The 72,089-nt window shown below is 46.1% G+C and overlaps 1 protein-coding gene across 2 annotated transcripts; it reads right to left on the reverse strand.

The window, feature by feature from the left end:
- Window positions 1-10,535: 10,535 nt before the first annotated feature.
- On the reverse strand, window positions 10,536-58,956 carry LOC120916492 (E3 SUMO-protein ligase ZBED1-like). 2 transcript variants are annotated; one of them, XM_040327482.1, is made up of 6 exons: window positions 58,665-58,956; window positions 42,760-42,830; window positions 35,042-35,304; window positions 26,931-26,995; window positions 20,077-20,234; window positions 10,536-13,226 (listed from the first exon to the last, which is right to left on the reverse strand). In XM_040327482.1, exons 2-6 carry the CDS (start codon window positions 42,806-42,808, stop codon window positions 11,191-11,193), a joined length of 2,571 nt encoding a protein of 856 aa, XP_040183416.1. In that variant the 5' UTR covers window positions 42,809-42,830; window positions 58,665-58,956; the 3' UTR covers window positions 10,536-11,190. The 2 variants fall into 2 exon arrangements, with proteins under 2 accessions (XP_040183416.1, XP_040183415.1); XM_040327481.1 differs by having other exon boundaries at window positions 58,629-58,956.
- Window positions 58,957-72,089: the final 13,133 nt, after the last annotated feature.

Genomic DNA, 72,089 nt, shown 5'->3' on the forward strand with positions numbered 1-72,089 from the left:
AGTTTGTTATTAGGTGGCCTTGAAATGTGTCAAGACCAGGACATGTTAGGGGACAGGGTCTACACCCAGAAGTCCTACTTTAGTTTTTCCTTCACAAGTAGCCATTACAATCTTTTTTTACAAAATCATGTTCCGTAACTGCATTATAGTTAGCCAATTTAGATGCAAATAGTGCTAAATAGCAATCATTTTAACTTTATCACTTTACTGGGCTACAATTACAAAAAAATTCAGCTTGCATCAGCTGTCAAATTGTTCTTCAGGCAAAGTGCTAAAAATAAAACGATACTACCGATCCAAGCCTAGATGAGAAAGAAAGAGGTCAAAAGAATGTGTTGATTTTGCTGGCTGCTACTTTCTCTTTGGGCAGAGTACTCAGAACAGAAGACAAGAGGTTGATAAGGGCGATTTGAGATGGCCATACACCAGTAAAATTTGGTTCAAACATTCATATGGAAATTTGGAAAAATTCTAACTCCGAGCATTTGTTCTTGCCATTATTGAACAACCTATTTTGTTCGAAAGCCCTTCAAACTTTGTCCAATGAAATTCTACTGGTGAATGACCATCTTGCATGACTAATGCATGAAGTTGGCCAAAAGTCAAAGGGCCGCTGCATCTGCCAAGTACTGCATATGTAGTATTTTCAATGGTTCCCAGGGCACAGTGTCAGGTAAAACACACACTATCCCGTCACACCCTGCATGCTCTTTTTCAGCCAGTAAGCAAATTGCTGCCCATGGCTTCCCATAGGATGCTATATCACACTTATGATAGAGTCTTGTATGATAAAAACAGCTTCCTCTACTACAAAAAAAATCATAGATTTAAAAAAATACCAATGATGGTGTCAGACAATAATAAAAGGATGAGTCTACCCTTTAGGACAGGGTTCTCAACCTTTTGAAGAGCAAGGGCCACTTAAGCAACTTGGTAACCAGTCGCGGGCCCTCCTATCAGCCCAGAGGGAAGGGGACAAATGTTTTTTCGGGTTGGAGGTAGGTGGGCGTAAATAGACATCTGTTGCGCTGTAGAGGTGATTTGAGGGTCCCATTTGGTCAGGGCTGATCGTGTGAAAAGGGCCTAAGACTGCATTCACACGGATGTGTTGCGGTTTACCCATACCGCGAGTGCAGCTGTATCCTGCGGGATAGCTGAATTTTGCCATAGACTCCGCCTGTGGCAAAAGCCGGCGCTGTAGAGGAAGCATCGGCTTATGAGGCTTTCTTCTTCTACCACCAGCTTCCTATCACAACACTGATGCTGTGGTATGGCAGGTCGGCAACCTGCGATCTTTGCTTGCCATTTCAGAGCAGGAGGTCGCGGGCCACATCAGAGGGCTCAGCGGGCCACATGTGGCCCCCAGGCCACTGGTTGGCCACACCTGCTTTAGGAGGTCCATTCATACCTACACGTTCTTGTGTAATAAACACATTAAATTCCTTATTACACAAAAATAGACAAGAAAAAAGCCCCTTATGCCTAGGAGTAGCCTTACTGATTTTGCTGGTAGAAAAAAAAAAAACTCAGTGTGCTTTTCACAATCCCTCACATAATATACATATATTTGGCGTGTTGACGTCATTGTGTTTTTCTGTCTGAGCGGACGGGCGTTCGCCAGCCGGCCGGCTAATTGTTGCCATTACCCACCTTACTGCTGTAAGTGTTTTTACCATAATAAATACCTTTTTTATATTGATTTAGGGTATGGTGAGCTCTTTTTTTTGTAACATCCGATCACCTCGTATGAAACCTGAACAATCGAGATTTTCCAGCCACCTGTTGTATTTGACCATCTGAAGCTGCCGCCCAAGAGACCTCCTGGATAAAGGCGCTGCCTGGGGTTTTCAGCTGCAAGCTTAAAATTGCTTGCCTTGTGGCAAGCCCGCATTCTATGTGGTGCTGGCACATTATATTCGGTGGTGGAACATGTTATTGATACCGTTTCACTTATGCACATTATTTGTTTATGGACATATACTCATTATTGGACATTTATACTTGCACTATAATTGGGGATTTTGGTATTATTACCTTTAATATGGTGAAATCATACACTTTTTGCACTGTTGATTGTGTTGATTTATAACTCAATATTGTTGGTATTGGCATATGTTCTTCAATTTGTTATATAGGTTGGGCTAGCGCGGCTACATCTCTTTCATTTATAATTAGTATGCATCTCACTTCTAGCTGCTGCTTATTTTAGTTTATGTTTAAGAATGGTTTATGTTAGCACAGTATTTTCGTCTACCATAATATACATATAGTCTTCTATATCTAAATTTTTTATTTGAAAATAAAAATAGAATTGAAAACACCACAGCATCAAAATTGTCCTACCAAAAAAAACAAAAAAACACTTGTGTTTTATAATTCATGATGTTTTGGTTGACTTCAGTATTCGTGCTAAACTAACCAAGAAAAAAAACCTTTCAAGTACGCAAGTGGGTCATCGGGAGCTACAATCTTTAAAGTATGAATACTGATATCCCAGCAGGTAAAATATTTATGTCACTTACTTTAAACACTATCAGCTCAATACAGATCAACCAGATGACAGCAGACAGTCAAGAACAATCATGTAGCCTGAGGTCATGAAAGACGGAAACAACTAAAAACAATTAGCTATATCCTGGTCGTCACAACATCTAAATCTCAATTTTATGCTGCTAGCTTTCTAAAGCTGGCCATACAAAAATTCTCATCAGTATATGCGAGGACTTGTTGAAACATCGCTGGAAAAACGCTTGCTTTCAACATTTGATTTTAGAGTGTATGGACTTTCTGGAACGAAAACCACATTCATTGTTAGAAATTCGTTTGAGACAAAAAAAAACCAGCTCCTTTTAATTTTGTTGTCACTGCAGTCAAAAACCAAACACTGATTTGACCCCACTAATGATTTGAAAAATCGAAAAACTAATGTTCTTAAAATTTAAAAATTTACAAACAAAATTCTACTAGTGTATGGCCAGATTATTCCCAGGCATTTTATGTCCTCTTGCCTTGGTTACCTTTATCAGGCTCATTTCACTGAAGATGCCTACAAACACCCATTTATGCATTACCCAGCCATAACCTAATGGAAAATCGTTCTACAAATTTGTAAGTTTGTTTTGAAAGCAATAGTGATCAACCAGATAGATCCATACTGACCTATTAATTATTCCGCAAACAAATTCAAAGCTGGCCATAGATTGCTTACATTTTGCCCAGTTCTTGATGAACCGGCTTAGTAATTGGCCCAGTCAAGCCCCTCTGCCAGACATCCTTAATTTAAAAAAAATTTAAGGAGCGGTGTGAAAAATTGTCTGACGAACAGTAGCTGCATCTGATCACATGGGTATTCTATATATAGTCATTGGTGCCATCTGTCAGAATACGAGGTGTGACAATTAAATTCCCAGAATGGACTGTAAAAAAAATGTTTGTATAGAAGCATTGGAGAGTTGTGGTGGAGAATACACTTGTCGGGACAGAGTTCTGGTCTTTTCCTCCAGATTCCCATAACCTTTTCAGAATTGCCAAGTAACAATGTTGGTTGACCGTTGTACCATGTTCTATGAACCCGTAGTTAACTATCCCCTTATGGTAAGAAAAAAAATACACCAGCATGAGGGGGGGAGGGTTCACACTCTGTCCACATTTGCATTCGTACGTTGTGTTTTTGGCTGCCCACTTCTTGAGTCATCATGAACATTCTCCCCCCACCCCCCCCCCCTTCTTAAACCGCCTATACCATTGATAAACACTTGATTTCTCCATGGAATGGTTACCATAAGCCTGTTGTAACAGAGCTAACGTTTTGCCAATTTTCACCCAAAATTTGATGTCAATGCGCTGCTCCAGATTCCTGTCAATCATTTTCCTCCAACAGCACACAAGTGTTATTTCTTCTACTAGTCCGTTAAGACTAATGCTGGCCATACACTCTACGAAAAATCGTCCGAACGAACTTTCGAAAAACAAACGTTTGGCCGTGAGCGCAAGCGATATTGCCATTATGTAATGACTGATAAATCGTTCAGTGGACATAAATAAAAAGTGAAGAAAGTTTGCACGGGAAACACATTAACCTTTCCGATTTATCGTTCTTTCTGCAGAAAATTTCCAAACTTGCCCTCCGTTTTCGGCTCAAAAACATCCCAACGATTATCGATTTTGTGCACATTAACTGTTCGAAAAACGAACAAACTGTCTGAATGACCGAATTTCGGCCAATTTTTCGTATAGTGTATGACCAGCATAAGTCAACTGGTCTGGGACCCAGGCGAGTGCAAGTTAAAACAGATCAGAACACGCTTGAGTGTGAATGGCTGTGTGACCATTCACTTCAAAATCGAATTTAATTAGCAGGCTAGATGAAAATATATAAAATAAATTGAATAGTTTAGCCAGGATGTTGGTGGACATTCTCTAATGATTATAAACACTTTTCAATAGTTGCGTTATTTGAACTAAGAAATGGTGTCCAATTATTGGTGTTATTGGGAAGAATAGTGCTCCTGTGTTTGTGTCAGTAGGAAGAATAGTCCCCTATCAATGGTGTCAGTGGGAGGAATAGGTCCCCTATCGATGGTGTCAGTGGGAGGAATAGGTCCCCTATCGATGGTGTCAGTGGGAGGAATAGGTCCCCTATCGATGGTGTCAGTGGGAGGAATAGGTCCCCTATCGATGGTGTCAGTGGGAGGAATAGGTCCCCTATCGATGGTGTCAGTGGGAGGAATAGGTCCCCTATCGATGGTGTCAGTGGGAGGAAGAGGTCCCCTATCGATGGTGTCAGTAGGAGGAATAGTGTCTAGTATCAGTGGGAGGAACGGTGCCCCAAGAGCCAGATAAAGGCAAGCGAAAGGCCGCATCGAGCCCCTGGGCGATAGTTTGGAGACTACTGCTCTAGAGATTGATATGAACTATTCTACAGGAATACATGTGACTGTCCAGAGGTTCTGACACATATTGTTTAGTCAAAAGACACAAACTCTAGCAAGTTAAAGGGCATTAAGAAGTCATGGCAGCATTTTGTATTCTGTAGAGCCCAGAACCTTTATCTTTTAATTATCAAGAAGTCCATGAAGGACATAGAAAAATATACAGCTAAACGGCAAATCCTCTTTAAAACCTTTACGAGAGCAGGGGCACTGTGATAAGAGTCATTCCTGCAGGAGCCATTCCCCCCCTCCCTCAAAGAGCCACAAGCACTTTTACAAATCAACTCAACTATTTGTAAGCCAATTTAAACATACAAGTGCAAAATTAGTAATATTAATCCTTATGACTGGTAGTGTTTTAGTTTTTGAAAATTGGCTTTATCTTTTTAGTTTCAAAGTAATGATGGGAGAAATTTCAACAAGTTTTCATGTGCATGTAATAAATAAAATAACAGTTAGATAAGGCCTATTCTGATGTATGCGTTGTGACATTCAGTAACAGACGCTACACTGCATGTTACCACAACGATCCTGCTCTGCAGTGAACCACAACCTACAGTAAAAAATTATCATACATTACCCTCATAAAAATTGTGAATGATTGATATTTGCTGTGTTGAAGTGCGCTGGAAGCCTTTTCAAATAAATGGTTGCCTTAACGCATCCCAATACTGCTTGGGTTCTTAGTTGGAATCCATAAAGAACTTTTGGCCCCTTACCTTTTTAGTTGGTGTTATGCACAATTGACATACTCACCAGCCAGGGAATCCAGCCATTCTACATGTTGTCCCCGTCTGCCTTTTCCTGGTTCAGGCAGCCCAGCCCCTTGATAACACACCATTGAGACCACCTCCCTATAGCTCCTGTATGGAAACTGAAGTATCCTGATGTGCATGTCCCAGGTGGCTTCAGAGCAGTGTGACATAATTCTCACATAAATGAATGGTGGCCAAGAGGCAGGGTTGACTAAAAAAAAAAAAAAGAAGAAAAAAAGAAGAGCAAATGGAAACTGTATCACAGTTTTGGGCTCGTCTAATAAATGGTACAAGGAGTTAAGTGTATAGTGTAGTAATCCAGAACAGCCAGTCAGGACCTTCTTTGCTTGAATAACTCTCATGAGCATTCAAAACTTAAATACTGCTACAAACAATGGGCCAGATTCAGGTACCGCTGTGCACTTCTTACGGAGGCGCAGCGTCCCGTTTTTGCCCTGCGCCCCCGCAAATTATCTGCGCTACGATTCATTCACGAAGCAGTAGCCACGTAATTTGCGTAGGCGAAACTCAAAAATGCCCGGCGTAAGGGCGTGTAATTTAAATGATCCCGTAGGGGGCATGGATCGTTTAAATTAGGCACGTTCCCGCGCCGAACGTAGTGCGCATGCTCCGTCGGGAAACTTTCCCGACGTGCATTGCGGCAAATGACGTCGCAAGGACGTCATTTGCTTCAAAGTGAACGCAAATGGCGTCCAGCGCCATTCACGATTCACTTACACAAACAACGTAAAATTTAAACTTCGCGACAGGTATATGTAGTATTGGCTGCCCCTGCTAATAGCAGGAGCAGCCTTACGCGAAACCCGACGAACAGAAACGACGTAAACTGCGTACGCAGGGCTCGCGTAGGGTAGTGAATCGGCGTTAGTATGCAATTTGCATACTATACGCTGACCACTACGGGAACGCCCCCTAGCGGCCATCGTAAGAATGCAGCCTACAATATGACTGGCATAAGAGCCTTATGCTAGTCATATCTTAGGCTGCAGTCGGCGTAACGAGGTTCCTGAATCAGGAGCATTCGAAACGCTGGCGCAAGTAAGCAATTGCGCTGTGTAACTATGGTTACGCAGACGCAATTGCTAGCTGAATCTACCCCAATGATGTATAAATTAGTTTCCTTGCCAATTAAGTGAACTTCTACTGGATTGTGAAGATGCCTTTTTAAATACCTGGCCGTCAGCTCCCCACCTGGCAGAAGTCCAATTTGTGGGCAGTACTACTGTTAGGCTCAGTTACCACCACCCACCATTCCGCGAGTGTCCCTTTTTTGCGATTGCTGACATCATTCACAGATATACCAAGCTCACACCCAGATTTACCCTTGTTTTGTCAGTGAAAGGCTCGGCTGGATCTGCCACCTGGTGGTTGGTTGCGTGGATGCAGGCAGTTGACAGAAGTCATCCGTTACCATGACAGTGGAAGGAGAATTGTCAAGTGGGGTCACTGGCAGTAGTGTGTTTAGGTTTTGTGCTGCCCTAGGCCTGACTAAACTCGTGCACCCCCCAATTTAAATATGACCCACCCCTTCCTGTCAAGGCCACACCCCTTGCTGTTTAAGACCTGCCCTGTAATAGATTGCCTCTCACTTCCGGTTTGGCTACGGGGCAGGAAGTGGAGGGAAATCTCTGCAATGGGACAAGGATGGTAAAAAATAAACTGACCGGGGCTAAAACCTTTCCTTACTCTATCCAAAATGAAAATTAAAAAGTGTTGCCTATAGTTCTACTTTAAGCACAAATTTCTGATAATTTTATGGAGAGGACTAAGAAGCTATAACCATGCCAATGGTGCAGCAGAAAACATAAAACATATAGCACATGTGACAGGAAGTCAGGTAAATCTGTGGGTGTTGTCACAGACGGAACATACATTTCTGCCTTGTTTAGACGATATACAGATGGTTATCGGGCGTCGGCTACAAATGTGGCCAGGAAGGCTAAGGGCCGTTGGAAGACTCCAGCTGTTCAGAGTGAGGCAATTAAAGGCCTCTATAAAGTAGCCCCGAGGATTACCACCAATTGGCTGCGTCACTCCTAAGGCTGTGTGAACAGGAGAGCAGTGCCAGAGAGTCTCCTGATGAGGTGAGGAGACCATTGACTTTTCTGTGTGATAAAAAGTCCAAAGACTATTGTGTTGTGCTGTATGACCAGCACCGTCTACTCAGCAGTAGGCTGTTAGACTTCATAGATAGGTTCCTGTGTGGAAGGTAGACGCCCAGAGTGGCCAGGATTTGCTTTATGTTTGATTTTGTTTATGCCGTTTGGATGCTTGCAATTGTTTTCCAGCAAGATGGAAAAATAAACCAGAAACGTTGTTTTCAACCGTCTTTGACTGCCAGTCTGTATAAACTCAGTATGTGGTGAACCCATCCAAGGGGTCACACACCCCGCTACCGAGCGAACCCCTCACACACACAGTAAAAAAGGTTTGTGGTCCAGGATGATAGGACAGTCAAAATTAGAAGCACCGCCCCTCCCCCGGTTGTGGAATTCCGGCTGCCCGCATACCGGAAGCAGTGCGGCCACTTTATGGGGTTCGCTTAACTAATTTGCCTCTCTGCCCAGTCCGCCCCATAAGACTGGTGCTACACTAACAGTGTAGCGCAAGCCGGCGGGGACTCTTTCTGTGTTGCCCCCCGGCAGAGTGCTACACTAGGCATGGGCCTTGTTGGCCTAGGTGAGGATACAGCATTGGTCACTGGTATGGTACTGAGAAGACCACGACACTGTGGAATTGCATGATGCTATGCAGCTGGGCTGCCTGCATCCAGGCAAACAATGAAGCTGATATTTTCCCCCCTGGTATACCTTGTCTCTAGAAAAGCCCCAAGTGCAGAGAAATGCGATTTCAAAAATCCTTAAAGTGCAAGTTCACCTTACACTTTAAAACATGAAAATGTGAACTGACACTGTGCAATGTGATTTCAGCCATACAGATAGTATGGCTGAATTTGCATCACATTTGGACCAAACTCGCACAGGACTCTTTTTTTTGGTCCGTAGCAGAATTGGATCGCATGGGTGTTCACACCCATGCGATCCAATTCCTGTCCAAGTTTGTAGATCGCACTGCGGTATGCGAACAGGCAGTAACACTGTTCTACATATGTATGTGTTTTTACAAACTTTTAAAGTTATTCAAAAGGTCCTCTTTAAAGGTGGGTCTAAACTCTCTCAATCAACATAAACTAGGTTTATCCTTTTGCTGCTAGCATTAGTAATTAGGCATGTATATTATAATTTTTCTTGTTTTACATTTCTTCAGTTATGTCATACATAGAGCATTTTTTTCTTTTTTTTTCATCTGGAGGAGGGGCTTTCTGAGCTATGCACACCCCCTCTCCTGCCTGCATGCCTGATCTAAGGGCAGATGGATTCCAAAAAGTAAATACTGCATATATCATCTGCCCTTACTCAAAATGGGCACGATTACAAATGCTAGGGGTAGGTGGTTTTCAATGTGATTTCTCAACAAAAAAAAAAAAGCATGGCGAGATGGATGGATGAGTTTGCTTTGAATGTTAAAAATGAATAAAATAGCATTTTCACTTTGTGATGCACAGGTACAGTTCAGTTCTGCTTTAAGAATAATTCATATTGCTAGTTTTATTTGGATAAGGTTACTTGGAATATGTTTGCTGCTGGACAATTGAGATTAGAACACGATGTATGTGAATGCTGGAGGTTATTATTCTGAGAAACTTGCTTTTTGAATTTTAGCTTGTGCAATGATAACGATCAACAAACCTAGCAGCTTGTCGTGTACGTGTGCGCTGTCTTTCTAATCTGAACAGTATTTGGCATTGCAACAGTAATAGCAGGCGAATGGGACAGGGCATCTGGTGTCAATTAAACCAATTAAATCCACCAGCAATTTAAACATTATGGCCCGGATTCAGAAAGCACTCACGCCGACGTATCTTTATATATGCCGCGTAAGTGCACAGATGCGTCCGTCTTATCTATGCGTCTGATTCTTAAAGATACGCCTGAATTGTGGCTTCATCCGACCGACGTAAGTTTCCTATGCCGTCGGAGCCTGGGCGCATATTTACGCAGGCCACAAGGGGCGCTTCCATTGATTTACGCATCGAATATGCAAATGACCGAGATACGCCGATTCACGAACGTACTTGCGCCTGTCGCTGTAATCTACGCCGTTTACGTACGGCGTACGTCCGGCGTAAAGTTAAGCCTCATAAAGCAGGTGTAAGTCATGTTAGGGCATGGACCAGGGAACAGCCGTTGTATTTTACGTTGTTTACTTAAGTCGTACGTGAATGGGGCTGGGCGTAGGTTACGTTCACGTCGTAGGCATTGAGCCGTCGTATCTTGGGGGGTATATGCAACGTGATTCTGAGCATGCGCCGTTCGTTCGGCCCTTCATTTGCATGGGGTCACGCTTCATTTTAATAGATCACGCCCACTTCCTTCCTACTTTGAATTAGGGGGGCTTACGCTGGCCAATTTATGTTACGCCGGCGCAACAAAGGGAGCAAGTGCTTTGTGAATACTGTTCTTGCCTTTCTATGTTACGTCGGTGTAGCGCATATGAGATGCGCTACGCCGCTCTAAAGATGCGCCGCTCTACGTGAATCAGGCCTATATATCATGTAATTCAGCTTGCCAGATATTATTCAAATTGACAGTATCTGCCTTGAGTGGAAAGGACCTTTAAGATATTTTTATAACTGGTAACACTGTTTTATGATCAGTCGCTTTGGTATAATTGGGGGGATTAGAGGATATCCCTGTAAAAAGTATGGCGCGGTTGGCACTAAATTGATCATTATTGCATATACACATATGCTCAAAAAATAATTGTGAACGGGACAAAAAGTAAGACATTTTTCAGAAGATGACATTTTACAAAAAAGAAAACTTTCCACGCAAGCATAACTTAAAATACTGTAAGGTATGCAAATTCATACAAATAAGAGTAAAAATGATAATAGCCAATTATGTTCCTTCCAAATTCTCCATCAAACTTCAATTAGGAAGAGAGTTGGACCTTAAATAAGGTTTATAAAGAGTTGGGCAGCATTATTTTGGGGCATTTATGCATTCTTTTCTTGTTTTCTTGCAATTTCGTTTTGCTTATGCACATACCTTTTGTAATTGTGTGTGTGTTTTTTTTTGTTTTTACCATTTCCCTACACAATTGCTGCTATATAGACTATTAACCTCAAATACATTACTATAGCAACTCTTGAAGTATGCATAGAAATATGCATAATTTGCAAGAAAGTTTTCTGCACCACTCTTTACAAATCTCTCCGTATGTATTTTTGAGTATCAAGGAAGCAATTGTTATTTTAAATCTATATACTGGTTTAGACCAAAAACAAATAGCTTGTTCTTATTAGGTAAAGCACTGGAAGCACTAGATCAGACCTGTAGGAAACACAGTGTGCCACTTGCAAATGGTGGCCAAGATGGGGAGAGGAGAGGCACAGATGTGAAAGACCAACCAGTACCAGTTTAGAGAATTGATCTATTACCATTTAAAAAGACAAGCATATCTACATGCTCCGCTGTCAAAGCTGACCGCTTCCTGTAAACTGTCAAGCCAGCATCTGTAAACAGCCAGCTTGTGGGTACAGAAGTAGCAGGGATGGCCAAGAGTTTACGTGCTGCCCGGGCCAAAAGTGGGTACTGGGTATAATGCATTTTCCACCACTGCAACGGGTCCTGGCATAAGGAGGAAGCTTCACTAGTTTGGAAGCTACTAATTTCTTGTTCCGCCTGCTGGTTAACTGTGCTACCTGAAGCATTTCTTACACTACACAAGTCTCCAAGGAGGAACTCGATGCCAGAATCTTGCTTGGGTTTTTTCGCTGCTGGCCTTGTGTTTTGAGGATCAGGTGTAACACAAGCAGTTTCAGTTGGCTGTGTCTTTGCCAGACTTGACGCCTCGAGCTTCAGCAAATGAAGGGTCTCCACACGGTCTGGTTGGCTGAGGAAGTCAAGGCCACGAAAACGAGGGTCCAAGGCACATGCCAAATTGAGAACCTGATTGACCTCGCTGTCGGAATACTTAAAACTCAATTCTTCGTGTATGGCCTTTTTAATGTTCTTGCAAAAGTCTGAATCCCACTCATTAGATGCCAAGTGTTTATACAATAAGCTGGTTATCACGGGTTTCACCAGGGATAACCCAGCAAACTGATCTTTGGTAAAAGTTGAGGTAGCAATAGCTAAAGGTTTAAGGATGTCTACGACATCTTGGAGAATTGACCAGTCCCCTGACTCCAAAGCTATGCCGTCTTCATTCAGTGTTTCAATGAGACCTTTAAAAAACTTGGAATGGTCAACAATGCTCTGCAATAAAGTGTAAATGCTGTACCATTTAGTTCCATCACGAAGGAACATTTTCAAGTGCACCTTTAATACGGGACCATGGGTGGTCAACTCTTCATTCTGAGTAGTTGATGAGAAAACAGTGGCTATGAGTCTTCTGAATCTATCCAGTGTTGTCTGTATTGTGTGGTGTTGAAGAATTGCTTCAATGCAGCCTCGAAGAACCTGCCCTACGCATGGCAGAGACTTCCAACCCACTTTTGAGGCTGCCGATTTTACAGAGGGACTGCTAAGCCCGACTGCATAGGATGTGTTCTCCCGTATTCCCCATTCTTCTGCTACATCAAGAAGGACTGACTTCAGGCTATCTTCAGAAAGGTCTTCTGAGACAACCCTACTGGATAGCACCATGTTCTTAGATTCAAATCCTTCATCAACGTAATGGATAATGAGAGTGAGGTAGGACAAAGAACCACTGTGCTTCCATAAGTCCAGGCTTACTGAACAATCCTGTAGATTCTTCACTACCTCTCCCACTTTTATTTTCGCTTGGACATACATCTCATGTAAAATGGTATGGGCCAGAAAAGAAGCTGCTGGTAGTTTGTAATTCGGGTCCAATACTGACAGCAAATGAGTAAAACCTTCCCCTTCAATTATTTCAACAGGCATCAGGTCCCGGACAATAAAATCTGCCACAGCTTTGGTTGTTCTTCCCACTGTAGGAGCCACCACAGCCCTAGAAGCCACTTCACGAGGTGGAACAACTTCTACACTTTTTTGAGGGTCAACTACTGCCCCCTGGGTTCCCACCAGTTCATTGTACTCTCGTCTATGTTTATAAATAAGATGCTGTCTCAAGTTAGTTGTATTGCCGCTGTAGGAAAGTCTAACACCACAGATTTTGCAAATTATTTTAGTTTTATCAATTATCCGACCATAGGCATCGCCTTGGAAGCCAAAAAAAGTCCAGTACCGGCTCTGAGCGCGGCCAAGGCTAACAAGGTTCTGAGATCCTTCAAGCAGCTGAAATCCAGAGGAGTGACCGATGTTGTTTACTGGATAGCTTGGTTTATGGGACTGCATTATAGGGCTGACCATATCACTGGAGAGGTATTGGTTTTGACTTGATATGTGATCCAATGGTTTAATCTGTAAATCTTGGAATAACTTCATCAGCAGTTCCTTTTCACCAAATTCATATTTAAAATGCTCACCTAGAAAACACAATAAAAGTACAGTCAACCAAAGCCATATAGCGATCTAACTATTAATGTTACCAAGTCACTTTGATTACTAGTGATTGGCTGCAGCTAAAATCACATGGCACAGGGTGGTGCGATCAGCCCAGGTACCATGTGATAGCGGTGGACCAATCACATCATTACTTTATAGGAAACAGAGTTGTTATGAATGAAATTAAATCATAAGGCCCCCGTACACACGACCGGATCTGTCCGTTGGGATTTATCCGCGGATCAGTTCCAGCAGACAAATTCGGTCGTGTGTACGGCCTAGCGGACATTTTTCGGCGGACATTTGTCCAGCCGACCGTTTTTCAAGCGGATAAAAATTTCTTAGCATGCTAAGAAATCTATCCGCTGGAAACCTGTCCGTCGGACTTATCAGGTCGTCTGTACAGACTCACCAGAAAAGTCCAAGGGATCCATATCCCTCGCATGCGTCAAAGTGATTCGACGCATGCGTGGAAGTATTTACCTTCCAGGGTCGCGCACGTCGCCGCGACGGCGCAGCCACGTCACCGCGTATGTTTTCCGCGGGGATTTTGATCTGATGGTGTGTACAGCCCATCAGATCAAAATCCGGAGCAGAAATGTCCGCTGGAAACGGTCCGGCGGACCGTTTTCATCGGATATCCGCTCGTGTGTACAGGGCCTAACAGTATTTTGGACTTTGTGATCATGAGACCGCATAGCAATAACATGATCCTTTGGCCACTGAAAGTGTCTGGGCACCGAGATCTGGTGGACACAGCAGTCGCGGAGGTGGCGTGCTGCATGCCCCCAACCCAAGACAGGCTAGATCACATACGTGTATGTCATCCAGCCTGCCTGTGCCACCTGCCCGCAGTAAATGTACTGTGGGTGGGCGGCAAGTAGTTAAAGAAAAAAAAAAAATGCAAAAAAACGTATCCTGAGCTCGGCTCCACAAGGCTAGGCTAGACTATAATACTGTCTTTACGTCTTACCTCTTGCCGATTTTCTGCTCAGTATCCAAGAGCTGAATTGTAGAGACTGATGCCATGCCCCGTGCACCTAAAATTACTGTAATTTTTCCTAGGGCAGGGACAGACGGTGAAGGTAAGCACTGGCACCGGGGGAGTAGATTTGTGAATTTAGTCCCAGTTTTGGACAGTATTCATTTACAAATCCTATATTGTGTCATGCATTCTAAGCTATCCATCTACTCAGACATTTTCTCTCACGCATTAATACTGTGATGTTTGCTAACAAAAAATAAATAAAAAAAAAAAAAAACAATCCCCACTGCCAACTCCCACAATAATCATTTAAAATGAAACAAAAAAATATTTATTAAGTGATAATAAAGCTGCTGACTACATGTATGTATTTATTGTGCCTCCAGGCCTTGTATAAGCTTTCCCCCATTTCACCTTGGTTGACTTGCCTAAAGCATTTGATCACACCTACTTTAAAGCCGATCTACACTCTCTTAATCAACAATAAATATTTGTAATCCTTATGCTGCTAGAATTAGTAAATAGATAGTAAGGCATAATAAATGTATTGGTTTTAAGCTTTTTTTTTTACATTTTAGTAGCTGCCCGATTTCTGGTCTAGGCCAAAATGATGTCATACATCCAAGGAGTCTTCGGGAAAAAAAATGTTTTTATCTGGAGGAAGGGAGGAGTGGGTTTCTCAGCTAAGCACACCCTCCTGCCTGAGCCAAGGGCAGATGGACTGCAGAAAGTAAATGCTGCATGAATCATCTGCCCTTACTCAAGTTGGCCGCAGTTAGAAATGCTTGATGATGTTTTTCAGAACCATTAAACAAAATAAAGCATGGAGACATGGGTGGATGGGGAAGTTTGCTGTGAATTTAAAAATGAATTAAATAGCATTTTCAGTTTGTGGTGCTCAGATACAGTTTAGTTCTGCTATGAACTGCCCAGTCTCCCAATATGTGTTTAAAAATGATCATCCCATGTTTATGAGCAATTTAAAAAACTCCTACACTGAGTGGTGCCCAATAACCTTCTCCTCACTCCTCTAGTCTCTGAAACATAGGACTGTCAAGAATTCCCTTAAAAGCACTTAAAGTGGAACTTTACCCATAACAACTTGATACAAATAATGTTCTTTAGCAAGGGACATACAGTGGGGAAAATTATTATTTGAAGCTCTACAGATTTTGCCTACTTCCAAAAAATGAAGGGCTAGATTCAGGTAGGGGCGCGCATTGTTACGGGTGTGCAGCGTATCGTATCTACGCAATGCCGCCATAAGTTAGAGAGGCAAGTGCTGTATTCACAAAGCACTTGCCTTCTAAGTTACGGCGGCGTAGCGTAAATGGGGCCGGCGTAAGCGCGCGTAATTCAAATGTGGATGAGGGGGCGTGTTTTATGTTAATTCTTGGTGACCCGACGTGATTGACGTTTTTCCCGAATGGCGCATGCGCTGGCGTAATTCATTGCTGAATCTAGCCCATTGGGTCTATAATTGTCATCACAAGTGTAAATGATAGAGACAAAATATCAACCAAAAATTCTGAAAAAAAAAAAATGATACAAATGTTATAAATTGAGTTGCAGTCCAGTGAGTAAAATAAGTATTTGATCCCCAATCAAAACATGACAGTACTTGGTGGAGAAACCAAAGCACAGAGGTAAGATGTTTCTTGTAGTTTTCGACCAGGATTGTAAACATCTCAAGAGGGATTTTCGACCAATCTTTACAGTTCTTTTCTAAATCCTTAAGGTTTCTTGGCTGTCGCCTTGGTAAATCGAAGTTTCAACTCCCTCAATGTATTTTCTATAGGATTACGGTCTGGAGACTGGCTAGGCCACTCCATGACCTTAATGTGCTTCTTCTTGAGTCACTCCTTTGTTGCCTTTGTGATGTGTTTTGAATTATTGTCATGCTGGAAGACCTATCCACAACCTACGTTCAGTGTTCTGGCTGAGGGAAGATGGTTATCATCCAAGATTTTACATTACATGGCCCTGGAATGGGGCAAAGCCTTGCATGACCCTATGATGCAAAATCTTGCATGAAGATCCAGACCGAGTGCAACTGATGGTTATTTAGTATTTTTCCAAATGCGAATAATCACTGCAACAGTTGTATCCTTCTCACCAAGATTCTTGCTGATGGTCTTGTAGCCCATTCCAGCCTTGTGCAGGACAACAATCATTTCCCTGATGTTCTTTGACAGATCTTTGGTCTTGCCCATGATGGTGAGGTTTAAATGGAAGAAAGATTCTATGGACAGGTGTCTTTTATACACATAACGAGGTGTCGTTAGAAGCACCTACTTTAACCACTTAAGACCTGGACCAAAATGCAGCTAAAGGACCTTGCCCCTTTTTGCGATTCAGCACTGCGTCGCTTTAACTGACAATTGTGCGGTCGTGCAACGTGGCTCCCAAACAAAATTGGCGTCCTTTTTTTGCCACAAATAGAGCTTTCTTTTGGTGGTATTTGATCACCTCTGCGGTTTTTATTTTTTGCGCTATAAACAAAAATAGAGTGACAATTTGGAAAAAAAATGCAATATTTTTTACTATAATAAATATCCCCCAAAAATATATAAAAAAATGTTTTTCCTCAGTTTAGGCCGATACGTATTCTTCTACTCATTTTTGGTAAAAAAAAAAAATCGTAATAAACGTTTATCGGTTGGATTGCGCAAAATTTATAGCGTTTATAAAATAGGTGATAGTTTTATTGCATTTTTATAATTTTTTTTTTTTTTTAACTACTAATGGCGATGATCAGTGATTTTTTTCGTGACTGCGACATTATGGCGACACTTCAGACCATTTTGACAAATTTTTGGGACCATTGTCATTTTCACAGCAAAAAATGCATTTAAAATGCATTGTTTATTGTGAAAATGACAATTGCAGTTTGGGAGTTAACCACAAGAGGGCGCTGATGGGGTTATGTGTGACCTGAAGTGTGTTTACAACTGTAGGGGGGTGTGGCTGTAGGTGTGACGTCATCGATTGTGTCCCCCTATAAAAGGGATCACTCGATCGATGCAGCCGCCACAGTGAAGAACGGGGAAGCCGTGTTTACACACAGCTCTCCCCGTTCTTCAGCTCTGGGGACCGATCGGGTCTGTGGGTCCCGGAGCCCACGACTGGGTACTAGTACAGGACGTACATGTGCCCAGCCGTGCCATTCTGCCGACGTATATGTGCAGGAGGCGGTCCTTAAGTGGTTAATTGACAGCACTAATCTGTGTACCACATGCGCTTATAGCCAGTCTGTGGGAGCCAGAAGTATTGTTGGTTGGTAGGGGGATCAAATACTTATTTTACTCACTGAACGGCAACTCAATTTATAACATATGTATTATGTGATTTTTCTGGATTTTTGGTTGATATTCTGTCTCTATCATTTAAAATACACCTATGACAAGAATTATAGACCCTTAAATTCTTTGTAAGTGGGCTGTTATAGAGTATATGATCAACTGCAACTCCATTTTGTAATTTCCCTTCCATTTCATAGTTCTTATTTTTAAAGAATGTACGTGCCTTATCTTACACTTCATTCTCGTTTTATAATTATTGCTTGAGCCAAAGTTTTAAATAGAAAACCCTCACTGTATAACCCATTGTGTTTAGGCAAACTATGTCCTTGTAGATAAAGTTATCTCTTCTAAGTTCTAAGGGCCAGATTCAGGTACATTTACGCTGCTCCGCGGCGGCGTAACGTATCTGATTTACGTTACACCGCCGCAAGTTTTCAGTGTAAGTGCCTGATTCACAAAGCTCTTACCTGAAAACTTGCGGCGGTGTAACGTAAATGCGCTCGGCGCAAGCCCGCCTAATTCAAATGAGGCGGGCACCATTTAAATTAGGGGCGTTCCCGCACCGAGCGTACTGCGCATGCTCCGTCGGGTAAATTACCCGACGTGCAATGCGCTAAATGACGTCGCAAGGACGTCATTGGTTTTGGCGTTAACGTAAATGGCATCCAGCGCCATTCAAGGACGACTTACGCAAACGACGTGATATTTTAAATTTCGACGCGGGAACGACAGCCATACTTAACATTGCTTAGAACACCTAGGGCTCAGACCTAATTTTACGACGCGTATCTCGACGGAAACAACGTAAAAATAGAGCGACGGGTAACGCGGATTTTCGTGGATCGCCGTAAGTAGTCATTTGCATATTCTACGCCGACCGCAATGGCCTCGCCACCTAGCGGCCGGCCTAGAATTGCATCCTAAGATCCGAAGGTGTAATTCAATTACACCTGTCAGATCTTAGGGCTATCTATGAGGAACTGATTCTATGAATCAGCCGCATAGTTAGGACGGGCGGATCACAGAGATACGACGGCGTATCAGGAGATACGCCGTCGTATCTCTTTGTGAATCTGGCCCTAAGTTCCTTGCAGCTGCCCAAACTAATGATGAAAAAAATCTCTGTAGACACCTGCTTAACCCTTAGAAACTTAGGAGCAAGTCTACCCGTCCCCTCTCGTTTTTACTCATATAAACTGTAACCCTTAATAAAGATTTCAGACTTGCTTTGTACACTGCCTGCTGTGTGTGTGTGTCATTGGGGTCTCCAGAATTCTGATAGGTTGCTGTTGATCACCAAGATATATAGGGTGGTGGGCTGTCCAGTAATCAATCCTTTCATGGGCAAACTTACAAAATCTGCAGGGGATCAAATAATTATTTTCCCCCCACTGTACATTCCACATTAATAATTATGCTACCAAAAATAGTGTGTGCTGTAAAGCCTGCGATTTTGCTGAAGCCCAGAGCCCCTGTACAGTAGAAAATGTTTAGGCTGTCAGCAGACTGGCCTTTACAAATTCGGCACAGTGCCAAATAATAGAGAGCAACTGAGCATGTGCAGAGCAGGGTGAGACAGTATTACTGGATTTTAAACAGCATAGACACTTATTGTTAATGTTTTGCTTATTTTTCCATCATAAGTTGTCCTCAGTCTTCCAAGACTATGGACATCCTGTGAGTGTAAGGTGTCATGGATCCACCGTCTGAGGTGTCACTATGGTTCTCTGCATTCAGCGTGATGATGCAGAGAGCCCACTGACATCATATCAGCATCAGTCTTGGTCAGTACTGTGGACCGCCTACTGCTAGAAGAAGATCTGAAGAGGAAGAAGACTCCTATTTGGATACGTATCTCCACGTATCCAAACAACCATTAGATTTATAAAATTCTACGTGGTATCCAAGGTGATATGAGAGTCCTTGAGGTCACTCAACTTTATGGTTTTTAATGTGTTTGTATACAATGGTTTTAACTTTATCCAATTTAAAAACTTCTAATTTCTTCTATATATTACTAATGTGTCATTGCACTTATAAATGAGTGTATACATTTGCAACATCCTGCTGGTGACGTCCTATCGTTTTACTGGATTTAACACAAGACTGCACAAAATTTTCCACTGCAGTTTAAAAGAGAAGTATAGCCAAAGCTATTTTGGCTATACTTCTCTTCATTTTTAGCCGACAGTGAGCCAAAGCCTGCTGTTAGCTGATGTAACTCAGCCAGTTCAGGCTCAGGAAAGATCTCGACCATATGATCGGGATCCACCCAGATGTCTGGTCCGGCTTAGCCTTTCAGTGCTCACTGAGAGCCTGAGCCAACCGCTCCCTCCCCTTCCACAGCACAGAGTTCCAGTGAGCGCTGGAGGGGCAGAGCCAGAAACTGTCACGAGGAGGAGAACTAAGTGATCAGCAGGGTTTGATCGCTCTGTTCTCACTGCAGAGCCAAGTATAATTTTTTTTTTTTTAAACTCCATACTTCTCTTTTAAACATAAGTGTAACAAACAATATTTCAATACATTTATATTAGTTTTATTTACCTAGTTTGAGGCCCAGGGTTCTGGCATACTCCTCACCAATCCATACCATAAGTTCTGCTCCTGATGGAATAGTCTGACAAGAACGATAGTATATTTTCCCCCGATACTGGAAGACCGTCAGATTGTGTTCCTCCTCTGTTGATGCACAAGCCACATACCTAATAAAATAAACCGAACAGATTACCTTACAAGAGACTGTGTCCAAGGGAACACAATGCCAGCCCCAATGTAATGTATTGGTTGAAACAGACTTATAGGAAACAATCGTTTTTCATTTGCATGGATTTTGCCTATGTTGAAAAATTCATGACAACATATGGAGGTAGACACAAGCTTTGAGGTCCCTTTCACACTACCGCCATTTCGCCGCGATTTCAGGGAATGCCTGTGTAACTCGCATCAAAGTAATACAGCGACTACTTTAAAGTCGCACAGATATGAATGTTACTCATTGCAAATCATGGGGGTACGACTTGTCATGCGACTTTGCAGTCCCAAGGCGGACAAGTGTGAAAGGGGCCTTAACCTCCCTGGCGGTATGATTCTGTCTGGAATTACGTACCAAAAGCGGTACAATTTGATTTGCATGGAAATTCTGCGTTTTAAACTGTAGGCCTGCAATTCTTAGGAATAACTCACTTAAAGCGGGAGTTCACCCATTTTAAAAAAAAAAAAAAAAATCTCCCCTTAGCTTCCTGCTCGTTCGGTCTAGGGCAGTGATGGCGAACCTTTTTGAGCCCGAGTGCCCAAACCGCGACACAAGAGCAATTTATTTTGTGCAAAGTGCCAACACAGAATTAAACCTGCCAGCGTCTCTGTACAGAGGATGGGACTGATCTAAATGAGCCCTAAGGGACTAGAAATGTACGATTCTGCCAGATTCGCTCAGACTGCAGGGATCAGGAATGCATTGTGCTCAGAATGCATTGTGCAACATACACTGACCATTACACTCACTTACCTGACCATTACACTCACTTACCTGACCATTACACTCACCTACCTGACCATTACACTCACCTACCTGACCATTACACTCACCTACCTGACCATTACACTCACTTACCTGACCATTACACTCACCTACCTGACCATTACACTCACCTACCTGACCATTACACTCACCTACCTGACCATTACACTCACCTACCTGACCATTACACTCACCTACCTGACCATTACACTCACCTACCTGACCATTACACTCACCTACCTGACCATTACACTCACCTACCTGACCATTACACTCACCTACCTGACCATTACACTCACCTACTTGACACATGCAATGACACCAATAATGAGGCACAATGACACCAATAATGAGGCACAATGTTACCTAAGGACACCAATAATGAGGCACAATGACACCAATGATGACAACAATGATGGGGCACAAGGTTTCCTAATGAAACCAATAATGAGGCACAATGACACCAATGATGACAAAAAATGGGGCACAATGTTTCCCAATGACACCAATAATGAGGCACAATGTTCCCTAAGGACACCAATAATGAGGCACAATGACACCAATGATGACAACAATGATGGGGCACAAGGTTTCCTAATGAAACCAATAATGAGGCACAATGACACCAATGATGACAAAAAATGGGGCACAATGTTTCCCAATGACACCAATAATGAGGCACAATGTTCCCTAAGGACACCAATAATGAGGCACAATGACACCAATGATGACAACAATGATGGGGCACAAGGTTTCCTAATGAAACCAATAATGAGGCACAATGACACCAATGATGACAAAAAATGGGGCACAATGTTTCCCAATGACACCAATAATGAGGCACAATGTTCCCTAAGGACACCAATAATGAGGCACAATGATGACAACAATGATGGGGCACAAGGTTTCCTAATGAAACCAATAATGAGGCTGCATAACACCAATGATGGGGCACAATATTTCCCAATGACACCAATGAGGCTGTTCTTTTTGCACAATTGATTGTTTGAGCTAGCACCTGATATCTGAGAGTGGGGCAGGCTTAGGACTAACAAGATAACCACATTAACTCCTGTCTCCCAGTGTCTGACCTTGCTCCAGCAGCTCATTCCCGCCGAAAGGCTCCTCTGATTCCAGCCGCGTGTGCTCCCAGTCACATCACCGCTGATTTGTTTGATGGTGGATGCGGTGTGGATGAGACAGCTTCTTTGATTGGATCAGCGTGCGTGCACACGCACGCACGAACGTCACCCAGGGAGTTTCTTCTTTGTCACTCCCACACGGACATGTCATCAATAGCAGTAGAGAACTGTGGGAGTTGTAGTTTGCGGTGCGGTGGGGACGAATTGATTTTAGTGTGTGTTTATCAATTTTTCATGGCGTGTGGCGTGCCCACCGAAACGGCTTGCCGTGCCGGGAGCGGCACGCGTGCCACGCGTTCGCCATCACTGGTCTAGGGGAATCGGCTATTTATATTAAAATATGTGCAGTACTTACCCGTTTTCGAGCTGCATCTTCTTCCGTCGCTTCCGGGTATGGGTCTTCGGGAGCGGGCGTTCCTTCTTGATTGACATTCTTCCGAGAGGCTTCCGACGGTCGCATCCATCGCGTCACTCGTAGCCGAAAGTCGGTGCGGCTCTATACTGCGCCTGCGCACCGACGTTCGGCTTCTTTCGGAAAATCGTGACGCGATGGATGCGACCGTCGGAAGCCTCTCGGAAGCCTGTCAATCAAGAAGGAACGCCCATTCCCGAAGCCCATACCCGGAAGCGACGGAGAGGATGCGTCTCGTAAACGGGTAAGTACTGCACATATTTTAAAATAAATAGCCGATTCCCCTAGTAATAACGAGCAGGAATCTAAGGGGGAAAAGTGCCCTCTAAGGGTGAACCCCCGCTTTAAATCTGTCCAAACAAGAGTCTAATAGGCATCCTGGGTATGATAAAGTTTGAAACACAAAATCATAAAATTATAATATAATAAATAACTATAAATAATTATAATAAATGATAATGTAATTATAATAAAAATTATTCAATAATGTAATCAAATCAAAATCACTGAAATTTGCTCAGTTGCAGAATTGTCGCTGTCATTACTTTTATTTTTTTATGACGGATTTAACCACAAATCGCTATCGCACAATTCTGCAAGTGATTATAATTTATTATCGCTGTTTTCTAGCTGCTCTAAAATCACTTTTGACATAAAGGGACACTTTTGGTTGCTATGGACAATATACAGTTTGCAGGCAGAAAGAACCGTTTTTATTATATAAAAGTACATGCAGGACACTGGACAGACCACTAGGGACAAGGGGGGGGGTGTATTTTTTACATACAGTACTGTAATCTATAAGATTACAGTATACTGTATGTAATGTGTTAGTTTACTTTTTTGAATTTGCCGCCGGTCTCCGCCCCCGTACGTCGTAACGTCGCAGGGAACGGAGATCGGCGGCACGCGGGCACTGTGTGAATCGAATGGAGGACGCCGCTCGCTCACACAGCGGGGATGCATCGCAGGATCCAGGGACAAGGTAAGTACAGTAACCCTGCCTGGAAAAGGTAAGGCTGCGCGCGCTGCAGGCTCTGCACATCTACCCCCAGCGTGACTCGGGGTTACCGATAATTGCATTGAAAAACAACCCCGAGTCACGCTCGGGAATACCGCTAAGGGGGTTAATGGTTAGAGTAAGATTTGCTACATTATAGGGAACATCTAGAAATGTTAATTGCTGAAAAATTTACATTTGTCTTGAATTGATAAACTGCAGTATGCTTCCTGGTATGTGAGAGTGTGCCTAGGCACGTCTGTGCTGACAGCCCCTTTGGCTGTATACAGTTGTGTTCAAAATTATTCAACCCCCCAATGCTGTAAAGGGTTTTAGGGAATTTAGTGTACATTTGTAATTGTATTCAGAATGAAATCCTACAAGGACTTCTTAAAGAAGCATATGCAACTAAAATGACATCAATTGGTTTTGTAATACAGTAGTAAATATTTATTTTGTGAATTCTTCATTTACACAATTATTCAACCCCTTAAAGACTACCACTCTGAGGAACAGAGGTTCATTGAAGTTCAATTTCAATCAGGTATTGAAAACACCTGTGGATGTCAGGGAGCAGCAATAAAGCCTAATAAGCATTAATTAGGCAGCTTTAAAATGACTGTGATACTCAGCTCCTTCTAGACATTTACTGGTGTGGTTACAAACATGGTGAGGTCAAGGGAATGGTCCAGGAAGACAAGAGAAGAGGTGATTACTCTTCACAGGAAGGGCAATGGCTATAAGAAGATTGCAAAGATGTTAAAAATACCAAAAGACACCATAGGAAGCATCATTCACAAATTCAAGGCAAAGGGCACTGTTGAAACGCTACCTGGTCGTGGCAGAAAGAAGATGCTGACTTCGACTGCTGTGCGCTACCTGAAGCGTAGAGTGGAGAAAAGTCCCCGTGTGACTGCTGAGGAACTGAGAAAATATTTGTCAGATGTGGGTACTGAAGTTTCTGCTCAGACAATACGGCGCACACTGCGTAATGAAGGCCTCCATGCCAGAACTCCCAGGCGCACCCCCTTGCTGTCTCTAAAGAATAAGAAGAGTCGACTGCAGTATGCCAAAAGTCATGTGGACAAACCACAGAAGTTTTGGGATTGTGTTCTGTGGACTGATGAAACTGTTTGGGCCCATGGATCAACGCTATGTTTGGAGGAGGAAGAACAAGGCCTATGATGAAAAGAACACCTTGCCTACTGTGAAGCATGGCGGGGGTTCAATCATGCTTTGTGGCTGTTTTGCTTCTGCAGGTACAGGGAAGCTTCAGCGTGTGCAAGGTACCATGAATTCTCTTCAGTACCAGGAGATAGTGGATAACAATGTGATGCAGTCCGTCACAAACCTGAGGCTTGGGAGACGTTGGACCTTTCAACAGGACAATGATCCCAAGCATACCTCCAAGTCCACTAGAGCATGGTTGCAGATTAAAGGCTGGAACATTTTGGAGTGGCCATCGCAGTCACCAGACTTAAATCCGATTGAGAACCTCTGGTGGGACTTAAAGAAAGCAGTTGCAGTGCGCAAGCCTAAGAATGTGACTGAACTGGAGGCTTTTGCCCATGACGAACGGGCGAAGATACCCGTAGATCGCTGCAAGACACTTGTCTCAAGCTATGCTTCAAGTTTAAAAGCTGTTCTAACTGTAAAAGGATGTTGTACTAAGTACTAAGATTGAATGTCACTTGGGGGTTGAATAAAACGGATAATGATGTGAGCACAGAAAAGACATTTGTGGTTATTTTATTATAAATGTTATGTTATATTTATCTGACCTACACGTGCCTCTTTGATTTAATTGTAAGCAGGATGACTGAATGATCAAAATCAATGTCAAACTTGGCAAAACAATCAATTTCAGTGGGGGGTTGAATAATTTTGAACACAACTGTATCTGTAGTGTGAGATCTAAGGCACTGCTGCCTCTGACTGCTAGTCTCATCAAAATATTTCATGATATTTCCTCCATGACATGCCTCTTCCCCTGGCTTCTCTGTCAAGATCAATGGCACAACTATCAGTCCATCACCCCATTCCAGGGTGCTAGGTGTTGTTATCCTTGACTCAGAACTCTACTTTCGGCCCCACACCCAATCACTTTCCAAAGCTTTCCACCTCAACATCTCCAAAATATGCCCCTTCCTAACCAATGAAACTACAGAGCTCCCAATAAACTCCCTGGTTATCTCTCGCCTCGACACTGCAACCCCCCGCTTTGACTTAACTTTAACTAGGTTCTCCCCCCTTCAGTCCATCATGAATGCTGCTGCCAGACTCATCCACCTTACAAACCGCTGTGTCCGCTACCTCTCTGCCAATCCCCCCCCCCCCCAAATTATATTCAAAATACTAACAACTTACAAAGCCATCCACAACCCAGCCCCCAGCTACATCCCTAACTTAGTCTCAAAATACCAACCAAATCGTTCTCTCTAGTTCCTATGTCACCTCCTCACATACTCGCCTCCAGGACTTCGCCTCAGCCTCTCCCATCCTTTGGAATTTCCTTCCCCAATCTTTTCATCTCCAACTCTATCCACTTATAGGTGATCCCTGAAAAACTTGTCTCTTCAGAGAAGCCTATCCTGCCTCCACCCAACAACTGCACTTTCATTTTCTTGATCAGCTCATCAACGTAGAGCTGGGCGATTTTGGCCCAAAAAAATCCGATAAAAAAACAAAACAAAAAAACAAAAAAAACTTGGATTCACGGTTCGAATCAAGTTTTTTTTCTGATGGACACCGCGCCGGTCCTAAGGAGCTGCGGGCAGGAGTTTTTAGGCGAGGCCTCGGCTTTGGCCTAGTCCGCCGCGATCCTGGGAAAAGCCCACGGACTAGGCCGTAGCCTCACCTAAAAAATCCTGCCCGCAACTCGCCGCGATCCTGGAAAAAAAAAGGCCACGGACTCGGCCGAAGCCTTGCCTAAAAAAATCCTGCCCGCAGCTCGCCGTGATCCTGGGAAAAGGCCACGGACTAGGCCGAAGCCGCGGCCTTGCCTAAAAAAATCCTGCCCGCAGCTCACCGCGTTTTTCTGGGAAAAGGACGCGGCTTTGGCCTGGTCCATGGCGTCTGGCCTCGCGGCCTTTTCCCAGGATCGCGGCAAGCCACGGCCACGGCTTTGGCCTAGCCCGTGGAGCACCAGTCCTATGGAAAAGAAAACAACGATTTGATCAAAATCTGAATCGATTTGACCTCCCAACTCGATTCAAGATTCAAATCAATTTTTTCTCCAGCCCTTCATCAAAGCGCGGACCTTTTGTTCGTTTTCAGAGATAATCGTTATTTATGCATTATAATCTCACAGCATTAACATAACTTTACCTCATCCAGCTGCTTTTGGAATCGTCACTAGCGTCTATATAAAAATATGACCCGTTGTCCCGTACCTGAGTAATAAGAAAAAAACATGTTGGGTATTTAGATTGCAGAACCGTTGATAGACAATATCCATTTAAGATAAACCACCAAGAGTTCTAAGGATTTTTTATATATATATATATATATATATATATATATAAATATAATAATAATAATAATAAGTCTGCTACACAAGCCAATTTGTAATTTAATATTCCTGAAATTTATGTTTCCGTTTTATTATGCTACTTGCTGTGAATTTCTAAGGTCTTGATTATATAGTTGACATTTTCCAGAAACTCCTACTTTTATGTTAACCAGCTCACAGTCTCTGCAAGAAGGCTTCACATGGCTCATATTATTGGCACCCCCCCCAGCCATTTCCTTAACCACTTGACCACTGGGCACTTAAACCCACTTAATAACCAGACCAATTTTCAGCTTTCGGTGCTCTCACATTTTGAACGACAATTACTCAGTCATACAACACTGTACCCAAATGACATTTTTGTCCTTCCCCCCACAAACAGAGCTTTCTTTTGGTGGTATTTAATCACTGTTGGGTTTTTAATTTTTTGCGCTATAAAAAAAAAAGACTGAAAATTCAGTAAAAAAAAAGAATTTTTCTTTGTTTCGGTTATAAAATTTTGCAAATTAGTAATTTTTCCTTCATAAATTTTGGCCAAAATCTATACTGCTACATATCTTTGGTAAAAAATAAGTACAAATTGGTGTATATTATTTGGTATTTGTGAAAGTTATTGAGTCCACAAGCTATGGTGCCAATATCTGAAAATTGATCACACCTGAAGTACTGACGGCCTATCTCATTTCTTGAGACCCCAACATGCCAGAAAAGTACAATTACCCCCCCAAATGACCCCTTTTGGAAAGAAGACATTCCAAGGTATTTAGAAAGAGGCATGGTGAGTTTTTTGAAGTTATCTTTTCCCACATTTCTTTGCAAAATCAAGATTTTTTATTTTTTTTCCACAAAATTGTCAAATTAGCAGGTTATTTCTCAAACACAGCATATGCATACCACAAATTACACCCCAAAACACATTCTGCTATTACTCCAGAGTATGGCGTTACCACATGTGTGAGACTTTTACACAGCGTGGCCACATACAGAGGCCCAACATGTGGGGAGCACCTTTAGGGGTTCTGGAGCACCCAGACCAATTCTGACATTTCTCTCCTACATGTAAAAATCATCATTTATTTGCTAGAAAATTACATAGAACCCCAAAACATAATATATATTTTTTTAGCAAAGACCCTAGAGAATACAATGGCGGTCGTTGCAACTTTTTATCGCGCACGGTATTTGCACAGCAATTTTTCGAATGCGTTTTTTTTTTAAATAAACAGTTTTGTGCTTTTAAAAAAACATTAAAGTTAGCCCAATGTTATTGCATAATGTGAAAGATGAACTTATGCCGAGTCAATAGATACTCAACATGTCACCCTTCAAAATTGCACATGCTCGTGGAATGGCGCCAAACTTTGCTACTTAAAAAAATTCCCATAGGCGACGCTTTATTTTTATTGGTTACATATTTTTAGTTGGAGAGGAGGTCAAGGGCCAAAATTATTGCTCTCGCTCTAATGTTCGCAGCGATACCTCACATGTGTGGGCGGGACTTACATGTGCGTTTGCTTCTGTATACGAGCACACGGGAACAGGGGCGCATTATAAAAAAAAAAAAAAAAAAAAAAAGTTATTGTTCATTTTACTTTATTTTAGTTTGACATGTTCTCCCCCCAAAAATAAATGTTTTGATCACTTTTATTCCTATTACAAGGAATGTAAACATGCCTTGTAATAGGAATATAGCATGACAGGTCCTCTTTACAGTGAGATATGGGGTCAATAAGACCCCACATCTCACCTCTAGGCTGGGAAGCCTGAAATAAAAAAAAAATAAAAAAAAAAAACGATCCTGGCTTAGATCGTAGCGGTGAGTCGGAAGAAGCACCGGAGGGCGACGGGTGGGGGGGCGTCCCCTTTCACCTCCCGTAAGAATGATCAAGAGGTGGAACAGCCGCCATGATCATTCTTATGGTGTAGAGAATCGCCGACTGAAAAAGATGATATCTGAATGATGCCTGTAGCTGCAGGCATCATTCAGATATCCCTGCACAAAGTCAAGGACGTCATATGACGGCCGGCGGGGGGGAAGTAAGTGGTTAAACGCATTTTTTTCCCAAAGTATTTTCCAGGTATTGCAGAGTACTGGCAGGGGTATTGCAGAGTATCGGCCGGGGTATTGCAGAGTACTGGCAGGGGTATTGCAGAGTATCGGCCGGGGTATTGCAGAGTACTGGCAGGGGTATTGCAGAGTACTGGCAGGGGTATTGCAGAGTACTGGCAGGGGTATTGCAGAGTACTGGCAGGGGTATTGCAGAGTATCGGCCGGGGTATTGCAGAGTACTGGCAGGGGTATTGCAGAGTATCGGCCGGGGTATTGCAGAGTACTGGCAGGGGTATTGCAGAGTACTGGCAGGGGTATTGCAGAGTACTGGCAGGGGTATTGCAGAGTACTGGCAGGGGTATTGCAGAGTACTGGCAGGGGTATTGCAGAGTACTGGCAGGGGTATTGCAGAGTATCGGCCGGGGTATTGCAGAGTACTGGCAGGGGTATTGCAGAGTATCGGCCGGGGTATTGCAGAGTACTGGCAGGGGGTATTGTACAGTATTGCAGGGGTATTGTAGGGATGGCTGAGCAGGGATGGATGGATCTGTGACTGCAATTGTCACAGATCCAGCCACAGCGCTGCTGACACCCGCTCTCCCCCTCTCACACTGTACCAATCGGTACAGAGAGGGGAGGGAGGAACCGGCGTCATCAAATGACGCCGGTTTGTTTACAAGTGATCGCTCCATCATTGGACGGAGCGTTCACGTGGTAAACGGCCGATATCAGCGGCAATTTACCACGATGAGTGATGCGCCGGGGGCGCGATTCTGGGAGGACGTCCATAGAATCCATGCAAGCCTATGGAGCGTCGGATGTCATGTCCGCTGACATCCGACCCGATCCGATAAAATCAGACTTATGGAGATACGTCGCCATCTGTCCATGGCGGGTCGGATCGGGTGAGATCTGATGAAAACAGATATGCTGTCCATTTTCATCAGATCTCTCCATAGGAGACATCGGCGCTCAACAAGCCCCTCCCCGCTCAGTGAGCAGAGGGACCCGTCATCCGCCAGCTCAGCGTCTGAATGAGGCCTTAAGAAGTCCAAGGCCCGCTGAGGAAACTGGTCAGAGAGGCTACCAAAAGGCCTAAAGCAACTCTGAGTGCATTGTGTGCATTGTTTCAACAATATCACAAATTCTCCACAAATGTGGTTTGCTTGGGAGGGTTGTAAGAAAAGAAAAAGCCACTCCTCAAGAAAGGCCACATGCAGTGTGTCACGGAGCTGAATTGCATGGGCCGCAGTAACAATTTCCCGTCTCCTGTGACAGACGACACACTGATCCAATGGTGGGACATTAGCTGCATGATGGGCACAGGCAGGCTGCATACGATGGGTACTTGGAGGCTGCATACAATGGGCACTGGGAGGCTGCATACAATGGGCACTGGGAGGCTGCATACAATGGGCACTGGGAGGCTGCATACAATGGGTACAGGGAGGCTGCATACGATGGGTACAGGGAGGCTGCATACGATGGGTACAGGGAGGCTGCATACGATGGGTACTGGGAGGCTGCATCTGACAGGCACTGGTGAGGCTGCATTGATCTCTTGTATCTTGTCCTCAGTCTCTGACCATCTCCTGTACTATGTCTGCAGCCTCTGACTGTCTCCTGTAATATATCTGCAATCTCTGACCATCTCCATTATTATGTCTGCAGTCTGACCATCTCCTATAGCATGTCTGCAGTCTCTGACCATCTCCTTTATTATGTCTGCAGTCTCTGACCATCTCCTATAGCATGTCTGCAGTCTCTGACCATCTCCTATAGCATGTCTGCAGTCTCTGACCATCTCCTATAGCATGTCTGCAGTCTCTGACCATCTCCTTTATTATGTCTGCAGTCTCTGACCATCTCCTATAGCATGTCTGCAGTCTCTGACCATCTCCTATAGCATGTCTGCAGTCTCTGACCATCTCCTTTATTATGTCTGCAGTCTCTGACCATCTCCTATAGCATGTCTGCAGTCTCTGACCATCTCCTGTACTATGTCTGCAGTCTCTGACCATCTCCTATAGCATGTCTGCAGTCTCTGACCATCTCCTATAGCATGTCTGCAGTCTCTGACCATCTCCTTTATTATGTCTGCAGTCTCTGACCATCTCCTATAGCATGTCTGCAGTCTCTGACCATCTCCTGTACTATGTCTGCAGTCTCTGACCATCTCCTATAGCATGTCTGCAGTCTCTGACCATCTCCTATAGCATGTCTGCAGTCTCTGACCATCTCCTATAGCATGTCTGCAGTCTCTGACCATCTCCTATAGCATGTCTGCAGTCTCTGACCATCTCCTGTACTATGTCTGCAGCCTCTGACCAACTCCTTTATTATGTCTGAAGTCTCTGTCTATCTCCTGTATCAGATGGTTAGAGACTGCATTTTTATCGACATTTTCTTGCACTAAAAAGGTGCCAGTGATGGCCAACAATAAATTCATATTAATTTAAATTGGATGATATTAACCACTTATTCCCCAGACCATATTGCTGGTTGAAGACCAGAGCACTTTTTGCGATTCAGCACTGCGTCGCTTTAACTGACAATTGCGCGGTCGTGCGACGTGGCTCCCAAACAAAATTGGCGTCCTTTTTTTACCACAAATAGAGCTTCCTTTTGGTGGCATTTGATCACCTCTGCGGTTTTTAGTTTTTTGCGCTATAAACAAAAATAGAGCGACAATTTTGAAAAAAATAAAGATTTTTTACTTTTTGCTATAATAAATATCCCCCAAAAATCAATAAAAAAATTTTTTTTCCCTCAGTTTAGGCCGATACGTATTCTACCTATTTTACGTAAAAAAAAATCAATAAAAAAAAAAAATTGCGATAAACGTTTATTGATTGGTTTGCGCAAAAGTTATAGCGTTTACAAAATAGGGTATAGTTTTATGGCATTTTTATTAATATTTTTTTTTTTTACTAGTAATGGCGGCGATCAGCGTTTTTTTTTCGGTACTGCGACATTATGGCGGACACTTCGGACACTTTTGACAGTGGCCGCTAGTTGACTAGTAGCCGATTCGAGAGCCCGACGTATAGCTACGGGCTCTCGCGCAGGGGAGCCAACCTGCTGCCGTATAACTGCGGCGGCTGGTCGGCAAGTAGTTAATTAAAAGGTCGAATATAATACAATTGTATTGAAAAATATAAATATTTTTTAAAAACTGTCATTTTCAATATCGGTTTTCGCCCTAGCGCATTCGGTGCACCCCTAACAGAAATAGAAATACCTTCCCTTTGAAAAGGTAAAGCAACAGTGTTATTCCAGTTTTCCTTAAAGTGGAAATACACTTCATCTGAGCACCACAAACCAAAAATACTATTCAATTCATTTTTTTTATATTCAAAGCAAACCCACCCCCAACCCATCCACTGTAGTCTCAATTAGGGGTGTAATGGATCAAAAAACTCACGGTTCGGATCGTTCCTCGGAGCAAGGAGTCACGGATCATTTTTCGGATCGGCAAAAAAAAAAAAAATCTCCCCCACTGTAATATCAACATCCCCCCCCCCCACTGTAATATACACATTCCCCCCCCCCCCACTGTAATATCCACCCCCCCCCCACTGGAATATCCACATTCCCCCCCCCCACTGTAATATACACATTCCCCCCCCCCACTGTAATATACACATCCCCCCCCCCCCACTGTAATATCCCCCCCCCCCCACTGGAATATCCACATTTCCCCCCCCCCCACTGTAATATACACATTCCCCCCCCCCACTGTAATATCCACATCTCCCCCCCCCCCCACTGGAATATCCACATCTCCCCCCCCCCCCCACTGGAATATCCACATTTCCCCCCCCCCCCACTGTAATATACACATTCCCCCCACTGTAATATCCACCCCCCCCCCCACTGTAATATCCACATTCCCCCCCCCCCCCCACTGGAATATTCACATCTCCCCCCCCCCCCACTGGAATATACACATTTCCCCCCCCACTGTAATATACACATTTCCCCCCCCCCACTGTAATATACACATTTCCCCCCCCACTGTAATATACACATTTCCCCCCCCCCCACTGTAATATACACATTTCCCCCCCCCCCCACTGTAATATACACATTTCCCCCCCCCCCCCACTGTAATATACACATTCCCCCCCCCACTGTAATATACACATTCCCCCCCCCCACTGTAATATACACATTCCCCCCCCCCCACTGTAATATACACATTTCCCCCCCCCCACTGTAATATACACATTTCCCCCCCCCCCACTGTAATATACACATTTCCCCCCCCCCACTGTAATATACACATTCCCCCCCCCCCCCCACTGTAATATACACATTTCCCCCCCCCCACTGTAATATACACATTTCCCCCCCCCCCCCCGTAATATACACATTTCCCCCCCCCCCCCCGTAATATACACATTCCCCCCCCCCCCACTGTAATATCCACATTCCCCCCCCCCCCCCACTGGAATATCCACATCTCCCCCCCCCCCACTGGAATATCCACATCTCCCCCCCCCCCCACTGGAATATCCACATTTCCCCCCCCCCCACTGTTCACCCCCCCACCAACTATAGTACCTACCCCCTCGGTGCAGACACCCCCCCCCTTCTCTCAGTACAGAGACCCCCCCTCCTCTTAGTACAGTGACCCCCCCTCCTCTCAGTACAGAGACCCCCCCTCCTCCTCTCAGTACAGTGACCCCCCCCCTCCTCTCAGTACAGTGACCCCCCCTCCTCTCAGTACAGTGACCCCCGCCTCCTCTCAGTACAGTGACCCCCCCCTCCTCTCAGTACAGTGACCCCCCCTCCTCTCAGTACAGTGACCCCCGCCTCCTCTCAGTACAGTGACCCCCCCCCCCTTCCTCTCAGTACAGAGATCCCCCTTCCACAGTACAGACAGACACTCCCCCCCCCTCGGGCAAGACACCCCCCCCTTAGGCAGTACAGACACTCCCCGAGCAGTGTGTCCCACGAGTGCGGGCTCCTCCTCTGTGGGTGTAAACAGAGGAGGGCCGCCGCCGGGTGTACCAAGATGGCCACGGCTCCGGAGCTAGGCCAAAGCCGCGGCCTTTCCTAATGTTATTCCTGCGGCTCTGGAGCTAGGCTGAAGCCGCGGCCTTTCCTAATGTTATTCCTGCGGCTCTGGAGCTAGGCTGAAGCCGCGGCCTTTCCTAATGTTATTCCTGCGGCTCTGGAGCTAGGCTGAAGCCGCGGCCTTTCCTAATGTTATTCCTGCGGCTCTGGAGCTAGGCTGAAGCCGCGGCCTTTCCTAATGTTATTCCTGCGGCTCTGGAGCTAGGCTGAAGCCGCGGCCTTTAGCGTTATGGTCGCGGGTCCGGAGGTAGGCCGAAGCCATAACATTAGGAAAGGCCACGGCTTCGGCCTAGCTCCGGAGCCGTGGCAATCCGCGGATCACAGTGTGTTCCGATCCGAAGGGGGTGACCCGTTCGGATCACGGATCAACTGTGATCCGTTGCACCCCTAGTCTCAATGCTTTATTTTGTTGAAAAATCACTTTGAAAAACATCCCCTAGCATTTCACTGAAGATGTATGACATAATTTGCCTAGGCATGGAAACTAGGAAGTAACTAAAGAAATTAAAAAAAAAGTTTAAAAAAAAGTAAATCTGATATCCTTTGCTATCTAGATCATGGTCTTCAGGCCCTCCAGTTGTTCAGGAACTACAATTCCCATCATGCCTGGTCATGTCTGTGAATGTCAGTGTGTTACAATGCCTCATGGGATGTGTAGTTCTGGAGGGCCATAGTTTGAGGATCCCTGATCTAGATACTAATGCTAACAGCATGACGATTAAAAACAGTCCATGCTGATTGAGAGAGCGAAGTTCCACTTTAAGGTCAGCTTTAAATAAACAGAGAAGTCCCTACCGCCCAAGAGAAAACAGTGCAGTCACTCCGATCCGCCAAGACATCCCCTTCATAAGGGCCAAAGATGCAGCCACGTGGGATGATTGGAATTGTACACCAGATCCCAAATCCTCCTTGTGGTCTCTCCTTTACTACCAATCCCTCTGGCAAGGAGAGAAGAGCCCGGGAAGGAACGTTTTCCGGAACTGGTGTGTCTAGGATGAACGTCGGGGCTCCATGCTGTGGACAGGAGTCTCTGAAGTACAAGCGACAGTCTTCACAAACTGCAACAAGACAAGAAATAGAGCTTATAGGTAGATAAATCCAATCACTGAGGTATCATATCATAGGGATCAAGTACTGAGAGAAGGAGATTGTAGGAAAAAACTCTGCACTGGTGCCACAGTGCCAAGTAAAACCCTTACATAAACCCTTGTGAAGTGACTGGCCTCAGGTGGTACAAAGATGAAACAAATCCCCCTATGTGAGTTGTATCAATTTATAAGCTTGTCTGGGATGTCAGAAACAAAAAGGGGCATAGAGCTGAAATTACACTCTGCAGAGCTCAGTGAGGAGAGCCCCGAGAGCTGATTGGAGGGATTGTGAGTAGAGCAGCTTTCTGCTAATTTATTTATACCAACTACCCTGACACAAAATTCAGGCTGGTTTTATCTCCTGTGTCGGAGAACTTGTCAGAAGTTATCACGCCGATAACATAAGAACAGAGAAGGAGAAAGCCACAGGACTTAGTGCTTTGAAGAGAGATAACAAAAAACACTACAGATATATGTGCCCAGCTCAAATTTCATGAATCAGGTTTACATCCAGTTAAACTATTTTAGGATTTTAACCTTTCGAGGAACCCTTGAAATAACTTCATGGTCTCAGGGAACCCCATGTAATAGTTATTGTATCTACAGCTCACATTTGCAGAATGGTCAGTGGGAGGAATGCTCCCTACATTTTCGGTCAATAGGAAATACTCTCATCTTTACAGGTAGTTAAAAATATAATAATTGGTATCCGTGGTTATCTATCAGAGAAGAAGAGTTTGCTCATAGTTCAGGGAACCCCTAGAACAGTGGTTCTCAACCTGGAGGTGGGGACCCCCTCGGGAGTCAAATGATGATTTGCCAGGGGTCACCAAATTCTGGGCTGTTCCTGAAGCCTGCACCTTTTTTGCAGCCACCCAGCAGGGCTGTCCCTGGAGCTCACAGCCGCCCACTCAGCCTCTTTGCAGCCGCCCATTCAGTTCACAACATGGCTGGGGGGGGCAGAGACTTTAGGTCAGCTGACTGGTGAGGAATGTGAAGTGGGAGACATAGTGAGTAACACTACCTGTGATTATAGTTCCCATTAAAAGTCCCCACTACAGTTCTCAGATCAGCAAATGACCTTGATCAAGAGCACCTATGTTGGCTGATCAGAACTCTCCCACCAGCACTGCCACTCATCCCAACTCTCCCACCAGAACTGCCAATCATCCCAACTATTCCACCAGCACTGCCACTCATCCCAAATCTCCCGCCAGCACTGCCACTCACCCCAAATCTCCCGCCAGCACTGCCACTCATCCCAACTCTCCCACCAGCACTGCCACTCATCCCAACTCTCCCACCAGCACTGCCACTCATCCCAACTCTCCCACCAGCACTGCCACTCACCCCAACTCTCCCACCAGCACTGCCACTCACCCCAACTCTCCCACCCCCACTCATCTCAACTGTCCCACCCCCACTGCCACTCATCCCAACTGTCCCACAAGCAGTGCCACTCATCCCAACTCTCCCACCAGCACTGCCACTCACCCCAACTCTCCCACCCCCACTCATCTCAACTGTCCCACCCCCACTCATCCCAACTGTCCCACCAGCAATGCCACTCATCCCAACTCTCCCACCAGCACTGCCACTCATCCCAACTCTCCCACCAGCACTGCCACTCATCCCAACTCTCCCACCAGCACTGCCACTCATCCCAACTCTCCCACCAGCACTGCCACTCATCCCAACTCTCCCACCAGCACTGCCACTCACCCCAACTCTCCCACCCCCACTCATCTCAACTGTCCCACCCCCACTGCCACTCATCCCAACTGTCCCACCAGCACTGCCACTCATCCCAACTCTCCCACCAGCACTGCCACTCATCCCAACTCTCCCACCAGCACTGCCACTCATCCCAACTCTCCCACCAGCACTGCCACTCACCCCAACTCTCCCACCCCCACTCATCTCAACTGTCCCACCCCCACTGCCACTCATCCCAACTGTCCCACCAGCAGTGCCACTCATCCCAACTCTCCCACCAGCACTGCCACTCACCCCAACTCTCCACCCCGAAGGAGTAAGGGAAGGAATAAAAATAGAGATTACGTGGAAAGAAAAGCAAAAGAGGGGGAACAACAAATAAAAAGGGAGAGAAAGATTAAGAGAAAGAGCAAGAAAGACGGCTAGATAGAGGGATGGGGAAAAAAAGAAAAAGAAGAAGAAATTAGGATAGAGAGATAAAAGGGGAAAGAAATGAGAACAAAGAGTGGTACATACTAAAAGGGATTTTAATACTTCACAAATGTAAGGGTTAGGGGCGCAAATTACTTGTTTTGCCTTGGGTGCTGACAACCCATGCTACGAAAATTTTTACTGTTAGGGATCTCCACAACTTGGGAAATTTTATCAAGGGGTCACGGCACTAAGAAGGTTGAGAACCACTGCCCTAGAAACTTCTGGAAGAACCGAGGTCCAGAAAGGTTGCTCTAAACCAGGGGTGCCCAACCTTTTTGAAGAGGGAGGGCCACTTAAGCGACTTAGTAACAGGTCGCGATCCACAATGAGCGGAGCGGGCGAATGACAGGTCCGTGTCTGCTCTGTATATGCAGAGCGGACACGGACACAGCCCACGATACTCGGATCAGTTTGAAAGCAGCCCAGTAACCACTGCAGAACAGATATGCCCATATATACACTGTGATTTTAATAACAGTGTTCTATTCCATCCCAGAGTAGGAGTTCTCAGGCCACATCAGAGGGTGCCGTGGGCCACATGTGGCCCCCAGGCCACTGGTTGGGCACCCCAGCTCTAAACTAATATTATAGTACCAAACAGACAACAGTGGTGGAAAAACGTCTGGCCTCATTTAAAATGGTCCTACTACTAGGATTTGAGACTGTAAGCTCTCACAAGCAGGGCCCTCCTAAAACTCTTGAATGGTAATGTAGCTGTGCTGTCTTCCTTTATATTGTAAAGCACAAACTATGGGTGCTAAAAAAAATCCACTCATAAAAAAATTGCCAAATGTTAAAAATATTACCCATGGCATGTTCTTGAATTAAAAAGACCCTGCCCCTAATGTCTATATAGTTTAAAGGATAACAATGGCTAAGGCTTTAACACAGGAGTACAGCAATCTGCTGAGAGCCTGAGCCAGCCCCTCCCACCCCCTCCACAGCCCAGCGTCCCAGTGAGTGCTGGAGACTCAGAGCAGAGAGCCGCTGACTGACAGTCACAGCTCTCTGCTCAGAGCTGAGGGGAAAACTGAGCAATCGGCGGTCTTTGATTGTTCAGTTCTCAGTGTAGATGCGGCTGGGAACAGATGCAGCCTTGTATCGATGCTGCATCCACCTAGGTGAGTACAGTGGAACCTTGGTGTAACTGTATGACCCGGGACACCCAGAGACTTTGCAAGGATGAGGGGTACTCCTGTACCGGCGTCACCAAGGAGTCTTATGTCTAGGGTCACCTTATGTCCGATAGGGCCATAGGGTGACTGAGAAATGATGTCCTAAATTACAGGACAGGGGACATCACTGATAGTTCATATTGCAGGATTTTGAGATACTGCAAGATGTTGGTTAATTGTGACCCAACCAGTCAATAGTGACTCATTCTATGATTAGCCCTGACTAGTGACATGCTAATTGAGTCAGGGCCTGGAAGACATTTCATTGTCCCTTGTGTAAAGGTGTTAATCAAGGTCTGCTCCCAGACCTCTAATTATGTATGCTAAATACTGTTTATGTGTGGAATGTACTTGTCGGAGACAGAGCGTCTGTCTAGGGAAGAGATCATTGTGTGATGGTGTTTTGTTTAAGTTCTGTTAATGAAGGAATGTGCAGTGATTAGGTCATGATAATTATAGCCCGGCGCCGACATGTCTAGAATGTTTAGTAATTAGCTCAAAGAATGCGATTGAAGCCCCCAAGGTGTGATGTGTGGGTGGGGACAGTTTGATTGTTCCTGTGATTTCTGTAACCCGTGTACTGCATATAAGCAACTAAGTGTACCATTAAAGTTGTCATTACATTTGGAACAAGTACAGAGCTGTGTCTCGTCTTGATTCTGGGGAATTGATATGGATCGGGTCCTGTTGGTTGGAGTGTCGATAAGCTGTCTTGGATGTGATGGAAGGTCGTAAACAGTGGTGACCGTTGGATTACGAGCATAATGCATAATTCCAGGAGATTGCTTGTAATCCAAAGCACTCGCATATCAAAGCAAGTTTCCCCATATAAGTCAATGGAAACTAAGATAATTCGTTCCACATTGACTTCTATGGCATGCAATACCGCATGTGGCCGGGTGGGGGGCGCCGGAGAGACTCAGAAATACTTAGAGACTGCTCGGTTGCCCTTTGGAAAGGTACAGAAACACTCAGGAACTGAGTATTTTCAAACGGCTCTGAGTGTCATCCCCCCCCCCCCCGCACCATTGGTCAAATGCAGTACTGCACATCGCAGAGGCTTGAATCCTGCTTGTTTTCCGAGACAGCACTTGCAAACCGAGTCCGTTAAAAACGCTCGTATTGTGAAACGCTCGTTAACCTCCATCCGAGGTTCCACTGTATAAGGATTTTTTTTTTTTTTTTTTGTAAACCCCATACTACTCTTTTAAACAATACCAAACTGCTAAAACAACCCAGTGGTGACAAAGTTGGATTGTAAAAGATATAATCATGGCGATATAAAAAAGGAGTTAATTTACAAAAACTGAAGCATGCAAAGTTGGGTACAGCCCTGCATAGAAACCAATCAGCTTCCAGGTTTTATTGTCAAAGCTTAATAGAACAAGCAGAAGTTAGAAGCCGATTGGCGTCCATGCACCGCTGCACCAGATTTTGCACTCTCCAGTTTTAGCATCTCTTTGGCATTATAATACTGGGATTAACCACCCAAGACCCGGACCTTTATGCAGGTAAAGGACCTGGCTATTTTTTGCGATTCGGCACTGCGTCGCTTTAACTGACAATTGCACGGTCGTGCGATGTGGCTCCCAAACAAGATTGGCATCCTTTTTTTCCCCCACAAGTAGAGCTTTCTTTTGGTGGTTTTTGATCACCTCTGCGTTTTTTATTTTTTGCGCTATAAACAAAAATAGAGCGACATTCTTGCCAAGATGAGAAAAGTCAAAAGCACAGGGCCGAGACCCACTAAAAAGCTTACAAATTTCAATAAGGCTCCATTCTCATTAGTGCAACTCCAAAGTAGCGTGATTTCCAGTATGACTTTTGCACTCTATGGGACTCAAGTTGCAAGAAAGTCACATGTGCAAGAACCTTTTTTGGCATCGCTTGACACCAAAAGCAATTAGCAACTAGAACGGCGGCCATTGAAATACAGTGGAACCTCGGATTGCGAGTAACGCGGTAACGCGATGCCCCCCACCTCTGGCCGTGTGCGGTATTGCATCCCAATGAAGTCAATGCGGAACAAATCATTTTAGTTTCCATTGACTTCTATGGGGAAACTCGCTTTGATATGCGAGTACTTTGGATTACGAGCATTCTCCTGGAACGGATTATGTTCGTAATCTGAGGTTCCACTGTACGTGGTTTCCAGCTTGTCATGCGACTTCACTTGTCGCATGACGAATAGCACTAGTGGGAACAGAGGTGGGGAAGAGGAAAACTATGCAAGTATGTTGCCACTCATAGAAGCCGATTGGTTACTAAAAACATTACTGCTTTCTGGCGCTTCACACCCTGAAACCGAAGTATTTTGTCTATAAAAACGGCCCTTTTTCCAATCGAGACGCCCTCAGCTCACCCTTTTCAATTCTGTCTTTTGGACTTTTTAGGCCAGATCCACAAAGAACTTACGGCGGCGTATTTATTGATACGCCGCGTAAGTTCTACAATGCGCCGTCATATCTTTGTTTTGTATCCACAAAACAAGATACGCCTGAATGTGGACTAGATCCGACTGACGTACCTCTTAGTATGCCGTCGGGTCCTAGGTGCATATTTTCGCTGACCGCTAGGTGGCGCTTCCGTTGATTTCCGCGTAGAGTATGCAAATTAGCTAGATACGCCGTTTCTCAAACGTACGTCTGCCCGGCGCATTTTTTTACGTCGTTTACATAAGGCTTTTTTCGGCGGAACGTTACCTCTGGGTCTATGAGGCGTACGCAATGTTAAGTATGGACGTCGGGACAGCGTCAAATTTTCCGTCGTTTACGTAAAACGTTCGCGAATAGGGCTTTGCGTAAATTACATTCACATCGAAAGCATTGACTATTTGCGACGTGATTTCGAGCATGAGCACTGGGATACCCCCACGGACGGCGCATGCGCCGGTCAAAAAAAATGTCATTTACGCGGGGTCAAGTTGAATTTACATAAAACACGCCCACATCTTATCCATTTGAATTGCGCGCCCTTATGCCGACACAGTTACACTACGCCGCCGTAACTTACAAATTCTTTCAGGATACGGAAACTACGCTCTAAGTTACGGCGGCGTAGTGCATCTAAGGCCTTGTACACACGACCGGACAGTCCGCTGAAAACGGTCCGCCGGACCGTTTTCATCGGACATGTGCGGTCGGAGATTTCTGTCTGATGGTTGTACATACCATCAGACAGAAATGAGAGACAATCCGCGCGGACAGACAGCGCGGTGACGTGTCCGCGCCGTCGCTGCGACGATGACGCGGCGACGTGCGTGACGCAGGAAGGTCAATGCTTCCACACATCCGTCAAAGTCATTCGACGCATGCGAGGGATGGCGGCCGCTCGGACATGTACGGTAGGTCTGTACAGACGACCGAACATGTCCGACGGACAGGATTCCAGCGGGCTGTTTCTAAACAAGTTTGGAAATATTTTCCCGCTGGAAAAAAGGCCCGGCGGGCAAATGTACGCTGGAATCCTGTCCGCTCGGGTGTACAGACGACCGAACATGTCTGCTGAAACTGGTCCGCGGACCAGTTTCAGCAGACATGTTCGGTCGTGTGTACGGGGCCTTAGATACGCTACGCCTGCCTAAAGATATGCAGATCTTTGTGGATCTGGCCCACAGTCTTTCCGAGGTCAGCTGAGATGTACTCGGGCCTTTCCGGCCGTCTCCGATGCCCCCCACCTCTGGCCGCGTGCGGTACTGCATCCCATTGAAGTCAATGCGGAACAAATCATTTTCGTTTCCATTGACTTCTATGGGGAAATTCGCTTTGATATGCGAGTGCTTTGGATTACGAGCATTCTCCTGGAACGGATTATGTTCGTAATCTGAGGTTCCACTGTACGTGGTTTCCAACTTGTCATGCGACTTCACTTGCCGCATGACGAATAGCACTAGTGGGAACAGAGGTGGGGAAGAGGAAAACTAGGCAAGTATGTTGCCACTCATAGAATCCGATTGGTTACTAAAATCATTACAGCTTTCTGGCGCTTCACCCCTTTCAATTCGGTCTTTTGGACTTTATCTCTACAAACAGACAACGGCAACAAAAAATGATCAACTCACAGAGTAACTCGTCTTCCAGCTGGGCACAAGCGTCTTCTGCGGTTTGCATGGCTTGACTAATGTCCAAGCACCTGTGGAGGAAAAAGACAGCTCAGCTATAGGACGCAAAATCGCTGTTCCCTCCTAACTGTCATCTGCATTGTACAAAACAAATGCTAATCACACCAGGGACATGAATCAAAAACGGAGCGATTAAACTCATTTTTATCTCCTTCTCGACAATACACAAAGCTGCACTGTAATCGCTTTATCGCGCGAATGGAATGGATACGCAGAAGATGCATTGTGCTAAAAGTGCTAATAATGACACATGTTGGGAGTAGATAATATTTTGGAGATTGCACAATTTGACAGATGTTTATTTTATAGGATTTGCTGTACTTTCAGACAGAGTAGCACTACCCACCCTGCCTAGTCCTCCTTGACCAATCTCGAGTAAGAAACGGAGTAATGACCGCAGGGAATTGCTAGAGGTCGACCCATATGGGTTTTTCTCTGGCCGATGCCGATTTCGATATTTAGAAAACGGGGTGGGCGATAAGTGTGGCCGATTTTTGCGTCCGATATTTTAGGCTGATCCCCCTTCATCTGAAAAAATCTAGGGTGGGGAGGAGGTTATTGTTTAGGGTGGAGAGGTGGGGTGCAGCCTATCAGTGCCAACGGCCTCGTACACACGTCTGAGAATCTCGTCAGGAAAAACCCGTCGTTTTCCATGACGAGATTCTTGGCAAGAAACTCTTGCCGCCGGAGTGTACCGACTTTCATATTTTTTTTTAAGTGTATTTTGTGCGTGTACTCGAGAGAGGAGCCGGACTGCAGGAGTTGGGAGTAGGCAGGCCTCCCCCAGAGGCATTCTGCCACCTTTCTCCATGCCCGGGTGGCAATGGCGGGTGTGAGGGGGTCCTCCCACACAGCCCACCCTACCTGCTCCGCTTTGAAGCCCAACGGGGCAGAGGGACTCCCTATAAGGGAGTGAGAGGATCTAGCCCGCTCAACCAGCCCCGTTAGTCCTTCGCCTCTCTTTTTAGAGACTGCGTGGTCAAAGTGCGTGCATGTTAACCCAATTTCGAGAATGCAGAATTGTGAGAAAAGCAATTCAAAACCCACGTTTGACTGCAAGATCCCTCCAGAAAGATCTGGCAGACACTGGAGTTGTGGTACACTATTCTACTATAAAGAGATACTTGTACAAATATGGTCTTCATGGAAGAGTCATCAGAAGAAAACCTCTTCTACGTCCTCACCACAAAAATCAGCGTTTGAACTTTGCAAATGAACATATAGACAAGCCTGATGCATTTTGGAAACAAGTTCTGTGGACCGATGAGGTTAAAATAGAACTTTTTGTCCGGAATGAGCAAAGGTACGTTTGGAGAAGAAAGGGTACAGAATTTAATGAAAAGAACCTCTGTCCAACTGTTAAGCATGGGGGTGGATCAATCATGCTTTGGGGTTGTATTGCAGCCAGTGGCACAGGGAACATTTCACGAGTAGAAAGAAAAATGGATTTAATAAAATGTCAGCAAATTTTGGATGGTAACTTGATGCCATCTGTGAAAAAGATGAAGTTAAAGAGAGGATGGCTTCTACAAATGGATAATGATCCTAAACACACCTCAAAATCCACGGGGGATTACATCAAGAGGCGTAAACTGAAGGTTTTGCCATGGCCTTCACAATCTCCTGACCTCAACATAATGGAAAATCTATGGATAGACCTTAAAAGAGCAGTGCGTGACAGACAGCCCAGAAATCTCAAAGAACTGGAAGACTTTTGTAAGGAAGAATGGGCAAAGATCCCTCAAACAAGAATTGAAAGACTCTTGGCTGGCTACAAAAAGCATTTACAAATTGTGATACTTGCCAAAGGGGGCAGTACAAGATATTAACTCTGCAGGGTGCCCAAAGTTTTGCAAACGCCATTTTTTGTTTTCTGTCATTTTGAAAGTGTAAATGATGGAAATAAAATCGAACTTTTTTTGACATAGAAGAATGTCTAATCTGTAATTTGATGCCTTTTGGAGATCTTTCCTTCTTTCCTTGGCTTCGTTATGCACATTAATACAAATTTTTACCTGGGGTGCCCAAACTTTCGATCCCCACTGTATGTTCACAGCCTTAAAGAACAAGATAAGTGGTACGGAGCGCTTTCTGAAATGAGGTACAGCTGGTGACTATATTACATCCAACAGATGGACGTCAATCTGCAGTACTAATGGCTTATTGTACAAAATGTTTTCCATATATGAATATCCATGATCCATTCTACAAGAGTGAAGTATGTTGTGAGGTCTACAACAGATGCTCCACCACTGAAAATGTAAGCATGCATCCAGCAACAACTTACTCAAATAAAAAAATGGTTATTTCATGTGGTAAAGTACAATGTACAAAGCATAAGCACAAATAAGTAACAAAGTACAAAGCATGTTCCTTCAGAACTTATGAAAAGTGAGTGGATGCAGTGGGATGCTGCTCATTGCATGTCAGCAAAGCAAGCGTTTTTTTTGCGCATAGCTGCATTAGCCAACCTATTCAAATGGAATGAACTGCAAGACATGAAAAAAATTACACAGGGCCATATTCTTAAATAAAGTAGGCGGGCGGCGCGTAAGCCAGTTACACTCCGCCGCCCCAACCTACAGGAGCAAGTGCTGTATTCCCTAAACACTTGCTCCGTAGTTTGGGGTGGCGGAGTGTAATTGGCCCGGCGTATCCCCGCGTATATCCAAGGGGGGCGGCTTCTATTTAAATTAAGCGCGCCCCCGATTCTAACGAACTGCACATGCGCCGGGCTTAAAATAGCCCAGTACGCATGCTCCAGTTCTCGGCGTAAAACGTCAATGACGCCGACGTGTGCGTCATTGACGTAAAGTCGTATTCAAGAACGACTTAGTAAAACGACGTACCCGACGGGAAAACACGGCGCGGACCCGATGCCATACTTAACATGGCCTACGTGGGACTGGCGTAAGGTTACCCCTCATATAGCAGGGGTAACCTTACGCCTACGCAAATGACGTAAGCGACGGTTACGCGACGCGAATTCGTTCGGGAATCGGCGTATCAGGCTCATTTGCATAAACAAATGAGACCTGAACGTAAACGCCACCTAGCGGCCGGCAGAGTAATTACATTTAAGATCCGACAGTGTGACTTACACATGTCGGATCTTAAGCGTATCTATGCGAAAATGATTCCAAGAATCACTCGCATAGATACACTGGCCAAAAAAGAGAGATACGATGGAGTATCCTGAGATACTCCATCGTAACTTCACTCAGAATATGGCCCACAGGCTTTGAATCTAGGAGCCAGGTAAAAAAAAGTTAGGGGCTGCAGGGTAACGCGTAGTCTACGGGCCGTGAGTACAGAAGCGTTCCAGAAGCCCGACTATCGTACCCGGAAGTGACGTGTGTGTGCGTAGCTCCACCTTACGTGTTTTGTCATCGACGTCGTCTAAGGCCGCCTCAGACGAAACGTACAAGGCAGTGCTACGCACACACGTCACTTCCGGGTACCATAGTCGGGCTTCTGGATTGCAGCTGGAGAGCACGCTGTACTCACGGCCCGTAGACTACTCGTTACCTCAAGTTTATAGCCATCTTGGGAAGTTTAATCTTTACCCATGTTATGGAACATTGTTTTTAAGCCATTTTAAATAAAGCAAAACTTTTTTGATACTACATTATGGGAGCCCATCTCTCTTTTCTATGAGGACTTATGACTGGAAGCGATAGAAGGAACTGCCCTATACTGGATATTGGAGAATATGAATAGGGGGATAACAGAGAGCCTGGAGGTACCCTGATCCGGTGGATCAATCGGAGGAGCTATGCAGATTCAAGCTGCACCTATATCCTACATGCAAACTACCCCTGTAGGGGTAATAGGAGCTGGAGAGTGGGGACCCAAACTGTTTCTAGGATTCTGTCTGCACAGCAACATTGAACGTTTACTTGGACTGTTCACTTTATATTTTATATGAACTGCTTTGCTATCATATACATACTTTTTTTCGGTATAGGAATTGTGGTTATGTGTTCAAAAAATCATAACCAATGCCTTGTACACATGATGGGCCAGATCCACAAAGAAGTTACGTCGGCGTATCTATTGATACGCCGCGTAACTTCTAGGATGCTCCGCGTATCTTTGTTTTGTATCCACAAAACAAGATACGCCTGAATGGGGGCTAGATCCGACTGACGTACATCTTAGTACGCCGTTGGATCTTAGGTGCATATTTACGCTGGCCGCTAGGTGGCGCTTCCGTTGATTTCCCCATAGAGTATGCAAATTAGCTAGATACGCCGATTCTCAGAACGTACGTTCGGCCGGCGCATTTTTTTACGTCGTTTACGTAAGGCTTTTTTCCGGCGTAACGTTACCCCTGGGTCTATGCGGCGTACGCAATGTTAAGTATGGACGTCGGGCCAGCGTCTAATTTTCTGTCGTTTGCGTAAAACGTTCGCGAATAGGGCTTTGCGTAAATTATGTTCACGTCGAAAGCATTGACTATTTGCGACGTGATTTCGAGCATGCGCACTGGGATACCCCCACGGACGGCGCATGCGCCGTTAAAAAAAAACGTCATTTACGTGGGGTCAAGTTGAATTAACATAAAACACGCCCACATCTTTGTCATTTGAATTCCGCGCCCTTACGCCGACACATTTACACTACGTCGCCGTAACTTACGGCGCAAATTCTTTGTGGATAAGGAACCTCCGCACCAAGTTATGGCGGCGTAGTGTATTCGAGATACGCTACGCCCGCTTATATTTACGCGGAGGTACGTGGATCTGGCCCGATGGGAATTTCCGATGGAAAAAGTCAGACAGGATTTTTTCATCGGATATTCCGAATGTGTGTGTGTGCGCCCCATCCGAGTTTTTCCATGGGAAATAACGACGGACTTAGAAAGAGAACATGTTCTCTTTTTTTCCGATGAAAACATTTTCTAATCAGAAATTCCGTTCATCTGTGTGGAACTTCGAGAGAGAAAAAAACCACGCATGCTCAGAATCAAGTCGACGCATGCTCGGAAGCATTAAACTTCATTTTTCTCGGCTCGTCATAGTGTTGTACGTCACCGCGTTTTGGACGCTCAGAATTTGGTTATGAATCAGTTGGAGTTTATCCCGGCGGAAATTCAGATCGTGTGTACGGGGGCATAAGGGATGAAGGTTCAGCTGTATACCCAATATAGGGGAGTTGCTGCTCACACCCAGGTGTAATAATCGTCATAATCGGTGCGACGCCGCATCTGCGGCTCTGCGCCGATTTCAAAAAGTAGTTCCTGTACTACTTTTTGCGATTTCGGGCCGCGATTTACATTGACATCTGTGCAGAAACCTGCACAGATGTCTCTTAAATCGCAGCCGAAATCGGGACTGCCGGCGGGAGTGAAGCCGTGCGAGTTCAGCTGAACTCGCACGGCTTCACTCCCGCAGCCCAGTGTGAACCTGGGCAAAATGATAATCTTTTTTATAATTTTTTAAAAAATATATATATTTATTTTTCACACTGATGAGGCTCCCAATAATGTTTTATATACATTTGGGCGCTTATTCATTTATTCCTTCATTGTTTAATACCTACTTTGGGACTTTGGTGAAAGTGTTTCATTTTCTCAGTCCGTTGTGGGCATGTTTTGCCGTTTTCCCCTCAGTTAAGATGGCGGTTTCTGTTCAGGCCTTTCCTTGCATGTCAGAACGAGGTTGGGTATTTATAGCGGTGTGTCACTGTTTAGCCCATCCCCATTGAAAACATCAACCTATGACGAAACGCGTCTGGGACGTGCGCTCAGTGACGCCGCCGCGCTCTTTTTGAATGAGGAAGGGCTCCTCTATTGCCGGATGGCATTACTTTTAAATGTTTTTATGATTCTGCTTAATTGTAAGTATAATCTTTTATACCTTAATAAAATCCTCCAAACGGTATCACGCTATGGCCCGTTTTCTGTTCTTGTGATTCACGGATTATTCGAGCGAAGGGGCAGCTGGTTCCCTGTGGAGGAGTGGATCTGGATTCCCCTGGACCCTGTGGTACTATTGTGTGGTGAATTCCATCCATTGATATCCTATCTGCTTAAGGCTGTTCCCTCTTATCGTTCTGGTAAGAGGGTGTCTATGTGGTGGCGGTTTCACAGATGATCTAATCCCTCACTGCGGTGTTGTCTGTTCCAGCTGAATATCATTTATTGTTTCATTACTGTTGGGACATTTTTTAGGACTGTTTTTACTTTGATCAATCTACTCACCTGGTTCCGGTGTCACAGCTGGTGCATTGAGTTGGCGCAGTTTTTTCTATATGCATTTTTGTGTGTATGCACCGTTTACTGCTGCCTTCTGGTTTAGTATACCACACAGTGGGCCAGATCCACGTACCTCCGCGCATTTTTCCGTCCGGCGTAGCGTATCTCAGATACACTACGCCGCAACTTTCAGCGTATTTTCTGTACCCTGAAAGAATTTGCGCCGTAAGTTACGTCGGCGTAGTGTAACTGTGTCGGCGTAAGGGCGCGCAATTCAAATAGATAAGATGTGGGCATGTTTTATGGTAATTCCTATTGACCCCACGTAATTGACGTTTTTTTTTTTAACAGCGCATGCGCCGTCCGTGGGGGTATCCCAGTGCGCATGCTTTAAATTAACCCGCAGCATGCCAGTGCTTTCGATGTGAACGTAATTCTACGCAAAGCCCTATTCGCAAACGTTTTACGCAAACGACGTACACAACGGAAAATTCTACGCTGGACCGACGTCCATACTTAACATTGCGTACGCCTCATAGAGCAGGGGTAACGTTACGCCGAAAAAAGCCTTACGTAAACGGCGTAAAAAAAAGCGCCGGGCGGACGTACGTTTGTGGATTGGCGTATCTAGCTAATTTGCATACTCAACGCGGAAATCGACGGAAGCGCCACCTAGCGGCCAGCGTAAATATGCACCTAAGATCCGACGGCGTACTAAGACGTACGCCAGTCGGATCTAGCCCACATTCAGCCGTATCTTGTTTTGTGGATATAAAACAAAGATACGCCGGAGCATCTTAGAAATTATGCGATGTATCAATTGATACGGCGGCGTAAGTTCTTTGTGGATCTGGCCCACTGTTTTCATTAATCCATGATTTTAGGTTAGCGCGAATTTCTTGTTTCCAAAATGATAATCTAACTGGATGGCTTATATGATCATGAATAACAATCAGTGTAAAGACCATTATGCAATCACGAATTGCTTCTGGTTTTCTTTGCAATATTTATATCATCATCTATGTCAGCTCTGCAGTCTCCATTTATTCTGCATAATACATCAAATTGGAAGGTCATGTATATCGGTTAGGATAAAATACTTCATTTTTTTTCCAGGCAGATTTAGTCACATGGAAGTCGACTTAAATCACTAGTAAAAAGTCTCAAATTTAAAATCGACTCGATTTAAATCATAATTTTTAAAGAGAAGCCGTCACCTTTTCCCGCAGGGGCTCCTCCTCTGACCCGCCGCTGACTCACCGACAGTCCCATTCACTTCCGGACCGCCGCACGACTATATACGTCGGCACTTAGAAGCGGGATATCTCTGTTATGGCAGTAGCTAGCTGCCATAACCCAGATATCCTCGTCTTCAGGCAGCGGTCCGGTTTCCCATAATGGTGGTCTCTGCAGCGGATTCGCCGCAAGATCACCATTATTGGTGGCAGAAGAGGGCGCTCCCCTCCCGCGGCTTTCCGGAGCTGCTGGTAGCGGCGGAGGCGATCGGGTACTTCCTGTGGCTGGATATTGAGACGAGCGAGGGGAAGCTGGCCCCCACCCGTCTCCATACCATAGCAATCGGAAGCGATGTCAAAACGGATGGCCGACCCTATACTGACAGGAGTGGTCACGCCAGTCATTGGCAGTTCTCGCAGTCACACTGCGCATATCCAGCTCCTGCCCTTTGATGTTTGGTGCCTTGTTATCTCAGAGCTTACCATCTGTCCCACCGTGTAACAACCACAGTGCAGGCCAATTCCGTCCCTGCCAGGTCCCCCTCATGGTTCATCGGTGATCGGCTCATGCAAAGTGAGTATCAGCCTTCCATGCCTATTTTTTGTACTTGCATGGATGGTAAATTCCATGAAATAGGTTTATCAATGTTAAAATTGTACTAATGTTTAAATATGTCCACTTTATAGACGCATAGGATGCATTAAGGTGCAAAAACTTTTACCTTTACAACCCCCTTAACCACTTCCATACCAGGCACTTACGCACCTTCCCGCCCAAGCCAATTTTCAGCTTTCAGCACTGTCGCACTTTGAATGGCAATTGCGCGGTCGTGCGACGTGGCTCCCAAACAAAATCGGCGTCCTTTTTTCCCCCACAAATAGAGCTTTCTTTTGGTGGTATTTGATCACCTCTGCGATTTTTTTTTTTGGCGCAACAACTAAAAAAAGACTGAAAATTTTGAAAAACAATTACGTTTTTATTTTTTTCTGTAAATTTTTTTGTAAATAAGTACGTTTTCTCTTTCAATTACGGGCACTGAGATGGCGGCACTGACGGGCACAGATGAGGTGGCACTGATTGGCGGCGCTGGTATGCGGCACACATAGGTGGCACTGATGGGCACACATAGGCGGCACTGATGGGCACTCATGGGCTCTCCTCTACTCGCGTCTGTCAGCCGCGAGTGAGGAAGAGCCATCAACGGCTCTTCCTGTTTACATCGTGATCAGCCGTGGTTGGACACGGCTGATCACGTGGTAAAGAGTCTCCGCCGGAGGCTCTTTACAGGGATCGGAGATGCAGGGTGTCAGACTGACACCCCGCATCACCGATCGCCGCGCTGCACGCCCCCACGGGCGCGCGGCATGAAATCCTGCAGGACGTCCATGGACGTCCTGTCAGGATTTCAGAACCACTTCCCGGACGTAAATCGGCCATAGGCCGGGCGGGAAGTGGTTAAGGATTTAGAGAAGATCTGTAAAGAAGAGTGGAGCAAAATCCCTCCCGAGATGTACAAACCTGATCACCAACTACAGGAAACGTCTGACCTCTGTGATTGCCAACAAGTGTTTCTCTATCAAGTACCAAGTCATGTTTTGCTTGGGGATCAAATACTTATTTACTCACTGACCTGCAACTCCATGTATAGTATTTGATAGACCCTTCATTTCTTTGCAGGTGGGCAAACTTACAAAATCTGTAGAGGATTTAATTATTTGTTCCCATGGTATGTGCCACTTTGTTTTGGTCTATATATATAAAAAATTATGAATTTTTGGTTGTAACATGACGAAAATGTGGAACATGTCAAGGGGTACGAATACTTTTTCAAGGCACTGTACAGAGTGATAGACAGAGAATATAATAATATGTATTAGTTATTCTTGAGGATAGAGAACCTTTGCATATGAAGAGCAAGTCCATGGAGTGCACTATGAAGACAAAGATGCAGCAATGCACAGCAACACTGTCCTGTGTGTCTGATTATCAGTGTGTACACAAAATGAACAGACTGCCTTAGTGCAATGTATGACACAACACACAACAATGCGCCTCGCAGGATCCGACGTGTAAATCCAGTCTGACAATTCGGATTGATCGGCTCAATCAATACCGTGTCTGAGTGCTGCGTCCTCTGCATGGTCCCCCTCCATCTCCTATGACATCACCGGGTCTATTCACACAGCACATCCGATACTCGTCCCTTCATCTGCTGCCGAGTGTGACACTGCATGGTGTACAGGGGGGGGGGGGGGATATCTCCCCCCATATCGGGGCAGAGAGATCACCGACCATCCGAATATTCATCTCATCATAAGACCAGAGAGAGAACACTGGATAGTGTACACACCGACTAACACTGTACAACACACACACACACACACACACAATACTAACACACACACACACACAGACTAACACTGTACAACACACACACACACACACAATACTAACACACACACACACACACAGACTAACACTGTACAACACACACACACACACACAATACTAACACACACACACACACACACACCGACTAACACTGTACAACACACACACACACACACACACACACCAACTAACACTGTACAATACACACACCAATACTAATACCATACAACACACACACACACACCAACTAACACTGTACAATATACACACCAATACTAATACCATACAACACACACACCAACTAACACTGTACAACACACACACCAATACTAATACCATACAACACACACACACACACACACACACACACCCCAATACCATACAACACACACACACACACACACCAATACTAATACCATACAACACACACTACAATACTAACACCATACAACACACACTACAATACTAACACCATACAACACACACTACAATACTAACACCATACAACAACACACACACACACCAACTAACACACCAACACCGTACAATACACACACACACACACACTAATACTAACACTATGCAACACACACACAAACACCATACAATACACACACACCAATACTAATACCATACAACACACACACACACACACACACTGACTAACACTGTACAACACACACACCAATACTAATACCATACAACACACACACACACACCCCAATACTAATACCATACAACACACACTACAATACTAACACCATACAACAACACACACACCAACTAACACACCAACACCGTACAATACACACACACCCCAATACCATACAACACACACACACACACCCCAATACTAATACCATACAACACCATACAACAACACACACACCAACTAACACACCAACACCGTACAATACACACACACACACACACACACACACACCCCAATACCATACAACACACACCAATACTAATACCATACAACACACACACCAACACCGTACAATACACACACACACACACACACACACACACACACAATACTAACACTATGCAACACACACACACACACACACCAACACCATACAATACACACACACCAATACTAATACCATACAACACACACACCACAATACCATACAACACACACACACACACACACACACACCCCAATACAAACACCATACAATAGGGCTCAAAATTTCAAGTCCTGAGCTACTAGCCAGGCCTCAAGAGTTACTCGCCACCAGTTGCCCCACCTAATTCATACACTGCCCTGCGCCTAATTGCACCCGTAAACACGCCCTCGTAGATTATCTCATGGAATGACAATGTTTTATGCAGAATCAAGTTACAAAATTAAATATTACCAACAACAACTTTAACAAAATGGGACAGGGCACTGAGGGGCAGACCAGAGGGACAGGGCACTGGGGGCAGACCAGAGGGACAGGGCACTGTTGGGTCCCATGGCTTATTGAGAATTGTAAGGAGAGCACCTGTGTACGGCTCTGCCTGTGCGCGGCTCACCAGGCTACTTTTCCCGAGCATGCACCTTTCCTCTTCGGCCGCAAATCTCATCGGGACTCTAAGGCCTCGTACACACGACAGAGATTCTCGGCAGAATTCACCGAGAAACTCGGTCAAAACCCGGATTCTGCCGAGAATCTCTGTCGTCTGTACAGTTTTGGCTCGATGGAGCCGCCGAGGAACTCGACGAGAAAATAGAGAACATGTTCTCTATTTTCTCGTTGTCCTCGTTCTTCTATGGGAGAAGCCGGCCCGCCGAGCTCCTCGGCGGCTTCATCCCAAAACTCGACGAGGAACTCGACGTGCCAAGCACGTCGAGTTCCTCTGTCGTGTGTACGGGGCCTAAGTGTAGGCACAGATTGGAGGGAGATTGGTCATGCAGCCCTGTCATCACTCGCCCCCAGCTTAAATCCACTCACCAAATGCTAGTAGGCGAGTGGAAATTTTGAGGGCTGCCGCCTGCCATACAAACACACACCAATAAACACCATACAACACACACCAATACAAACACCATACAATACACACACCAATACAAACACACACAACAATACTAATACCATACAACACACACACACACACCCCAATACTAATACCATACAACACACACTAAAATACTAACACCATACAATACACACTACAATACTAATACTGTACAACACACACTGCAACACTAATACAATATAACACACTGCAATACTAATACCATACAATACACACGGAAACAATATAACATGTAAGGGTTCTTTCACAAGTGTATCACAATGACGTGTTTAGGCGTTCAGGAGATTTTTTTTTATTATTGATCTGAATGCAGCATATAACTTTCAAGAGGCCCACATAAATATCTGTACACTAGACCTGCATTTAGAGCATGTTCATGTGTGACTACAATACACACGGCAACATTATAACAAGCCTCATGGTGGCCAAACACATAATGATCTTCACAGAATCAGATAACGTGACAGATCTATGATCTATGAAGACACTGGAGTTTCATTCACATTTATGAAGGTGCCACAGAGAGCTTAAAAGGGGGCGGCGAGAAAAACAGCTGGTTGAGCAACAGTTTTACCACCCCACCTAAACAAAAGCCCCTTAGGGTTGTACATGTCGCAGCAAAAATGTTGCATTTGGTGGGCAGTACTCCTTTCACACACACAACCCATTACAGTTTTAGGCCCCTTTCACACTACCGCTACTTCAAAGTCATGCGATTTTGACACGAATTCAGGCAATGCCTGTGTAATCTTCAAGTCTGTGGTAGAGGTCGACCGATATGGCTTTTTCTCTGGCCGATGCCGATATTTAGAAATCTGGGCGGCCGATGGCCGATATATGATGCAGATTTTTGCAGCCGATATTTTAGGCCGATTTTTTTTATTGTTTTGGTGGCACTGGCTCGTGGCACTGAAAGATGGTACTAGCAGATGGCACTGATTGGCAGGTGGCACTTATTGGCACTGGCAGGTGGCACTGATTGGCAGATGGCACTAACAGGTGACACTGGAAAGTGGCACTGACTGGCAGGTGGCACTAATTGGCACTGGCAGGTGGCACTGGGTGGCAATAGTTAGCACTGGTTGGCATTGGCAGGTGGCACTGATGGCTTTAGTTGGCACTGGTAGGTGGCACTGGCCCGGTGGCACTGGATGGAAGGTGGCACTAATTGGCACTGGATGGTGGCACTGGTATTGGCACTGGCAGGTGGCACTGGATGGCAAGTGGCACTAATTGGCACTGTCAGGTGGCACTGGTGCAAAAAAAATAAAAAATTAGGTCACCCCCCTCAGTACAGACCCCCTCTCCCTCCAGTATAGACACCCTCCCCCCCCCTGCTACAGACACCAGAGAGCGGTGTGTGTCCCACGAGCGTGGGCCCCTCCTCCGTGGGTGTAAACAGAGAGGAGGGCCGCCGCGCTGGGTGTACCAAGATGGCCGCTGCTCCGGAGCTAGGCCGAAACCGCAGTCTTTCCTGATGCTGTGAACGCGGCGGCAATCAGGATCAGCATCAGGAAAGGCCACAGCTTCGGCCTAGCTCCATAGCCGTGGCACCGCTAGCAGCCATGTAAAATATGGGCCTAATTTGGATAAAAAAATCGGCCGATGCAGATTTCTCAAAAACGGCCAAATATCGACGGATATATCGGCCTGCAGATATATCGGTCGACCTCTAGTCTGTGGATCTCAACTCGCATCAAAGTCGGAAACCAAAGTAGTGCAGGGACTACTTTGAAGTCGCACAGATATGAATGGTACTCATTGGAAATCATGGGGTAAAACTTGTCATGTGACTGTGAAGTCCCAAGTCGCACATGTGTGAAAGGGGCCTAATGCCGCGTACACACGACCATTTTTCATGATGAGAAAAATGCAATTTTTTTAAATTGGTCATTAAAAACGGTCGTGTGTGAGCTCCAGAGCATTTTTCTCGACATTAAAAATTTAGAACATGCTCTAGTTTTTTCTCGTAGTTTTTCACGTTGTGAAAAACGCTCGTGTGTACACTTTAACGACAGGGGGAAAAAAACGTGCATGCTCAGAAGCAAGTTATGAGATGGGAAATTAGCATAATCAGCCCAAAGGGTGGCGCCATTCGAATGGAACTTCCCCTTTATAGTGCCGTTGTATGTACCGCGCTTTGCTCGAGCATTTTTTATCACGATCGTGTGTATGCAAGGCAGGCCTGAGAGGAATCACGTCGAGAAAAACTTTGTTATTTTTCCCCCCATGACATGAAAAATGATTGTGTGTACGCCGCATAACACTTACTAAATTATTATTAAATATGTTATAGAGGTCGACCGATATGGGTTTTTCTCTGGCCGATGCCGATATTTAGAAATCTGGGCGGCTGATGGCCGATATATGATGCCGATTTTTTATTTATTTTTGGTGGCACTGGCTCGTGGCACTGGATGGCACTAGCAGAAGGCACTGATTAGCACTGGCAGGTTGCACTGGATGGCACTGAAAGATGGTACTAGCAGATGGCACTGATTAGCAGGTGGCACTTATTGGCACTGGCAGGTGGCACTAATTGACACTGGCAGGTGGCACTAATTGACACTGGCAGGTGGCACTAATTGACACTGGCAGGTGGCACTAATTGACACTGGCAGGTGGCACTGGCAGGTGGCACAGGTTGGCACTGACTGGCAGGTGGCACTAATTGGCACTGGTAGGTGGCACTGGGTGGCAATAGTTAGCACTGGTTGGCATTGGCAGGTGGCACTGATGGCTTTAGTTGACACTGGATCGCACTGGCAGATGGCACTGGTTGGAAGGTGGCACTGATTGGCACTGGATGGTGGCACTGATTGGCACTGGATGGTGGCACTGGTATTGCCACTGGCAGATGGCACTGGATGGCAAGTGGCACTAACACAAAAAAAAATGGTGTCCCCCCCCCTCAGTACAGACCTCCTCTCCCTCCAGTATAGACACCCACCCTCCCTGCTACAGACACCAGAGAGCGCTGTGTGTCCCACGAGCGTGGGCCCCTCCTCCTCTGTGGGCGTAAACAGAGAGGCCGCCACACTGGATGTACAAGGATGGCCACGGCTCCGGAGCTAGGCTGAAGCCGCTGTCCTTCCTGATGCTGTGACCGCGGCGGCAATCCGCAGATTGCCACCGCGGTCACAGCATCAGGAAAGACAGAGGAGGAAAGAGGGAGTAGAGGGAGGAGGGGAAGGAAGGGGACGAGGACGATGAGGAGGAGGGAGGAGGGAGGAGGGAGGAGGGAGGAGGGAGGAAGGAAGGAAGGAAGGAAGGAAGGAAGGAAGGAAAGAAAGAAAGAAAGAAAGAAAGAAAGAAAGAAAGAAAGAAAGAGAGGAGAGGGAAGGAGGAGAGGGAAGGAAGGAGGAGGGAAGAGGAGGGAGGAGGGAGAAAGAGGGAAGAGAGGGGGAGGAGGAAGGGAGGAAGAGGAAGAGGAAGGGAGGAAGAGGAAGAGGAAGGGAGGAAGAGGAAGAGGAAGAGGAAGGGAGGAAGAGGAGAGTGAGGAGAGTGAGGGGGGAGAGGGGGGAAGGGGAAGTAGGAGGAGAGGAGGAGGAGGGAGGAGGAGACATTGTGCGATGGTTTTCCACCAAAAATGCTAATTTTAATGAAAACGTCCTGATCACAGCACAAGAGACGGATGGATGGGATTGGATGGTGTTCGGTGCTTTGAACAATACTTTCTATCTTCTGATTGGACAGGAAATAATACACACAGTGTACCATCTAAGGACACACAGGATGATCTCATACAGTATATATAAAGAGAGAGAGAGGACCCCATACACCCGCCTCTATACAATGATATTATTATATAGGGGATACAATGATATTATTATATAGGGTGTACAATATTATGTGTACAATGATGAGGGGTCGCTCAGGCTCAGTCATGCCCCCCTCGGCCTCCTATCCCCGCCAATACTCCGATTAGTAGACTGGGCCCGATCCTCACCTCGATAATCGGCCCGGTTCCGGGGCTGGCACTGACCTGCTGGGCGGGGTCTTGTCCTCGCTCCCCCCGCCTCTTTCTCTCCTGGTATCGGCCGATAGAATCGCCGCACAGGGGAAGACACGACCACCGGCACCCTCCGATCACATTGTCATTCTGATATCTCGATTTTCTAAGACGTATAATCGCGGGTCTAAGCCCCGCCCCCGCGGCCTTTACCGATTGGACATATCGATTGGTAATCGTGTCCTGACAGACGAGCACGGCAGCCAATGGCTGCGACGCTCCAGGGCGGGAACCGCCCACCGGCGCATGGAGAGCTAGAAGTCTGGCCAATCCAGAGCGCAGCCGGGCCAGGAGACGGCCACGCCCCACTCTAGCCGAGCATAATCACCAGGCAATGGACACAGAGATGGGCAGGAGGGCGTAACAATATCGAGTGACACTTAGTCCCAAACCAATCAGCGTTGGAGTTCTGTAACTCCCTCCTTGCTATAATGCTGATTGATGTTCTATATGACCAATGACTACAGGGGAGAGGCGTGACATGAGGACACGGTACATGGACTGTTGTCTATCTGGTCCAGCAGGATACAGGCAACCGGTAATGAGATGACAGTGATTGCTAGACTGACACAGCGACACTCACCTTGTGTGGTCAGCCTAGGAACTGCATCACCAGAGCCTGCAGCTGCTGCAGAACCTCACAGGACAGGGATAGGCAACCTTAGAGAGATGATGAAGTCAAAGATCACCGGGGCACAGTGTCCTGTTTGGACAGAACGTGATGGCAGAAAGGAATGTTCCATGTGTGTGTTTCCTGCACCGCGTTCAAAACGCGTTCCCTTTGTGATCTACTGCAGGTGATGACACATGCCTGACGAGGGGTCCTGCGTGGCTCAGAAACGTTGCACTACGCCGTATTGTCATGTGATCTTCCTTGAATAAAAAACCTTTGGACAAAATTGATACTCCTTGGTGTGCTGGCGAATATCGACTTATCACATGGGTTTCAGTATCCAGCTGGCGGTCGCTACAGCACCCAGTACCTTAAGAGCTCATTCCAGGAAAGTGTGCAATGGGATTATGTACTGTGCACTCAGAATGCAGGGATCAGGAGTGAGTTACACTCAGAATGTAGGGATCAGGAGTGCGTTACACTCAGAATGCAGGGATCAGGAGTGCGTTACACTCAGAATGCAGGGATCAGGAGTGCGTTACACTCAGAATGCAGGGATCAGGAGTGAGTTACACTCAGAATGCAGGGATCAGGAGTGAGTTACACTCAGAATGCAGGGACCAGGAGTGTGTTACACTCAGAATGCAGGGATCAGGAGTGTGTTACACTCAGAATGCAGGGATCAGGAGTGAGTTACACTCAGAATGCAGGGATCAGGAGTGTCTTACACTCAGAATGCAGGGATCAGGAGTGTGTTACACTCAGAATGTAGGGATCAGGAGTGCGTTACACTCAGAATGCAGGGATCAGGAGTGTGTTACACTCAGAATGCAGGGATCAGGAGTGCGTTACACTCAGAATGCAGGGATCAGGAGTGAGTTACACTCAGAATGCAGGGATCAGGAGTGAGTTACACTCAGAATGCAGGGATCAGGAGTGCGTTACACTCAGAATGCAGGGATCAGGAGTGTGTTACACTCAGAATGCAGGGATCAGGAGTGTGTTACACTCAGAATGCAGGGATCAGGAGTGTGTTACACTCAGAATGCAGGGATCAGGAGTGTCTTACACTCAGAATGCAGGGATCAGGGGTGAGTTACACTCAGAATGCAGGGATCAGGAGTGCGTTACACTCAGAATGCAGGGATCAGGAGTGCGTTACACTCAGAATGCAGGGATCAGGAGTGTGTTACACTCAGAATGTAGGGATCAGGAGTGCGTTACACTCAGAATGCAGGGATCAGGAGTGAGTTACACTCAGAATGCAGGGATCAGGAGTGCGTTACACTCAGAATGCAGGGATCAGGAGTGTGTTACACTCAGAATGCAGGGATCAGGGGTGCGTTACACTCAGAATGCAGGGATCAGGAGTGTGTTACACTCAGAATGCAGGGATCAGGAGTGCGTTACACTCAGAATGCAGGGATCAGGAGTGCGTTACACTCAGAATGCAGGGATCAGGAGTGCGTTACACTCAGAATGCAGGGATCAGGAGTGAGTTACACTCAGAATGCAGGGATCAGGAGTGCGTTACACTCAGAATGCAGGGATCAGGAGTGTGTTACACTCAGAATGCAGGGATCAGGGGTGCGTTACACTCAGAATGCAGGGATCAGGAGTGCGTTACACTCAGAATGCAGGGATCAGGAGTGCGTTACACTCAGAATGCAGGGATCAGGAGTGCGTTACACTCAGAATGCAGGGATCAGGAGTGCGTTACACTCAGAATGCAGGGATCAGGAGTGCGTTACACTCAGAATGCAGGGATCAGGAGTGAGTTACACTCAGAATGCAGGGATCAGGAGTGCGTTACACTCAGAATGCAGGGATCAGGAGTGAGTTACACTCAGAATGCAGGGATCAGGAGTGAGTTACACTCAGAATGCAGGGATAAGGAGTGTGTTACACTCAGAATGCAGGGATCAGGAGTGCGTTACACTCAGAATGCAGGGATCAGGAGTGCGTTACACTCAGAATGCAGGGATCAGGAGTGAGTTACACTCAGAATGCAGGGATCAGGAGTGAGTTACACTCAGAATGCAGGGATCAGGAGTGCGTTACACTCAGAATGCAGGGATCAGGAGTGAGTTACACTCAGAATGCAGGGATCAGGAGTGAGTTACACTCAGAATGCAGGGATCAGGAGTGAGTTACACTCAGAATGCAGGGATCAGGAGTGCGTTACACTCAGAATGCAGGGATCAGGAGTGCGTTACACTCAGAATGCAGGGATCAGGAGTGTGTTACACTCAGACTGTAGGGATCAGGAGTGCGTTACACTCAGACTGCAGGGATCAGGAGTGAGTTACACTCAGAATGCAGGGATCAGGAGTGAGTTACACTCAGAATGCAGGGATCAGGAGTGCGTTACACTCAGAATGCAGGGATCAGGAGTGCGTTACACTCAGAATGCAGGGATCAGGAGTGAGTTACACTCAGAATGCAGGGATCAGGAGTGCGTTACACTCAGAATGCAGGGATCAGGAGTGCGTTACACTCAGAATGCAGGGATCAGGAGTGAGTTACACTCAGAATGCAGGGATCAGGAGTGAGTTACACTCAGAATGCAGGGATCAGGAGTGAGTTACACTCAGAATGCAGGGATCAGGAGTGCGTTACACTCAGAATGCAGGGATCAGGAGTGCGTTACACTCAGAATTCAGGGATCAGGAGTGTGTTACACTCAGACTGTAGGGATCAGGAGTGCGTTACACTCAGACTGCAGGGATCAGGAGTGAGTTACACTCAGAATGCAGGGATCAGGAGTGAGTTACACTCAGAATGCAGGGACCAGGAGTGCGTTACACTCAGAATGCAGGGATCAGGAGTGCGTTACACTCAGAATGCAGGGATCAGGAGTACGTTACACTCAGAATGCAGGGATCAGGGGTGCTTTGCGCTCAGAATGCAGGGATCAGGAGTGAGTTACACTCAGAATGCAGGGATCAGGAGTGCGTTACACTCAGAATGCAGGGATCAGGAGTGCGTTACACTCAGAATGCAGGGATCAGGAGTGCGTTACACTCAGAATGCAGGGATCAGGAGTGTGTTACACTCAGAATGCAGGGATCAGGAGTGCGTTACACTCAGAATGCAGGGATCAGGAGTGAGTTACACTCAGAATGCAGGGATCAGGAGTGCGTTACACTCAGAATGCAGGGATCAGGAGTGAGTTACACTCACAATGCAGGGATCAGGAGTGAGTTACACTCAGAATGTAGGGATCAGGAGTGCGTTACACTCAGAATGCAGGGATCAGGAGTGCGTTACACTCAGAATGCAGGGATCAGGAGTGCGTTACACTCAGAATGCAGGGATCAGGAGTGTGTTACACTCAGAATGTAGGGATCAGGAGTGCGTTACACTCAGAATGCAGGGATCAGGAGTGTGTTACACTCAGAATGCAGGGATCAGGAGTGCGTTACACTCAGAATGCAGGGATCAGGAGTGAGTTACACTCAGAATGCAGGGATCAGGAGTGAGTTACACTCAGAATGCAGGGATCAGGAGTGCGTTACACTCAGAATGCAGGGATCAGGAGTGTGTTACACTCAGAATGCAGGGATCAGGAGTGTGTTACACTCAGAATGCAGGGATCAGGAGTGTGTTACACTCAGAATGCAGGGATCAGGAGTGTCTTACACTCAGAATGCAGGGATCAGGGGTGAGTTACACTCAGAATGCAGGGATCAGGAGTGCGTTACACTCAGAATGCAGGGATCAGGAGTGCGTTACACTCAGAATGCAGGGATCAGGAGTGTGTTACACTCAGAATGTAGGGATCAGGAGTGCGTTACACTCAGAATGCAGGGATCAGGAGTGAGTTACACTCAGAATGCAGGGATCAGGAGTGCGTTACACTCAGAATGCAGGGATCAGGAGTGTGTTACACTCAGAATGCAGGGATCAGGGGTGCGTTACACTCAGAATGCAGGGATCAGGAGTGTGTTACACTCAGAATGCAGGGATCAGGAGTGCGTTACACTCAGAATGCATGGATCAGGAGTGCGTTACACTCAGAATGCAGGGATCAGGAGTGCGTTACACTCAGAATGCAGGGATCAGGAGTGAGTTACACTCAGAATGCAGGGATCAGGAGTGCGTTACACTCAGAATGCAGGGATCAGGAGTGTGTTACACTCAGAATGCAGGGATCAGGGGTGCGTTACACTCAGAATGCAGGGATCAGGAGTGCGTTACACTCAGAATGCAGGGATCAGGAGTGCGTTACTCTCAGAATGCAGGGATCAGGAGTGCGTTACTCTCAGAATGCAGGGATCAGGAGTGCGTTACTCTCAGAATGCAGGGATCAGGAGTGCGTTACACTCAGAATGCAGGGATCAGGAGTGAGTTACACTCAGAATGCAGGGATCAGGAGTGCGTTACACTCAGAATGCAGGGATCAGGAGTGAGTTACACTCACAATGCAGGGATCAGGAGTGAGTTACACTCAGAATGCAGGGATAAGGAGTGTGTTACACTCAGAATGCAGGGATCAGGAGTGCGTTACACTCAGAATGCAGGGATCAGGAGTGCGTTACACTCAGAATGCAGGGATCAGGAGTGAGTTACACTCAGAATGCAGGGATCAGGAGTGCGTTACACTCAGAATGCAGGGATCAGGAGTGCGTTACACTCAGAATGCAGGGATCAGGAGTGAGTTACACTCAGAATGCAGGGATCAGGAGTGAGTTACACTCAGAATGCAGGGATCAGGAGTGAGTTACACTCAGAATGCAGGGATCAGGAGTGCGTTACACTCAGAATGCAGGGATCAGGAGTGCGTTACACTCAGAATGCAGGGATCAGGAGTGTGTTACACTCAGACTGTAGGGATCAGGAGTGCGTTACACTCAGACTGCAGGGATCAGGAGTGAGTTACACTCAGAATGCAGGGATCAGGAGTGAGTTACACTCAGAATGCAGGGATCAGGAGTGCGTTACACTCAGAATGCAGGGTTCAGGAGTGAGTTACACTCACAATGCAGGGATCAGGAGTGAGTTACACTCAGAATGCAGGGATCAGGAGTGCGTTACACTCAGAATGCAGGGATCAGGAGTGCGTTACACTCAGAATGCAGGGATCAGGAGTGAGTTACACTCAGAATGCAGGGATCAGGAGTGCGTTACACTCAGAATGCAGGGATCAGGAGTGCGTTACACTCAGAATGCAGGGATCAGGAGTGAGTTACACTCAGAATGCAGGGATCAGGAGTGAGTTACACTCAGAATGCAGGGATCAGGAGTGAGTTACACTCAGAATGCAGGGATCAGGAGTGCGTTACACTCAGAATGCAGGGATCAGGAGTGCGTTACACTCAGAATTCAGGGATCAGGAGTGTGTTACACTCAGACTGTAGGGATCAGGAGTGCGTTACACTCAGACTGCAGGGATCAGGAGTGAGTTACACTCAGAATGCAGGGATCAGGAGTGAGTTACACTCAGAATGCAGGGACCAGGAGTGCGTTACACTCAGAATGCAGGGATCAGGAGTGCGTTACACTCAGAATGCAGGGATCAGGAGTACGTTACACTCAGAATGCAGGGATCAGGGGTGCTTTGCGCTCAGAATGCAGGGATCAGGAGTGAGTTACACTCAGAATGCAGGGATCAGGAGTGCGTTACACTCAGAATGCAGGGATCAGGAGTGCGTTACACTCAGAATGCAGGGATCAGGAGTGCGTTACACTCAGAATGCAGGGATCAGGAGTGTGTTACACTCAGAATGCAGGGATCAGGAGTGCGTTACACTCAGAATGCAGGGATCAGGAGTGAGTTACACTCAGAATGTAGGGATCAGGAGTGTGTTACACTCAGAATGCAGGGATCAGGAGTGTGTTACACTCACAATGCAGGGATCAGGAGTGAGTTACACTCAGAATGCAGGGATCAGGAGTGCGTTACACTCAGAATGCAGGGATCAGGAGTGTGTTACACTCAGAATGCAGGGATCAGGGGTGCGTTACACTCAGAATGCCGGGATCAGGAGTGTGTTACACTCAGAATGCAGGGATCAGGAGTGCGTTACACTCAGAATGCATGGATCAGGAGTGCGTTACACTCAGAATGTAGGGATCAGGAGTGCGTTACACTCAGAATGCAGGGATCAGGAGTGCGTTACACTCAGAATGCAGGGATCAGGAGTGAGTTACACTCAGAATGCAGGGATCAGGAGTGCGTTACACTCAGAATGCAGGGATCAGGAGTGTGTTACACTCAGAATGCAGGGATCAGGGGTGCGTTACACTCAGAATGCAGGGATCAGGAGTGTGTTACACTCAGAATGCAGGGATCAGGAGTGCGTTACACTCAGAATGCATGGATCAGGAGTGCGTTACACTCAGAATGCAGGGATCAGGAGTGCGTTACACTCAGAATGCAGGGATCAGGAGTGCGTTACACTCAGAATGCAGGGATCAGGAGTGAGTTACACTCAGAATGCAGGGATCAGGAGTGCGTTACACTCAGAATGCAGGGATCAGGAGTGAGTTACACTCACAATGCAGGGATCAGGAGTGAGTTACACTCAGAATGCAGGGATAAGGAGTGTGTTACACTCAGAATGCAGGGATCAGGAGTGCGTTACACTCAGAATGCAGGGATCAGGAGTGCGTTACACTCAGAATGCAGGGATCAGGAGTGAGTTACACTCAGAATGCAGGGATCAGGAGTGCGTTACACTCAGAATGCAGGGATCAGGAGTGCGTTACACTCAGAATGCAGGGATCAGGAGTGAGTTACACTCAGAATGCAGGGATCAGGAGTGTGTTACACTCAGAATGCAGGGATCAGGAGTGAGTTACACTCAGAATGCAGGGATCAGGAGTGCGTTACACTCAGAATGCAGGGATCAGGAGTGTGTTACACTCAGAATGCAGGGATCAGGAGTGCGTTACACTCAGAATGCAGGGATCAGGAGTGTGTTACACTCAGAATGCAGGGATCAGGGGTGCGTTACACTCAGAATGCAGGGATCAGGAGTGTGTTACACTCAGAATGCAGGGATCAGGAGTGAGTTACACTCAGAATGCAGGGATCAGGAGTGAGTTACACTCAGAATGCAGGGATCAGGAGTGCGTTACACTCAGAATGCAGGGATCAGGAGTGCGTTACACTCAGAATGCAGGGATCAGGAGTGTGTTACACTCAGACTGTAGGGATCAGGAGTGCGTTACACTCAGACTGCAGGGATCAGGAGTGAGTTACACTCAGAATGCAGGGATCAGGAGTGCGTTACACTCAGACTGCAGGGATCAGGAGTGAGTTACACTCAGAATGCAGGGATCAGGAGTGAGTTACACTCAGAATGCAGGGATCAGGAGTGTGTTACACTCAGAATGCAGGGATCAGGAGTGAGTTACACTCAGAATGCAGGGATCAGGAGTGCGTTACACTCAGAATGCAGGGATCAGGAGTGTGTTACACTCAGAATGCAGGGATCAGGAGTGAGTTACACTCAGAATGCAGGGACCAGGAGTGCGTTACACTCAGAATGCAGGGATCAGGAGTGAGTTACACTCAGAATGCAGGGATCAGGAGTGCGTTACACTCAGAATGCAGGGATCAGGAGTGCGTTATGCTCAGAATGCAGGGATCAGGAGTGAGTTACACTCAGAATGCAGGGATCAGGAGTGAGTTACACTCAGAATGCAGGGATCAGGAGTGAGTTACACTCAGAATGCAGGGATCAGGAGTGAGTTACACTCAGAATGCAGGGATCAGGAGTGAGTTACACTCAGAATGCAGGGATCAGGAGTGCGTTACACTCAGAATGTAGGGATCAGGAGTGAGTTACACTCAGAATGCAGGGATCAGGAGTGTCTTACACTCAGAATGCAGGGATCAGGAGTGCGTTACACTCAGACTGCAGGGATCAGGAGTGAGTTACACTCAGAATGCAGGGATCAGGAGTGAGTTACACTCAGAATGCAGGGATCAGGAGTGCGTTACACTCAGAATGCAGGGATCAGGAGTGAGTTACACTCAGAATGCAGGGATCAGGAGTGAGTTACACTCAGAATGCAGGGATCAGGAGTGAGTTACACTCAGAATGCAGGGATCAGGAGTGCGTTACACTCAGACTGCAGGGATCAGGAGTGAGTTACACTCAGAATGCAGGGATCAGGAGTGAGTTACACTCAGAATGCAGGGATCAGGAGTGTGTTACACTCAGAATGCAGGGATCAGGAGTGAGTTACACTCAGAATGCAGGGATCAGGAGTGCGTTACACTCAGAATGCAGGGATCAGGAGGGCGTTACACTCAGAATGCAGGGATCAGGAGTGAGTTACACTCAGAATGCAGGGATCAGGAGTGCGTTACACTCAGAATGCAGGGATCAGGAGTGAGTTACACTCAGAATGCAGGGATCAGGAGTGTGTTACACTCAGAATGCAGGGATCAGGAGTGCGTTACACTCAGAATGTAGGGATCAGGAGTGCGTTACACTCAGAATGCAGGGATCAGGAGTGAGTTACACTCAGAATGCAGGGATCAGGAGTGAGTTACACTCAGAATGCAGGGATCAGGAGTGAGTTACACTCAGAATGCAGGGATCAGGAGTGAGTTACACTCAGAATGCAGGGATCAGGAGTGCGTTACACTCAGAATGTAGGGATCAGGAGTGAGTTACACTCAGAATGCAGGGATCAGGAGTGTGTTACACTCAGAATGCAGGGATCAGGAGTGCGTTACACTCAGAATGCAGGGATCAGGAGTGCGTTACACTCAGAATGCAGGGATCAGGAGTGCGTTACACTCAGAATGTAGGGATCAGGAGTGCGTTACACTCAGAATGCAGGGATCAGGAGTGAGTTACACTCAGAATGCAGGGATCAGGAGTGAGTTACACTCAGAATGCAGGGATCAGGAGTGAGTTACACTCAGAATGCAGGGATCAGGAGTGAGTTACACTCAGAATGCAGGGATCAGGAGTGCGTTACACTCAGAATGTAGGGATCAGGAGTGAGTTACACTCAGAATGCAGGGATCAGGAGTGTGTTACACTCAGAATGCAGGGATCAGGAGTGCGTTACACTCAGAATGCAGGGATCAGGAGTGCGTTACACTCAGACTGCAGGGATCAGGAGTGAGTTACACTCAGAATGCAGGGATCAGGAGTGAGTTACACTCAGAATGCAGGGATCAGGAGTGAGTTACACTCAGAATGCAGGGATCAGGAGTGCGTTACACTCAGAATGCAGGGATCAGGAGTGAGTTACACTCAGAATGCAGGGATCAGGAGTGAGTTACACTCAGAATGCAGGGATCAGGAGTGTGTTACACTCAGAATGCAGGGATCAGGAGTGAGTTACACTCAGAATGCAGGGATCAGGAGTGAGTTACACTCAGAATGCAGGGATCAGGAGTGAGTTACACTCAGAATGCAGGGATCAGGAGTGCGTTACACTCAGAATGCAGGGATCAGGAGTGAGTTACACTCAGAATGCAGGGATCAGGAGTGAGTTACACTCAGAATGCAGGGATCAGGAGTGAGTTACACTCAGAATGCAGGGATCAGGAGTGTGTTACACTCAGAATGCAGGGATCAGGAGTGAGTTACACTCAGAATGCAGGGATCAGGAGTGAGTTACACTCAGAATGCAGGGATCAGGAGTGCGTTACACTCAGAATGCAGGGATCAGGAGTGTGTTACACTCAGAATGCAGGGATCAGGGGTGCGTTGCACTCAGAATGCAGGGATCCGGAGTGAGTTACTCTCAGAATGCAGGGATCAGGAGTGCGTTACACTCAGAATGTAGGGATCAGGGGTGTGTTACACTCAGAATGCAGGGATCAGGAGTGTCTTACACTCAGAATGCAGGGATCAGGAGTGTCTTACACTCAGAATGCAGGGATCAGGAGTGTCTTACACTCAGAATGCAGGGATCAGGAGTGTGTTACACTCAGAATGCAGGGATCAGGAGTGTCTTGCACTCAGAATGCAGGTATCAGGAGTGTCTTACACTCAGAATGCAGGGATCAGGAGTGTCTTACACTCAGAATGTAGGGATCAGGAGTGCTTTACACTCAGAATGCAGGGATCAGCAGTGCTTTACACTCATAATGCAGGGATCAGGAGTGTGTTACACTCAGAATGCAGGGATCAGGAGTGCGTTACACTCAGAATGCAGGGATCAGGGGTGTGTTGTGCTCAGAATGCAGGGATCAGGAGTGTGTTACACTCAGAATGCAGGGATCAGGGGTGTGTTATGCTCAGAATGTAGGGATCAGGGGTGTGTTGTGCTCAGAATGCAGGGATCAGGAGTGCATTACACTCAGAATGCAGGGATCAGGGGTGCGTTGTGCTCACAATGCAGGGATCAGGGGAATGTTACGCTCAGAATACAGGGATCAGGGGTGCGTTGTGCTCACAATGCAGGGATCAGGGGTGAGCGTTATGCTCAGAATGCAGGGATCAGGGATGCGTTACACTCCGAATGCAGGGATCAGGGGTGTGTTGTGCTCACAATGCAGGGATCAGGGGTGCGTTGTGCTTAGAATGCAGGGATCAGGGGTGCGTTACACTCAGAATGCAGGGATCAGGGGTGCGTTGTGCTCAGAATGCAGGGATCAGGGGTGCGTTGTGCTTAGAATGCAGGGATCAGGGGTGCGTTACGCTCAGAATGCAGGAATTAGGGGTGCGTTGTGTTTTAGAATGCAGGGATCAGGGGTGCGTTGTGCTCACAATGCAGGGATCAGGGGTGTGTGTTATGCTCAGAATGCAGGGATCAGGGATGCGTTGCGCTCAGAATGCTTGAATTGGGGGTGATGTGAAGTGTGGTAGAGGACACTGCTATGGAAGTGGCCTTGCCCATAGCAGTGTCCACACCCCCCCTACACACACATACAGTAGTGTCCTCTTCCCCCCTTCCCTCCCATAGCATCATACCTGTGCACACAGGTGACCTAGAGGCAGCACAGTTCTGGACAGGGGGCAAGAGCAGGAGCTGGCAGAGTGACTTTGCATATTAACAAGCTGGTGATTGGTTGCTTAGGACCTAGCAACCAATCCACCTGCGGGTTAACTTGGCCAGCTCCTCCTCCTGCCTCTTCCATCCTGCTCTGTGTTGCCTCACGCTCTCCGGTCATGGAGGCTGGGGGAGGAGAGAGGAGGACGGAAGGCGTGGCAAAAGGAGGCTGGGGCGGAGAGAGGAGGACGGAAGGCACAGCGGAGGAGGCTGGGGGCGGAGAGAGAGGAGGACGGAAGGTGCGGCGGAGGAGGCTGAGAGCGAATAGAGGGGAACCAAAGGCTGGGCGGAGGAGGCTGAGGGTGGGGAGAGAAGGACAGTCAGGTAGCAGTAGAGGGGTCAGTGGCGCAGACCCATTCCCGGTCTACCTGTCACCTACCCACGGTCAGGGCTGCTGTTCAAAATCACGGGGCCCCACACAGCCTTTCTGACTGGGGCCCCCACCAGCCCAAAATGACTGAGGACATAGATTTATCAGTCCCTTTCTCTGCAACCTCTGTTGCACAGATGAATGAATAGGAAGCGCTCTAAGGCTTCCTGCTCATTCACAAACTGAAGCATAGTAAATACAGTTTAATATGCTTTGGTAATGAATGGACACAGGAGTGCGTGGTGCCCATCACTCATTGTGTTCATTCGGGAAAGGAAGGGGCCAGAAAATTACATATTATCCAGCTCCTTCACTCTCCATCCTGAAACATCCATCTGTGTGCCTTCAGCAGCTGCCGGGAAGAGAAAAGAGGTAAGCCAGAAAAGGCTGCGGGGGAAAGGGGCACACAGGGGGGCCTGGATAGATGGTAGGTACGCATGTGCTAGAACCAATTCCCATTCAGTGCAGCTGGAGGGAGAAAGAGGAGAAGCTGGCAGCACAGCAGGGGGAGGCAAAAGAGAATTGGTGGCTGAAATAAGACCGTACAGCTGGCCCTCTTGCTCAGCTGGTGTGTGGGTCCCCCTTTTTGAACTGATGGGGCCTGGGCCCAGTACAGGAGGGCTGGCTGTACTGCCTTATCAGTAGCCCTGCCCGTGGACAACAGGTAGCCCGTGATCGATGGGTTGCCGACCCCAGTCTTAGGACATACACCAAGGTTTATTTAACCACTTCACTTTCTTTTTTTTTTTTTACACGGATAGAGCTTTCTTTTTGTGGTATTTAATCACCACTGGGTTTTTTATTTTTTGCTATATAACCGAAAACAGACCCACATTTTTCTCTTTGTTCCTGCTGTAAAATTTTGCAAGCAAATAATCCTTGTTCATAAATTTAGGACACAATTTATTCTACCACATTTCTTTGGTGAAAATAACCCAAATCATATATATATGTATATTATTTAGTCTGTGTGCAAGTTATGGAGTCCAGAAACTTTACTGTATAATTTCTTGAGGCCCTAAAATGCCAGGCAATACAAATACCCCCCTAATAACCCCTTTTTGCAAAGTAGACAGTCCAAGGTATTTAGTAGGAGGTATGGCAAGTTTTTCGACGTTGTTAATTTTTTTTGTTACAATTTTCTGGAAAATGAAGAAATTAAATACCGTATTTTTCGGACCATAAGACGCACCTAGGTTTTAGAGGAGAAAAATTCGAAAAAAAAAGATTCTGACCCAAATGGTGTACTGAAATATTTAATAACATTTAACAGAATTATATTTCAACCATGTAAAGTGAACAGCAGTCAGTCAGTGTTACCAGTATTCAGTTCACTGTACATATTCCTTACTACTGTAAATTACCGTAATTTCGTTTTTTTAAATGTCACTACTAGAGCAAGTGTATTGCAGTCCGTATGCTGCCAGATGCTGTACAGATGCCT

The sequence above is a fragment of the Rana temporaria genome, chromosome 10 (genome assembly GCF_905171775.1).
Source record: "Rana temporaria chromosome 10, aRanTem1.1, whole genome shotgun sequence".
In the NCBI taxonomy this organism is placed as follows: Eukaryota; Metazoa; Chordata; class Amphibia; order Anura; family Ranidae; genus Rana; species Rana temporaria.

Coding starts and splice junctions, on each gene's coding strand:
- LOC120916492 (XM_040327482.1), bottom strand. CDS start 42,808: ATGCAAACCGCAGAAGACGCTTGTGCCCAGCTGGAAGACGAGTTACTC. Junction 35,305..42,759: donor GCTGGAAGACGAGTTACTCT/GTGAGTTGATCA, acceptor GTCTTGTTGCAG/TTTGTGAAGACTGTCGCTTG. Junction 26,996..35,041: donor GCACTGTTTTCTCTTGGGCG/GTAGGGACTTCT, acceptor CTTATTACTCAG/GTACGGGACAACGGGTCATA.